This window comes from Pristis pectinata, chromosome 7 (genome assembly GCF_009764475.1).
Source record: "Pristis pectinata isolate sPriPec2 chromosome 7, sPriPec2.1.pri, whole genome shotgun sequence".
Taxonomy (NCBI): Eukaryota; Metazoa; Chordata; class Chondrichthyes; order Rhinopristiformes; family Pristidae; genus Pristis; species Pristis pectinata.
This window is the reverse complement of record NC_067411.1, coordinates 92,662,593-92,721,545: the sequence shown is the minus strand read 5'-3', so window position 1 is coordinate 92,721,545 and position 58,953 is coordinate 92,662,593. Positions and strand designations below refer to the sequence as shown.

The 58,953-nt window shown below is 39.3% G+C and overlaps 2 protein-coding genes across 2 annotated transcripts; one reads left to right on the top strand and one right to left on the bottom strand.

Annotated features, from left to right (window-relative positions):
- Nucleotides 1–434: 434 nt before the first annotated feature.
- LOC127572930 (2'-5'-oligoadenylate synthase 1-like) lies at nt 435–17,090 on the top strand. Its single transcript, XM_052020657.1, has 7 exons — nt 435–627; nt 3,569–3,759; nt 5,783–5,943; nt 8,692–8,816; nt 10,390–10,579; nt 13,036–13,245; nt 16,934–17,090. The coding sequence occupies exons 1-7, from the start codon at nt 435–437 to the stop codon at nt 17,088–17,090; spliced, it is 1,227 nt and encodes a 408-aa protein (XP_051876617.1).
- A 2,368-nt stretch (nt 17,091–19,458) lies between these two features.
- Nucleotides 19,459–54,170, bottom strand: LOC127572708 (protein limb expression 1 homolog). The gene is made up of 6 exons (XM_052020235.1): nt 54,089–54,170; nt 48,641–48,804; nt 27,413–27,553; nt 23,927–24,022; nt 20,756–20,833; nt 19,459–19,892 (listed from the first exon to the last, which is right to left on the bottom strand). The coding sequence occupies exons 1-6, from the start codon at nt 54,168–54,170 to the stop codon at nt 19,572–19,574; spliced, it is 882 nt and encodes a 293-aa protein (XP_051876195.1). The 3' UTR covers nt 19,459–19,571.
- Between the last annotated feature and the right edge of the window lie 4,783 nt (nt 54,171–58,953).

Genomic DNA, 58,953 nt, shown 5'->3' with positions numbered 1-58,953 from the left:
GAATATGGGGCAAAAGCGAGAACGCAGAGTTAGATGACATCAATCACAATGTTAATGATTAATCACTATGTTAATAACCAACTCCTGTTTCTAATTCAGGGTAAGTTTATGTTTTCTTAAAACTAGCTTTAAAATTTAGGACAGGCTTAGGCTTTAATAACAACCTTAAAATGACTTGGGAATAAAGTACAATCCTCTATTTCCATGAGCACTCCTTGTATGCCCTCATTGATTTAAGGTATCAGCAATATCTTTATGAAAATGTAATGCTCTAAATTAAATTAAGCAAAATATTTGCCTTTTTTTTAGAGAACAGCAGAAATGTTCATTACATCATGACAAGTAAGTAAGCTTAGTGCTGGCCTTCGTACATTTGTCGCTGAAAGTATTATTTTAATTATGCATGCAGTCAGTGTATTATGTTTCATATGTAGATGGTACATTGCAAAGATGCATGTAATTTGTCAAGTGAGCATCTATACTGGGATGAGCCCCAAAAACGAGAGGACAAGTTTGTGGCGTCAGGAAAGAGTGTGTCTTGCCGGATGTGTGGCAGGAGTTTTGGAACCATCCACAGCAGGGAGCAGCATGAGAGGCAAGAGCATCATTTTACAGCCAGCCAAAGAGGTAAACCATCCTTAAAATGCTCTTGCTCAAAGATATTTATTGTGTTCTAGGTTAACAAGAAGGGAACCTTTTTGGGTAGGTGAACTAATACCAAACATTATCACCTTTGAGAGTATTAATTCTTGCTCTGTGATTATCAACTGTTTTGGGATGGGTTTATGGCTTCTAAGTAGCTGTAGCCTCAAACTCTCAGTCATAGAAAGCCCTGTGACAGTTTTCCTCTGAATGTGATGTTGGTTACCATCCAGCTCCATTTTGTATCAAACAAAAAGGCTGGGTTTCCCTTGTGAGAAAATAAACAATTGGGAGTCAACCTCTGCTGGAGATGCTACACTGTCACTATTAGTTGGCTCCTTCACACAACTTTTAAACCATAGTCCAAGAACATTTAGAGAAAGATGGGGACTGTTGAAATTGGTATTGACTGAGCTGTCTGACAGAAACTTGACCAATAAAAGCAAAGAAAAAGCTCACTCAAGCTTCCTTTAAAGCACTGTTCTTGCCCAAACTCTTGATGGGGAATTGCCCCTGCAGTCGTCTTTAACACACCAAAAGGACCAGATTTGGAAGCAGGGCCTTCTTTGGTAGGGTGTAGGGTGCTTTCTCTGGTTGTCTACAAATAGAACATAGAACATTACAGCACGGTACAAGCCCTTCGTCCCACGATATTGTGCTGACATTTTATCCTGCTCTAAGATCTAGCTAACCCTTCCCTCCCACATAGCCCTCCATTTTTCTATCACTCATGTGGCTATCTAAGAGTCCCTTAAATGTCCCTAATGTATCTGCCTCCACCACTTCTGCTGGCAGTGCATTCCACGCACCCACCATTTTCTGTGTGTAAAAAAAATACTTGCATCTTACATCCCTCCCATACCTTCCTCCAGTCACCTTAAGTTATGTCCCCTCATTTGAGCCATTTTCACCCTGGGGAAAAAGTCTCAATGTTATCACAATGTCCAGTTGAGGGCAAGCACAGTACTGTAGCGGTTAGCATAACGCTATTACAGCACCAGTGACCCGGGTTCAATTCCGGCCACTGTCTGTAAGGAGTTTGTACGTTCTCCCCGTGACTGCATGGGTTTCCTCTGGATGCTCCGGTTTCCCCCCACATTCCAAAGACGTACGGGTTAGGAAGTTGTGGGCATGCATTGTTGGCACCGGAAGTGTGGCAACACTTGTGGGCTGCCCCAGAACACTCTACACAAAGATGCATTTCACTGTGTGTTTCAATGTATGTGTGACTAATAGAGGTACCTTAAAGGAAGACGTGGTTTATGTACTCGGTCTCTGTCACAGCACTCTTACCATTCAGTTACTGGAATACACCTCACTACTTCCTGTTGCAGTTGACAATTGCTACTTGCAAGAGCTCCAGCTGCAGTAGGACATCATGTAATTACATTTGTGCTTTATGTGAGATTCCTAAACTTATAATGATTTTGTGCATGATGCCTTATGTAACCCAAGTGAAAGTGATCTTGTTCCCTCATACACCATCTTGCTAGAACACTTCCTGCATGATGCAATTTCTCTTTGTCCATTTTTATGGGATCCATTCCTTAGCAAGCATCAATCCGGGCACAAAGATTATAAATAAACCCTTTTAACTTGCCACATTGATTTATAAGTGAAGTTGATGGTTTCAGACTTCCCAACTTGAAACTATCAACTAAACTGTTCCCCCTAATTTTCTGATGTTTTCAAGGTAATGAAACTCTAAGTTAATCTCATCATAAATTATCTGAACAGGCTGTTCCAATGAGGAAAACAACTAACTATTCATTTCTGTTTTATTATTAATCCAAACATGAAGCTTAAAACAGATGAGTAAAATATTTTTGAATTTCCTCTAAATCGAGCCTGTCCAATGACAAATGTCAGTCCATTTACAGCTGCCGATTTTAAGTATCTGTGTTATGTACCAGCAACAAAAGAAACACACCAAATCATGTATAAGTGTTAGAAACTATTTTAATAATAACAAATAATAAGAAGAAAAGTTAAAAATGTTAGATATCAGATATAATTCCCAAAACTAAACTTGAAGTGTGTGTGTGGCAAATTCCCAAACTCCAAGTCCAGGAATAATTCTCAAAGTTCAGCAGCAAGTCATAAGGTGAAACATGAGCAAAGGCTTTTGCAAAACCACCGTTGACTGAAGAGAAAATGTAGAGAGAATATAGAGAGAAATTATGAAATCCAAATGTTCCACAATGGAACCCATACCACACCCCAATCACTGATGATCTCCATTGCCTTGTTCCGAAGTATCTGCCACTCCAAAAGGCATTTGAGACGTGGCCGTCCACAGAAATACCTGTTTCCCTCTACAGGTTAACGACAAAGTGGAATCCACTGGATTGCTCCAAAAATCCATACGTGGATTGTAGTGACAGACACAGTTATTGTTTTTCATCCATCGACACAGAGACCAGCAGTCAGTATCTCTCTCTCCCTCTCTCTCTTTTCTCACTGACTCACTGAACAAATGTCAGTACGTTATCTTCTTGCTGTCGTGATGACACCACACACACACTACTGTACTATATTTTAAAGGGACAGTCACCAAATAGCAACCTAATCTGTAACACCTGAATAAGTTAGTTTCTGTAAGATGTTTTAGTTTAGTATTTTCATGTAATTTTGAGATTGAATAATATTAAATGGAGCACAGTGCATTCTATATCAGGCATAACATATATTAGCAGCATGTTTGAATATTTATAGGGATTAGAGTTTGCTTATTAAGGTAAAGATTCAGACATAGAACTTGCTTCTTGATCCAAACTGACCACTTTCTATTTTATTAAAGTTAGTAATCCAGCAATACAACATTTTGTTTTCTATTTTAAGTAGCTGTGTATGTCATTGTTATATAGATTTTTTTAAATGATCCAAGTTCTTCAAAAAAAAAGGATTTTTGATTATATTTTTGCAGCAAGAATGTCAACAGCATTCTCCCCAGACACTATACTGGATCAAAGAAGTCCACAGCTCTTACAGAAATTCATGGAAACAAACCTTCGACCACAAATGGGACTTTTGAGAGTGGCTTGTGCAGAGGAAGTAGAAAACCTCATTGACTTAATTCAAAAATGCTGTCCCATATCAGTGACTCGACTCATCAAGGTAGTAGGATGATCTTCAAATGTGTTATTGAAGAGTTACTGCTCAATCCTGGGAAAGCTACTTTGCTAAACCATTGAGCATTTCTCATACTCCTGCATCACAGGTTAGGGCTACAGTGGTTGCTTTGCCTTCTGTAACCTGTCAAGCAGCTTGTAGAAATGGCCTTTCCAAAAAATCAAAGCCAGTTTTTGACTACAGTTGAGGACAAAGTGTTTTTGGATAGAAAAAGCTAAAAATATGACCACAGTTTCTGCTCACCATCCAGAATTTCTGATATGTTCCTGTTCAGAACAAATGACAAATTGAAATTAATTTGATCCATGACTTAAACCTTCTTAGCTGGCATTACAATATCACCATGGAAAAAGGGTTTGTCAGGTGAAATTTGTAACGTGGAAAGCATCATCGTTTGGCCCCCTAGTCAGGCAGTCAGAAAACAGAAACCAGTTCACTCAACTCGGTAAGTTTAGGGAGCAGGAAGCAGAAGCCAGCGATTTGCTGGGGTCTTCCTTACACCAGTCTAGTGAAGTCTGGTAAAAGATTTAAGCCAAACGCATTGTGGAGTACTTGGAGTATTGTGTTCAGTTTTGGTCACCCTGCTACAGGAAAAATGTTATTGAACTGGAAAGAGTGCAGAAAAGGTTTACAAGGAGTTGCTAGGAATCAAGGGACTGAGTTATAGAGAAAGAGTGGACAGGCCAGGACTTTCTTCCTTGGAGTGTAAGAGACTGAGGGAGGTGTATAAAGAGAGAGATCTTACAGAGGTGTATAAAATATAAAATATAGATAGGGGGAATGCACTCAGTATTTTTCCCAGGGTTGGGAAATCAAGAACTAGAGGGCATAGGTTTAATGTGAGAGGAGAAAGATTTAGTAGGAACTTGAGGGGTAACTTTTCTTTTTACACAGGTGGCGCATGAATGGAATAAACTGCCAGAGGAACTGGTTGAGGCAGGTACAATAACAACTTTTAAAAGGCAGATGGACAAGTGCATGGATAGGAAAGGTTTGGAAGGATATGGGCCAAATGCAGGCAAATGGGACTAGTTTGGATGAGCATCTTGGTCAGCATGGACCAGTTGGGCCAAAGGGCCTGTTAATGTGCTGTATGACTCTCATACATAAGGGACTTAAGAGTTAAAGTTGTAAGCTTAATGTTCCTTATTCAGTTGACACAAGTAAAAATTAGGACATCTACCACAGTTTTATCTAATTCGGGCCCATCTGCATGATGTGCAACTTGGTCATATTACTGCAGTACTGCAGCATTCTTGCCAGATAGCTATGCTTGGAAGTGAAACTGTACCAAAAACTTGCTACAGTCAGAAAAGGTCCATAAGTCTCCAGTTAACTAATGGGCCATATAATCAGTCTATAGAAGTATGTAACTTCAGACTAAATTGCTTTGAGCTACATCTAATCCATAGTGAGATGTCAATGCCAGAAACAATTTAAGTGCTCCCTTTATTTACAACTGCTGTCTAAATTCATGAAAATTTTATAAAGCTCTATAATATATGGGATTTATGAAAGAAGCCAGGAAAGCTAATTGTGCAATATTTAAAGGAAACTTTTAAATGGGAATGGATAATATGAGTCAGAAGATTTTTGGTTTAAACCCTACTCCAGAGTTGAACATATACTCTAGGCTTCAAAATCGATGTATTGATGATGGAGTCTTGTTCTTCAGAGATGTGCCTTTCAAATGAGACATTAAATAGAGTTCCTGTTGGGTAGATGTATAAAGATGCTCTCCATCATTTGAAGGAGAGTAAGAGGGTTCTTGTTTGTTATGGCAGTCATTAACCCCTAACCATCACTTAAAATAGATGAACAAGTTATTTAGTTTGTTGTTGATTGTGCAAGTTTGCATGTGCAAATTGGTCACCATGTTTCCTATACTTTGACAGTGATTACATTTTCATTGCTTATTAAGTGCTTTGTGAGTTCAGGTTATGAAATTCAACACACAAATGTAAATCTTACTGTTCTGTATTGTAATTGGTGACATAATTCTTCACAGGGTGGCTCTTACTTCAAAGGGACTGACACCAGGAGTTGGTCTGATATTGACGTTGTGATATTTAGTTCTTCATTTTTGAGCATCGATGACTGCAAAGAGAAAATATCTTCCATGCTATGTGGGCTGGAGAATAATTTGAAGATATCTGTGATGACGAATAGGTGAGATAAAGGAACTATTTTTAGGAAGCAAAAGACTTGCTGCTGCAAGTTTGAAGTAAATAATGAGAAATGCCAACCATTTCTGTCCCCTTTGTAGATTTGTATTATGCTATACGGCCTAAATGTAGATTTGTATTATGCTATACGTTTGTGCTGGGTAGGATGTTTTCCTTAGCCCTTGTCATTATTCAGCCAGTATTCAATTGAGATTGGATCCAAGAAGCACTAGTGAAACGGGTTAATCAAAGGTCAGATCTCATGAGTCTCTAAAGTTAAACCTGATGAAAAAAATGGTTGTGATTATTGGAAACCAGTCCTCACAGCCCTTTCATATCACAGCAGGGAGAGTGCTTAGCACAATTATTAATAGCTGAAGCATCGATGATTTTAGTGTCAACTTCCAGAATGAATTGCTCTTTAATGACTGTCGTGCTCATATCATTTCACAGTTTCTTCGAAAGGGAAGCAGCCCATGCAGGTCTGCAGTAGAATCTGGAAAATGACAGACAGATGTTGTTCATGCTCTATGGCTAGTTACAAATGAAAGGAACCCCAGCAACCTCACTTTAACCTTCAATACCACCATTATCATTGAATCCTAAATAATCGACATCCCAAAAGTCACTTTGATCTGAAGGTTAACACCAACAACAAGGTTACAAGAAAGTCAAAGTCGAGTTTATTGTCATATGCACAAGCACACATATGCACAGATGCAATGAAAAGCTTGCGGCAGTCACAAGAAAAACATAAATTGTACACAAATTTTACAAGAAAGACCACATTTAGAACAAAAAAAGTCCATTTTAGTGCAAGGTGGTCATAGCGTTGCTAAGCTCTGGTGATTAGCATTGTGCAGGTTGGTTCATGAACTGAATGACTGAAGGGATGTAACTGTTCTTGAACCTAGTGGTGTGGGACTTCAGGCTTCTGTACCTCCTGCCTGATGGTAACTGCGAGAAGCTGACATGACCCGGATGATGGGGAGCTTTTGATGATAAATGTTGCCTTCTTGAGGCAGCGCCTTGTGTAGATACTACGAATGGTTGTGAGGGATGTGCCCATGATGTATTGGGCAGAATCCATCGCTTTCTGCAGCTTCTTGTGTTCCTGGGCATTTGACTTGCCGTGCCAGACCGTGATGCAACCAGTCAGGATACTTTCAACAATACATCTGTAGAAGTTTTTATAGAGTGTTCGGTGACAAGCCAAACCTCCTTAACCTCCTAAGAAAGTAAAGTCGCTGGTGTGCCTCCCTTGTGACTGCATCTATGTGCAGGACCTAGGGCAGGCCATCCAATTTGTTAACACCCAGGAATTCAAAGTTGCTGACCCTCTCCACTGCCGATCCATCAATGTAGACTGGTGCATATTCATCCTCCTCCCCCTTCCTGAAGTCAACAATCAGCTCTTTAGTTTTACTGACGTTGACTGAGAGGTTGTTGTTGTAGCACCACTCAACCAAGTGTCCTATCTCGCTCTGGTAAGCTGGCTCATCACCACCTGTGATTTGTCCAACAACAGTGGTGTCATCAGCAAATTTGTACATGGCATAGGAGCTGTGCTTAGCCACAGCTATAGAGTAGAGCAGGGGACTAAGCACACAGCCTTCAGGAGCGCCTGTGTTGAACCCAAGGCTGTGTACTCTGCAATAAATAACTCCCTTGGTGATCTCATAAAACCTCTCCAGTATCCATAAGAATTAAGTCAGGAGTCTAGCAGAACATGCAGCACTCATCTGGATGGTTGCATTTGAACCAAGACTTAAGAAGCTTGACCCTAGGTGTGTGAAAGCCACTTGATTGATTGGTACTTCTGTGATTTCTAAACTTCCAGTGGTGCCAAACAGATTGCTGAAATGAAAACAGAAACTGCTAGCAATACTCATCAGATCAGGTAGCATCAGCAGAAAGGGAAATAGTTAATATTTCCAGGTTGAAGACTCTTCATCCAAACTCTGTTGAAAGGTCTTTGACCTGAAAATGAAACTGTTCCTCCTTCCATAGATGTTGCATGACCTGCTGAATTGGTTTTAATTCAGATTTCCAGCATCTGCAATTTTTTTTTTGACTTTTCATTTGCTGTTGAAATGGTTGTCTGCATTTGAACTCCAAATAGTCAGAAGGTTCAGATGACATAAGGTTTCATCCCACCAGGCGTAGGTTCAATGCCAAAAGGTGAAAGAACCATTAGGTTCCTCGGAAACCCGCTCCCACAAATTGCTAGAGATTTGCCAACATTCACATTTAACTCCCCTGTGGGGCAACCAGCCATTATAGCAACGTGGTCAGTATTATATCTCCAAAGAAGCCACCATCTGCATTGCTTTCTGAGACTTGATCCCTAATGGTTTTGTTTACCGTTGATGTTCTCCACGTTAGATGCTGAGATTCTTAGTCAAAGGAATGTCCACTGAATAATAAATACTTCCTCATTTTCCAGCCTACTTCCATCAGGCAATTGAAAAGACAAAAAAAATTGCTGCTGGTGCTGGAAATCTGAAATATAAACAGAAAATGTTGTGACAGTCATCAGGTCAGGTAGCATCTGTGGAGAGAGGAACAAGTTAATCTTTCAAGTTGATGACCCTTCATCAGAACTGGAAAACCCTGGAACCTTTGGCCAAAAGAAATGGTGTTAATGCTGACTGCATTCCTTAAATACATTGCGGAAAAGAGTAAGGCACAACAACATCTTAAGTGGTGAGATGCATACAGTATATGTGATTCAAAGTCTTTTTACTTTCAGGATATTGATAGAAAGGAAGGCTTCACTTTCCCTTCGATTTCAATTCAAGTGTTTCAAAGATCTACACATTCACCACTTTGATGTCATGCTTTGCTATGATTTATTAGGACCTATTGCATCCCAAGGTTGGCATTTTTTTTTGCTGTTTAATTTTGATATGAGTATATAATGCATTTTATTGCAGGAATCATTATTAGAAACATGGAAGCAGACCATTAGGCCCATCATGTCCATGGTGACAAGTGGGCACCCATCTGTACAAATCCCATATTAAAGGAAGTGCATCTTAAAAAATGTATTTAACAAACTAAGAATAATCATTTTAAGAAATACTGTACCACATCCTTCAAACGAAGCCCTTAGAATCAACTACCATTGGAAAATATTTTACTCATTGAAATAAATTAATAAAAATACACTTAAAAGAACCCATCCTGAACTTCCATGTATTTGCCTTATCTTACAGTCATTAAATGGAGGAATTCAATATCAATTCAGGAAGACAGAACTGCATTACTTGTCAGGATAGGAAGTTTCATTTTCTTCCCAGAATTGCCAGTGTGTGATAGGATTCTGTGTAAGTTTTAGATGTCAGGAATTCAAAACAGCCAAAGAGTCATAGATGTTCCAACCTTTGCTAATAGAGAAAAAATAATCCCTTTGTTCATAGTTTTTGATCAGCCTCATTTTTGATTGTGATGCAAGAATGGACTAGTATTCATGTTGTATTATGGAAAACTGGTTAGTGATAGCATGTTTTGACCTTCTTACTTAATGAATGCCTTAAAATGAAGACATAATGGTCATTCTTAGAGAAACCACCATTCACTTGCACTCATTCTGCTCAATGAGAGTAACAGAAGTAAAAAATAGTACAAATGGCAAGTGAATTATTTGGGACAGAGACGCAAGAGATTCTGCAGATGCTGGAATCTGGAGCAACACACAAAAAGTGCTGGAGGAACACAGCAGGTCAGGCAGCATGTATGGAGGGAATTTTTTCCCCACACCACTTTCCCTTGGTGTCAGAATGTGTCTTAAAACCTAACATTGGATTGTCATTGTCAATGGTGTGTATGGTAACTAGGTTGCAGTGGGTGCCTCCTGTGACCTGAGTGGTCCTTGTTTTAAAATATCTAAACCCTGAGATTAAACTACTCTTGGGTTCACCCCTTACATGCTTCAATTCTCCCAAAGGCTCTAATCCTTCACGCTTTTAAAAAATAAATGGTGTGTTACAGTGCACCACTGCTTTTCATAATTATTTTGCCTATTAAATTTTGTTTAAGCTCTTAGATGCAGGATGAAACTCTGGTATTCCCATCAGAAATTCAAATTCCTTTCCAGATTTGAGCAGATAATGTAGACAAGCACTTTGATACATTAATAATTGACATTTTACATTGTTAGAAGGATATATTTGAGGGCATAATCAAATTGCAGACATCCACCTTTTATTGAGGTGGATGTGAAAGATCCTTTGATACTCTTAGCCAGGATCCCCAAAATAGATTAACAGTTTATTTGTCTCCTGTCTCTGTAATAGCTGTTCTGTTGTCTCTGCATTTAAAACAATTTATTGTGCAGCTTTTCAAGATGCAAATCGTAAATGTTACATTGTAGCTGCAGTTGTCACCTTTCTGTTTGTTCACTTTTCATAAATTGCTCAATTTTATTTTTACTACTTTTATTGTATAGATGCTAAAAGGAACTTATATCGACAACTATACAATTGTGGGGATGATGTAAAAATTCAGCTTTATTCAATCTCTCTGCTGAAATACCAAGTGGATTTTGTAAAGGCATCTACTTTAGGTGTGAAGGATCTGATTCGTCTGGTTAAACATTGGTTTAAGACTTCAGTCGCTAAACCCACAGAGGCTAATAGGTTTGCACATATTTTGCACTTTTTTAAATTTCTTTTGTTAACTTAATTTTTAAACCTAGTAAGCTGTGGTTTATAAGTTATAATAATTAGTAATTATGATGTGAATGGAGGTCAAGCTGCTTTCACCTGCTTGGTTTAGGGTGAGAGGGGAAAGATATAAAAGGGGCCTGAGGGGCAACTTTTTCACGCAGAGTGATGAGTACATGGAACAAACTGCCAGAGGAAGTGGTTGAGGCAGGTACAATAGTATCATTTAAGAAGCATTTGGATAGATACATGGAGGGCTGGGGCTTGGAGGGATATGGAGCGAACGTAGAAAGTTGGGACTAGCAGGGTGAACAACGTGGTCAGCATGGACTAGTTGGGCCGAAGGGCCTGTATCCGTGCTGTGTGGCTCTATGACTCTATAACAGCAGGGAAGAAACTGGATGTAGGGCAGATGGCGTTAGGATGAAGCAAAACTGCAGAAAGGTTTCTAAATGAGAACAAGGACTGAATTCAAAAACTGAGAGGCAAGGAAGATGGTTGATGGGTCAACATGACCTAGAACAGGCCAAGATACAGGCAGCATAATCTTATTCCAATTGGAACTTTTAAAGAGAGAAGGTCACGAAGCTATTTACAGCCAAGTTTTGAGCTTAATGATGATAAGAGTTTAAGTCATGGAGGGATGCAACAGGACTGATGGGCAGTGTTGCGGTTTGCATCACAATTTGGAGTTGAGCCAAACAAGGCCGTGTGGTTTGTAGGTGAAAATAAAAGTCATGAGCAAAAGTGCCAATAGATTATTTTTGACATGAGTTGGATAAGGTCTGTTTGGGGATCTGAGGCGGACTTTTCATCCAGCGAATGAGTATGTGGAATGCACAGCCTGAGAGAGTAGTGGAAGTAGAGGCACTGACAGCATTTAAGAAGTCTCCAGATCAGCAATTGCATCGCCACGGCATAGAAGACTGCACACCAAGTGCTGGAAGGTGGGATTAATGCAGTGTGGATGTGGTGGACTGGCATGTCTCCATGCGGTGTGAATCCAACTTGATTTTTATTTTCTTAATATATAGCTAGAGAAAGTTATGGTTAATTCAGGTTTCTCACTCCCTTGTGGTGGAGGATTACTTGCTTCCACTCCAGTCCCAATGGTCCTTGGGTGAGGCTAAGGCTGGACTGCCAGAGTTTGCCACTGGTGGCACAGGAGCTGTTGACAAGATGGAGGGTGAGGTGTGGAAGGGAAGATTCAGAGGTGGTGCACTCGTGCCACTTGCGCAGGGCTTCTGAACGCCATCCCATAAACTTCTCCATGTTAAGCAGTCATGGGCCAGGATTCCCAGAAGCCAATTTTCAAGGAAGTTTTGAGGACGTCCTTAAATCATTTCTCCTGTCTATCAATTTGTCATTGAGTCTGGTATCAGGCATGTAGAGGACATGGCCTGCTCATCAGAGCCAACAATATAATTAGGACCTCAGTGCTGGGGATATTGGGGTGGGGTGGGGGGAGAACACTGAATCACTTATCCTGGATTTGGAGGATTTTGCAGAGAGAGTGGTGATAGTATCTCTCCAGTGCTTTGAGGAGCCTGCTGAGGTTGGTCCATAATTCAGAAGCATCCTGGAGGTCAGGGATCACTGCACCATTGCACGCTAGCTATCACGTGCACTTCACAGAGTAAGGTCCTGATCTACTGGCAAGTTGGTCCAAGATGCTCTTCTGCATGGATATTAATATATGTGCCTAAGTGCCCATATGCATTGATGCCTGTCAGCTCAAAGAGAGAGAGAGAGAGAGACACACACACACACACACACACACACACACACACACACACACACACACACACACACACACACAGCTCCTGGGGAAATGCATGTATGCTGTTGCTGAGTGGTGATGCTCTCAATATGATGTCAGACCACACAGGGCAAAGGGAGTGAGATCAGAGGTGATGCTGGAGAACCAGGGTTGGATATTAGCAGCATACAAATTGAAACCGGCGGCACCGTAAATGTTGATTGTGTATTCATTAGATGGCATGTAAATGAGATAAAGGGCAGAAACTTGTGACACTCTGAAAGTTATTGTACAGAGACTGAGTTCAGACTGTTGATGGAGATATGCTGGCTCCATCCTGGGTATGCTGGCTCCATCCTATTCCAGTTGACACCAATATCCTAAAAGTTCATCACAAAGGAGAAACAAATAGAGACTTTGACGACATTGTCCTTTGTAGCCACACTTAACACAGGTTAGGAAAACTTGCAATGTTAAAGTTGTTAAAAGTGACTTATCAAGGTTATTGTGCAAATTCTACCAGTTAAACCATGGTTAATTGGATTATGCTCATGATAACTATATAGATTTAATAGACTAATGTATTAAATGGAGTTATGCCCATTTAGGGCATTAACAAATATGTTTTCCTGTTCTGAATTTACCAAGTAAGTTTAATATCTTTTCATAGATTTCGGAGGCTGCCTTCTTCTTATGCCATGGAGCTTATTACCATCTATGTTTGGCAGTTGGCAGGAAAGCCCATATTTTTTAGTTTAGTTCAAGGTCTCCGAGCAGTACTCAAATTCCTAGTGAATTGCAGAGATATTTTCATCATCTGGTGTGATCACTATGACAAAAACTTGTCTATTGTGAAGGAAGTTCTTCAGAAACAAACCAGGTAAGTAACTAAGAATAAATTAATGAAATCAAAGTATAAATTTACGCTGATATAAACTGGGTACTGATCTCATTTAGGGCAAAGAATCCAAATCAGGGATTCCTTTAAAATATATATTAGCAAATATGTACAGATACAATTAGTGTAAGTGGTACACCCTGCTGTAGTGTTATACTTCTCTCAGCCTTTAAATTAAGAAGTCGAACCAGACGCTGAAGACACTGTCTAATATGGACTCGCAGACCAGAAAGTTGGAAATTTGAAACCTGCTCAGTGTCAGAGCATTAACTTTAACTTTGCTCCCCAGATTAGAGAACAGTGTATCAGTAAGTATTCTCATTGAGACTACCTAGTGACTGTTGCTGGAAAGTCTATGTACAGTATATGAGTATTGAGTGAAAATAGATTGTGTTTGCCTGTAAAATTCTTCAAATCAAATATCCACCAAAATTGATAGTGTGTCATGAAGAATAGCCACTTGAGCAAACTACTAAAGAGCTACAGGCTCTTCAGCCCACAATGTTTTGCCGACCTTTAAACCTTGCCTAAGACTATCTAACCCCTTCCTCCCACATATCTCTCTATTTTAAATTCTTCCATATGTCTATCTAGTAACCTCTTGAATTTGACCAATGTACCTGCCTCCACCACCGCCCCAGGCAGCGCATTCCATGCCCCAACCGCTCTCTGGGTAAAAAACCTTCCTCTGATAATTTCCCACCATTACTTTAAAGCCATGTCCTCTTGTATTGAGCATTGGTGCCCTGAGAAAGAGGCGCTGGCTGTCCACTCTATCTATTCCTCTTAATATTTTGTACACCTCTATCATGTCTCCTCTCATCCTCCTTATCTCCAAAGAGTAAAGCCTTAGCTCCCTTAGTGCATCCCTCATAATGCATACTCTCTAAACCAGGCAGCATCCTGGTAAATCTCCTCTGCACCCTTTCCAACACCCTTTCCAATTTTCTATTGGATAAAATAAAAACACAAAATAATGGAAATACTGAGCAGGTCAGACCACATCTGTGGGAAGAGAAACAGAGTGGAGGCCAAAGGCCCTTCGTTAGAACAAGGAAGGAGAGAAAAGAAACTTGTTAAGCTACAGGAAGGGTGGGGAGAGGGGGTGTCTCTGATAGCATAACACCAGATCTATGTCAGTTTTACATATATATCGACTTACAGAAGTTTTTGATAATGTTCTCCATAAGTGATTGTTAGCTAACATTAAAGATTATTAAAGTGAAGGCAGTTGTTTTCCTGGTTTGGAAAGTGACAGGGTGAAAGCAGACAGGGTCAGTGGATGATGGACTGGTGTTCAAGCTGACATGAACTCCCAAAAGGATCTGTGTTGGAATCATTTTTATAAATGCCTAAGTCATGAGACCAAAAGCCACGGATCCAGGAATACTGATAGCACAGATAGCTGGCATTATATGTGGTGTACATGAAACCTTGCATTACAAAGAGATGCTAATAGTTTGAGTGAATGGTCAGAACTGTGCCAAATGACTTTCAACGGTCAAATGTTAAATTATCTGCTTTGAACTGAAATAGCATACCTCAGTGTTTTGTCAAAATGGTGAAGAGTGAAATGCAGTGAGGATCCAAAGAGAAGCCGTCCAAGTACATAAACAACTAAAATGCCATAGATGGGGACAGAACGTCATTAAAATGACAAAGAGCATTTATACCTGGATGCCAAAAAAAATTAAAGATATACCTTATTAGAATATTTATTTGAACATATCCCTGCAATCCTGTGAAAGAAAATCAAAGAACTATAGATGCTGGAAGTCCAAAATAAAAAATGGAAAATGTTGGAACTGTTCAGCAGGTCAGGCAGCTGTGGAAAGGGTTAATATTTCAGATCTAGGACCTTACATCAGAGGGGGGTCAATAACTTCATTAATTGGTGACCAAGCACCAAGAAGTTAAACGTGAAAGCTGTCCTCATTTTGAGAGGACTAGAATATAAAAGCAATGATGCAATGCTGAGGTTTTATAAGCCATTTGGTCAGACCACATTTGGAGTATTGAGAGCAGTTTTGGGGCCCCATTATCTCAGGAAGGATGTGCTGACATTGGAAAGGGTCCAGAGGAGGTTTACAGCAATGATCCTGGGAATGAAGGGGTTAACATACAAGGAGCGTTTAATGGCTCTAGGCCTGTACTCGCTGGAGTTTAGAAGAATGAGGGGGGATCTCATTGAAACTTACCAAATATTGAAAGTCTTGGATAGGCTGGATGTGGAGAGGATGTTTCCAGTAGTGGGAGAGTCTAGGACCAGAGGGCACAGCCTCAGAATAGAAGGATGTCCCTTTAGAACAGAGATGAGGAGGAATTTCTTTAGCCAGAGGGTGGCGAATCTGTGGAATTCATTGCCACAGACGGCTGTGGAGGCCAAGTCATTGGGTATATTTAAAGTGAAGGTTGATAGGTTCTTGATTAGTAAGGACATCAAAGGTTACGGGAAGAACACAGGAGAAAGGGGTTAAAGGGAAAAATAAATCAACCATGATCGAATGGCAGAGCAGACTTGATGGGCCAGATGGCCTAATTCTGCTCCAGTATCTTATAGTCAAATTGTGTAAACACCACAAAGGTCCACCAGTGCCTCTTTGTGAAAGAATCTGTCATCTTAATTTGACTGCAACGTGCTCAGATGTGACTAGTCCACACTATGTTTATTCTTGAAAAGTTCATGTCTATAAATAAAAACTTTGTATTGAAAGGACAATAAGGACATTTCCAGATTTCCAACATGGAGTATTTTGCTTTTGGAAAAGAAGAATATTACCCATAAGCTAGACATTACGTTAGGATAAAAATTCAGCTCAGTCAGCTCTGCAAAGTTACCCTGGGTGAGAATTAAGGACTAATGCCATCGTGTTAAGAGTGCTGTCTGATGGAGTATTCAAACAACAAGCCAATACTGCATAATCCTACATTACTTTTTGTGGACCTGCTCTGCCTTGTCAGAGATGGAAGTCAGTAGAAAGCAATTGGATGGGATCTGATAATCCGTGGTATTTACCAGAAACTTCATGCAAACAGATCAAACAAAGAAACCTGTGCCTGATCACAATATGTCATGGTCCTCCCACCTAAATTATTGAACACCACCTGGAGAAAGTATGGAGAGAAAAGTGCCGAATAAGTTCTGCATGGAAAGTCATGCCCATATGAGGCCATTATTGCCTGAGCTATGAAAGGTCTTAGACTAGTCCTGCATCGGGTAATGGAAGAACCAACGTGGAACTGTAATCTGCCGGACTTCATCCACAGCAACCTAATTATTGCAGACATGTCTAACCAAGAGAGTATGAGTAGAAGTGACCACTGCATTGCAAAGCAAAATGAACTGAATATCTTCTGGTGGATGTGTAGCATAGTGGGTGCATGTGACTACTAGTTCTAACCATATCCATCAAATGGGATCAAGTAGTTCAATGTTGCCTGCAGGGGAGGGTAATGATCAATAGCTTACCAGTCCAAACAACAGTTTCCAGTGTTCCTTGCTCTTAAAGGCTTTGTGCCCCTGTTGGCTTAGATGCTTACACTAGTTTGCAAATTAAGAATCCTTCCCTGACCTAAGAAGGTTCTGCCATATTTGTCAAGAATGTTTAATTAAGAACATTGGAAATTCTCAAATAAGATAAAATTATGATATTGTTTGTTTCAATTCCAGACCTTTTATTTTGGATCCAGTTAACCCTACATTCAACGTGTGTGAAAATAGCAATGCGTGGGATGAAGTGACTCATGTGGCTCGTCAAAGTCTACTGAAGCCACTTCTCAGTGGAGTGCAAGCTAAGGCTCCATGGCTCTTCACTAATAATTGGTGATTTTATTTTTGTCATCTAGCAATATATGTAACTGCAGAGAGAGCACATAAGGAAGGAAAGAAATAATTTAAAACTTGCACTTGTATAGAAGCCTTCATAGCCCCAGATTCTACAACCAATGAAGTATTTTCGCAGTTAAACCACTATTGCAAGGAAGACAGCAGTTAATTTACCCAGGACAAGATCTCACAAACAGCAATATAATATTGATGAGATAATCCATTTTTATGATGTTCACTGAAGAATAAATATTGGCCAGGACACTGGGGATAGCGTCTTGCAACTCTTTAAAAATAATGCCATTGGATCTTTTATATTCAGCTGGGAGAGCAGATGAGGCAACATTCATCCACAAGTAAGATGAAGGGACTTGAGCTCCTGCCTTCTAAGATAGAAGTTTGGATCAATGTCTTGTAGGTTGACCTAGTAGGTAAGCCAAATACTATGTCAAAACAGCTGAAGACCAAAGAATGTCCCTGATTATAAATCTGTGAGTGTATAAAGCAAAAAGTAATTTTTGAACTTCGTACCTTAAGCATTACATTCCTGTATTTGCATTGGACAAGATGCAATTAAATGAAGCTTGAAGGATGTAATGCAAGTATTTAAGGCACAGAATTATTGCCATGGAAAAATTGAGATTTTGTATTAAAACTAAGCCTTCAGGCTTAACGTTAAGCACCATACAGATTTCTAATATTAAACAAGTTGGCATTTTGAATGTTAAATAACCAATTTGGACATTACTTCCCTGGTGGTATAAAAACACTTTCACGCTAATCTAATTCCCCTTCTCCACCCCTCAAGCCATTTCACTCCCTGTTAAACTCCACCTTTTCACAAAAATCTACTCTTTCTTCAAATTGTACAATCCCCTCCTCCAGATGCAGGGGTCTAAAGCAGGGTCTCAACCTGAAGCATCGACATTTCCGTCCCCTCCATAGGTGTTGCTTGACCTGCTGAGTTCCTCCAGCGGTTTGTTGTTTTGCTCCAGCTTCCAGCAACTGTGGTCTTTTTTATCCTTTACACTTGCTTTTCCTCAGTTCTATTTGGCACTGCTCTTCCACTCCATCCCCAATTCAGTCTACACTCTTCTATCCCCTCACCCTTTACAAACTTTAGTATTCTTCCTTTCCCCCACTTTAATTCATTTGTTTCTCCATCAACATGACCTGCTCAAGCTTCTGCAACACTAATGTTGCACAGAGCCTTTACCATAGAAAAATTGTTCTGCGATGCTTTCCATAAGTGTAATCTAGAGTAGTTGTTGTCAAAAAAGGGGATGACAAAAGATAACAAAGAAATGTGTCATAAAGCAGGAGAAAAATGGAAGAATTTAGGCAGAGAATTACAAAGCATGGCCATTGGTGTCCCAAATCACAGAAACAGTGGAACAGAATGAACAGGGGTTAGTCAAGGTTAGGGAATATTACTTGCTGAGAACAGAGACATCAAAATGGAGAGGAGGGCAGTTGAGCAAACCAGCAGATACAGAAATATCTGAACCAGGGATTTCTGCAATTCTCCTGTGCTCTGTTAATGAGTGACCAGCAATTATGTCTCACTATGGAAACCTAGAAAAATAAACCTTTCAGAGTAGGTCTAGATTCTTTCCACTTGATAATCTTGTGGGTATGATGGTCCAAGCTACATGTAGAGCAGTGCTTATTAATTTCTTTTGTGTGATCTTAGTTGGTTAAACTCTAGAGGTACTCCTGTCCTGGTGACTTTGCTAACCCATGCCCAAGTTCTCTGACCTAAACAACAGTGGGTCAGGTATGAAGTGATAGGAAATAATTGTTACAATCAGACCATTTTCAGTGATTCTGGGGATTGGAAAATATAACCTAGGGTTTGTGATGAAGGAAGAGAGTAGTGGTTGGGGAAGTGAAGTTCCTTTGGGGCTTCAGCTGTTCTACTACCTCGGCAGAAACTCTGTCCCTGCTGAAGTTTAGCCAAAGTTATAGTGAGGAGTGGAAGATGACCCCAAGACTATTCCTGGTTCATGTAACTATTTAGCAATATATTGTGGTTGAGGAAAAGAAAATAGAGACATGGGGAACTAGTGGGTACATGGACTGTGTCTAATGCTCACACTGTGGCTAAGCTAAAATGGTCTGTTTCCACATTGTAATTTCTTTGTAATTCTGAATGCAAAGTACATTTTTGCTAATCTATGAAACTTGCATTTTGTTCTGAAAATGGTTGATTTGGGTTTATACAAGATTCACTTACAACACAATTAACATAGCATTAATAATATTAACATTTTAGCATGAACAATTAGTAGGATAAGTATGTAATGTTGAATATCAAACCTCAGTCAATTTCTATGTGCAGACTACTCCTGCATTAATGATTACGCTGTCCTGTACGTATTACTGCCATGACTCATCAGAGTGGCAACAGCTAACTTTTGTCATGATAATCATGTTAAGATGTGTTTCAATGAACAAAAAACACATAATATCTTAATCGTGGTTATAAATTCCTGTAATGCATAAATTGCGTTTGGTTGCACAAACCTAACAAAGTAGGGTCACATACAGACTGTTCACACATTTGACCACTGTTGGATTCTGACCCAATCTGACTGAGAGACAGCACCAGGATTTCTTTCCTTTCTTTATGGAACCTCAACTCACGGCCGGTTTCCCTGGCTCTCTCGAGGTCTTTGAGTGCAGAATGGAGCTCCTGAGAAATAATTCCTGGTGTCTTCTTTTCCTTCAAGATCCAATCTAGTGCCATCTGACTTCTCAAACAATCATCCAAAGGTTGTTTGGAGTAATAGGAAATTACATCCTGCAGAAAAGAAAAGAATACCCTTTAAAATGGCTAGTTCATTCACAATATAATGTGGATTATGTCACCTATAGTTTAAAAGATACTAGGAATGTTTTGATATGTTACCTTTTTAATTGATTATAATATAAATGAAGATTATAACGACCATGTTACACACCACACGTTTATAAAGTAGTGATTCTATGCTGCTCATATTTTTCACGTTTTTACATTTCCTTTCAATGTATTGAGTGTGTTTGTAGTAAAGAACACATAAATCATGCTTTACTAGTGACCCTGCTGTTGTTGAAATTCATTTGCCTGGATATTCTCGCCAATAAATGTCCAAAGTAGTTGCATCAATGCTTTGTACTTCGGTTCTGGAATTTATTCCATTGGAATTAATATTGGAGGCAGAGTACAATGTGCCGGCATAAATTTATAGTGAGCTGTACAACTGGGGATGAATTTCAATGCAACATATGTCTTTTGTACTGCATAGTGTATAGATAGACACTGAATATGGCAATGGGCATGCTTAAAGGCAGTATCTAGATGAAGGTTGGACCCATGACAAGTCAATGCTAGTCTTTGTTGGATGTAAAAGTGAGATATGGATACACCCTGTCCATTGATGAAACAAGGAAAAGATGCGGGGCTGGATCAAAGATCAACACAATGGAGCAATGGTTTCAGCAAGTAAGCAAAGAACGGGCACCAGACTAGTGATAAATCAGAGGCAAAGAAATGTTGATTTAAAGTAAGGAGCATCTCCAGCCCTTGCAGGTTAGTTTTTGTGATTCAAATTTTTGTTTTAATTCTTCAGTAAAAATCATCTGCTATTCATTTCTTTGTGCCTGCCTTGATATCCAAAACATTACCTGACGGGAACACTTCCTTTCTCTCAGAATTTTCAAGCTTCCATTCCAGTGTAACAGTTGAAAGACTGTCATCAATTCCTGCAAGAGAGTGAGCATCCTTTACACATGATCATAAGCAAAAGGAGCATGAGTGAGCCATGCAGACCCTTGAGCCTGCTCCAATATTCAGTCATATTAAGGCTAATTTTTTGCATCACTTTCCCTGTCTATCCCTTGATTACTTCAGTGTCCAAAAACCTATCTACCTCAGCACTAAAACTGAGCACATTCTGACCTCTGAAGCAGGGAATTCCAAAGATTCACTATCTTATGATTGAAGAAATCAAGTGTTTCATTCAGTTTTTTTTATAAGCTTGTCTCTTGAAAGTATGTCCCTGGTCTCTTACCCTGAGACAATGACCCTTTAATCTAAACTCTCCTTCCAGGGAAAATAACCTGCCATCTATTCTGAGACATCAGCAGAATAGATGTAATCAAGTATAGACTTCTGTAACACAGGTTATTTATTTTGATACTACAGGAAGTTGTGGGTTTATAAAAAGGAGAAGCAAGTGTTTTCAAATAGAGGAATATAGGGCAGTTAGAGAAATAAAGGACTGCAGATGCTGGAATCTAGATGAAAAACACGATGATGCTGGAGGAACTCAGCAGGCCAGGCAGCATCCGTGGAGAAAAGCAGGCGATCATCGTGTTTTTCAATATAGGACAATTGTTTTGGTTAGAATGCACTGATTTATTCAGCATATTTTACTTGAAATTACCCAAACCGGTGCAAAATAATGGGAAAAATCAAGTTCAGGTTAAATCAAGTTATTAGAATTTTTTGCACCGGTTTGAAAAACTTTGCACTGAAAGATTACCCCACTCATAAAATTTTCCATATTGAAATAGCCATTGCTGCAACCTTCTGCAAATAGTTCCTCACAATGGCTCCAAAAATTAAACCTTTTTTTCGCCACAAGGACATTGATAAGCCTGTCTTGAAAGCTTTTTTTAATTTGCAAAGAAACTGACTGTTGCACACCAATGCGTACCATCCACAAAATGCACAGCAGTTACTTGCCCAGGCTATGTTGACAATATCTCCCAAATATATGAACTATGCCACCAAGAAGGGCAATGGCAGAGCAGCATAGGCATCACCCTAGGGCACACCATCCTGACTTGGACAATATGGTCACAGGTTCTTCCTGGTTGCTGACTCTAAATCCTGGGACTCCCTGCCCAACATTGTGGGAGTATCTTCACCAGAGGCCTGTGGTAGTTCAAAAAGGCAACTCATCACCACCTTCTCAAGGGCAATTAGGGTTGGGGATGAGCTGCCAATAAATGCTAGCCTTGTCAGCAATGGCCAGATCCCAAACATGAATATAAGACAAAAATGGTACTGTGTATCTGCTAAAATCTATGAATGCATCATCTTTCCTCCCTGATCTATCTAATGCTGTGTTCAGTGGCAACCTGAGGTGTATGGCGAAGATCATTGGCCACCATCCAGAATGATCCAGAGACCAGACTGCTAAGAAGTAACGTCACTTTGACTTACAAAGTGACCACAGACTAGGCATGAGAGTGTGGCTGAAGGTCATCCCAAAGAATATCACCGACCTCAGTTGTTAAAGCCTTTGAAAATTCAAGACTGCCAACACTTTGCTTATTGAAGAGGTCCAGATGTGAACTTGTGTCTCTGAAGACTTGTAGGAATTGGGATTTTTCACATGGGTATTTCTGCACTTCCTGCCCTATGATCCCAATCCTCTCACTGCCTAATCTGAAGCTTCCAGTAATAAAGTGCTGCAAGAAATATGACCATGATGTTACCCATTGAAAGAGTTGCACAGAAGTAAAGTCTGACAAAAAAAACATTGCCTGCTGATTTGAGCAGAATCTAAGGACACCAAGAGGTCTTCCAGTAATTTGCAGTCAGCTCTGGAGCTGCCTTAACAGATATCCCGATATTGTTAGAGTGGTCGTTTTCATTATGACAAAAAGAACTCAGCATGCTGCCTCCCTTGATTTCCCGTGACCCTTCAACAACATTTGTTTTATGTTGAAAGGAACATCATTACGTATATGTCTGACACTGGAAGTCATCAGATGCACTAATGCAAATGACATTCGGAAATGCCTGGTCAATTTTGCATTAGGGGCAATTCCTCTCTGAAACTTGATTTATTCCAGCTAAAATTGATTTTGGGTTGCACAATCATTAAAAAATTAATACTAAAATGTAATGAATTGATAAAATTTCCCTGTAAGTATCATAGGGTGGTTTTCCTCCATTTTGGTGCACTGAAACTGGTGCACTGAAAATCCGCGCAGTTTCCGGTGTCAGATGCCTGCAGAGGTTACAAGCTGCTGTGTCATTGTGTAGCAACAGTAACAGATGTTGCTGCAGAGACAAGGGAAAACATCTCTCGCATTTAACTTTAAGTTCCCATACTTACTTTCAGCCTGAATAGTATATCCAAAACCATTATCACCTTAATCACATCCTTCTTATGTTGCCATAATCTCCTGCATTTTAAAATATGCCACTGAGTTCTTTCTCATTGATTTGACAAATCAGCAGTTCGTCAGAATTTGAATGCAGAAGAGCTACATTTCAAAATAGGTGATTTAGTGAAATCTATTGCCTGATACAATCACTTTGGAGTCATTGTACCGTCTCTGTACAGCATAATTCTTGCTGACATAATAGGTGGGTGTATTGACAGGTTATGCTCGAAAGAAGTGTGATTCTATTTTATAGTACAATCCTTCAAATGGTGAGTGTGTGATGCCACCTGAGTAAATTAGTATGGACCAATAAAACATTAAATGGCGACAGAAAGAAAAATGACCAGGTTAACAACTTTACAGATAAGCACAGGACCTACTGGTCTAAGAAAGTTGCTTACTTAACAATAGCAATCCCTTTGTCACATTTGCAGGAAACAGACATGGGAAGCTAGGAATCCATCTTTTCACCTTATTTGTATCCTTATAATGAGGGTGCACTTAGATTGCATACGGACCATCCTTCCAGGCAGGGATGCTGCCTCAGAGTAATGAAAAGGAGCAAAATGAGTCTCTGCTCCTACTTTCTAGACTTTATGCTCTGCAAGAAGTATTCCTGGTGGCAAAAGTTTAGAAAAAGTTAATGGCATGGAATGATAATGATCAAGTTACCTGAAATTCCAACATTGTTTTCCCTTTATTTGCCTCCAGCATGTGGTAGTAAGCCCCAATGCTTGTGCTTGGATCCATAACATCATTGGTACTGCCCTTGTAAAAATGAGATTAAAAAAGTCTTGTAAGATTGTTTTTGATTTTCACCCCATCAATCTATTAAAAAGGTATTCAAGCAACCTGGATTTCCAAGGGGAGAAATATTTCTCAAGTAAAGAACAATGAATACCTCTGAATGAAAGAAGTAAAAGAATTTTAGTGTGCAGCTTGAGACAGAAATTGTCTGAAAAATGTGGTAGGATAATTGGGTTGAATTTACAATTCATTTTAGTTATAAGTGAGGCTTAATGCACTGTGTCTATTTTCCATTAGCGATGAGGATGGATTATGGTATGTGTTCATTTTCTGGGTCACATTATGGTTAACGTTGAACATCATGAAAATATCATTTTGGTGTTTAATCTTTAATATCATCAGCTTATTTTTTTCATTCCTACAGAAAAAATTAAACAGCTGCTGATTCATAAGATAAGATAACTTTTCTTTATTAGTCACATGTTCATCGAAACACACAGTGAAATGCATCTTTTGCGTAGAGTGTTCTGGGAGCAGCCTGCAAGTGTTGCTTTGCTTCCAGCGCCAACATAGCATGCCCGCAACTTCCTAACCCGCACGTCTTTGGAATGTGGGAGGAAACCGGAGCACACAGAGGAAACCCACGCAGACACAGGGAGAACGTACAAACTCCTTACAGGCAGTGGCTGGAATTGAACCTGGGTCGCTGGCGCTGTAATAGCATTATGCTAACCGCTACACTACCGATTTTGCGGCATCACTATGGCCCAAACACCCAGGGGTTCATCCCACTGAAAGAAAGAGAGAGACATGTCATAAGTCAGACATATCCAGTTCAATGCTTAGTGTTTCCCTGAAATAGCCCCTTTGTGGGAATTTCCTCTGACTTGCTCCTGCTCTGGCACCATAAATTTGTTGGATGTAGATGGAGTCATTGGCTGAGATTTTGTGAAGAGATCGTACTCAGTGCTGACCTTGAAGAATGTTGCCCACAAAGATCTAGCAATATCTATAGAATGGACTTTCCCTTTTCCAACATTGTTTGGTGTCAAACTTCAATTCAAAAGCAATCCCTGGCATTCAGCAGCTGTGATTCTGAGCAGCCAACCATACTGAAGAATTCTCATAGCAAACAAACCAAAAGGGAGAGGTGGGTGGGTTGTGAAATCAAGATTTAGGTAACATTTAAGTACTTTACAGAGTGCCAAATAGGCATTCACACAAAGGGTTTGAAGTAGAAGTTGAATTATTACAAGCAAGCCTAAAAAATACTTCTGCAACATTTGAAATGTTTACCTGATGAAAATACATAGGTAATACATAGCAGGCATGTAGTGTAGCAGATAGTGTAACGCTATTACAGCTCTAGTGACCCGGGTTCAATTCCAGCCACTGTCTGTAAGGAGTTTGTACGTTCTCCCCGTGTCTGCATAGGTTTCATTGAACCATAGAACCATAGAACAATACAGCACAATACAGGCCCTTTGGCCCATCATGTTGTGTTGACCTTCAAACCACTCCTAAGACTATCTAAATAGAACCATAGAACAATACAACACATTCCTCCGGGTGCTCTGGTTTCCTCTCACATTCCAAAGATGTACGGGTTAAGAAGTTGTGGGCATGATATGTTGGCACCGGAAGCGTGGCGACACTTGCGGGCTGCCCCCAGGACACTACAAAGATGCATTTCACTGTGTGTTTCAATGTATATGTGACTAATAAAGATATGTTATAATATTAGCTTTTTAGGGCCAGGGAATTGGATTAAGCAGTAACTATAACTTGATGCACCATTAAAAACTCACTTACTCCTTATGCAGCAAGGTGCAATATTTTCAGAATATTGTGTAGCAAGAACTGTCGTAATGTATCCTAAAGTGGGCATGGATTGAGGAACCAAAGACCCCGTAATGAACTTTTAAAAGCAAGCCATGAATTGAAGGGAATGTTGGAGGTGTAGATAGGTACTTGCTGAAGTCCATTTACCTCTATCTTCTCTGAACTCATGTTATCCAGGCGTCCACAAGACCTATAAACTTCAACAAGTCTGAATTCATTCTCAACAGCCTGTACACAGATCATTGCTGGAGTGAAACCCATTCAAAAAGTGGATAAACCCAAATTTTTTTTCCCCACCAAAATCTTTGCCGGTTAAACAGAAAAAAACATTTTTTAATGATAGTAGACTGGTTAATTAATGGAGTTACAACAAACAAGCAGGATGAAGATGGTACAATCAAAGGTGGTGAGGGGAAGAAGAGTGAGGAGATGCATTACATGCAGAAACATATGCAAAGTCACAGAGTGCATTTTATAACATGCAGTGCAACTTTATTGTAAGTCTGTGATCTATTGAATCATACTAAAGCAAATGTGAGGCTGACACAGATAACACAGCTCTACGTGAGCTGGTCCAGAGACTTGATAAGCACGATTTGCAGCCTGTGGCTAAGACAGATACTGTGAACTTTACCTGAAACGTGATGTTAATGAGAGTGGAGAACAATGAGAAAGCTGTGAGGACAGCTGATTATGGACAGCAGAGTTTGGCCTTAAAAGAAAGGGATCTCCAGATACTAAGTTACTGATGTCAAGCACGGGTGACCTAATAAGTCACCAGAAGACGTCGGTGGATTGTCAATGTGATAGAGACTGCAGTAGGGAGGGGATGGTGTGGTTAATCACAAGAACTTGTACATCACTGGATCATTGGCAGACTGACCACTGAGACACATGTGATTTACATAGGACTAAGCTTATAACATAAAGAATGGTGCTTTCAGAGATTAAAACATCAGACATAATCATAAGTTATTATAATTTCTCAACTGAAATAAAGATTGATTGTCATGGAATATGAAATTCTAGCCTGCCATCATTTATTAAATCCTGGAGGTGGACTCTTGTACAGCCTGCAGGAGCTTAATCCATATCCATCGTAAATATAGGTTGGCTGAGTGGAGATATTGTAAATATGATGATATTAATGTGTCCTCTAACCATGTGACTTATTTACATAACTGCACACAAATGCACTGCACTACTTTGTAAATAAACATCTGATATTTTTGTCAATTTACTGATTTTTCTTGATTATGTTGCAAAGCAGCACACTCGGTGAAGGAGCAGGAGATCACTGAAGGAAACTTCGGGATTTCCATATTAAAGCACAGATGAAGGAAAATCTCAAAATTGTTGCCAATTACACAGTTTAATGATACCAATCTCGTTGTCATTATAACTGCAAAATCTGGGCCATGTCTCTAGCAATGTTTTGGCCACAGAGTGAGAGGAACAGTGAAGAATTTTAGGCACCCTGATGCGTAGCTGCCTCATGAGGCGTCTGTTTTGTAAATCAACATTGCTAATTAAAGACAAATCAAACCAATGTATCTTATAGGTACTTACACAGACTGAGGCAACTGCTTCCTCCATGCTATTTCTGATAAATTCCACTGTGATTATACGAGATGGCTGTTCATTGAAGACAGAGTTCACCAGGGCTACTCTGGCTGCATCCCGTCTGGCATCAGCTTTGGTTAAACAGTACTAAACAGAGCAAGAGTAATAAAGTTAACAGAACTCACAGAATGGTGTATATGCTGGGGAACAGAAAGTAGCCAAGTAGCTAATACATACTTAGGTGTAGTATCATATGTATCATATCCCTCCTTCCTCTGCCACTGAGGATCCAGAAATGATTTTTGAATAATATGTAAGAGTAGGACGGAATAAATCACTCACCGATTTTCCCTTTCTCTTAGTGAGGACATGTTTGGCTTTCATTTGACACCAATTCTTGGTGGCATAGATGTGATATTGAACTTATTTGAGATGTTACATCTGGTTATAAGTAACTTCCTGTTGGGTGCATGCATTTCAATAGGAGTGGCAAATCATTAATCCAGCATTGTAGAAAAGCAAGCTTGAGCTTTTGCACAAAATATCTAGTCTATAGGCAATATTAAAATTTCTGATATCATGAAGCCTCTGAAAGGCTGTGATTTATTAGAAGGCTAAAGGAGGTGTTTTTCCAAATGTGCACATAATTAACAAGCTCAATAAATTTTAAGCAATACTATCTAGAGATTCTTTTGCAACCTAAGATGGATGTACTTACTGGCATTGGTTATGCTGTGGAATTCAGAGCATTTACTTCTGTTGGAGAGGGGCAATGGGGAATATCAAACCAGCACGTGCAGTGGGGAGAGAGAGGCATTGACGATGGTGGCGGTGAGATCAAGAAAGCCCGTGTCAGGGGATCAGGAGCTGGGCTGAGCTACAGATGGGATGGTCATGGAGTAGCACCCATTACAGGTGGGAAGCATGACGAAGCTGAAGGGGTGCAGCTCAGTGATGCATGGGATGGGCTGATGACCTGGGGAGTAGATATTAAGGGGTTGTTTTAGTGCTAGGGTGAGGATATTTGTCTTCCCTGCACTGAGGCAATACCCTCAATAACCCAAAGATAACATGGTTCGAGTTCCCCAGCAATACTCCAAAAGTAGCACTGCACAAGGAATGTTGCCACCATGGAATCACTTCAGAGAGACAAAGGTGACTCCTGGCAGAAAATGCTCGATTGAATTATTCGATTTGACCCAGAAATGGTCACAAAATCAATTTTATCCAGGATTTTTTTTAATATGCAAAGTACTGAGGAAATCATAGAGGTAAGCAATTATCAGGTTTAATAAGAGATCTCAAGTCTATACAACAAGGATTAGAACTAAATGCCAATATCTAATCTTGGCACTTTTGTGTGGTGTACTTCATATAAATTGTGGGGTTGACAGTTTGGTAAATTCATTCCTTGGACTCTTGGATTCAGAGGTTGTGGGCTCAGTCTCACTCCAGAGTTGTGAGAACATCATCAATCCTGGCATACCAGAGCAGTACTGAGGGTGTCCCACGCTGTCTGAGTTTTTTCCTGAGAGATTAATCTGAAGCCTCGTCTACCTCAAGTAGAGCTAAAAGATCCTAGGGGACTTTTTAAAGAACAGGGGAATCATCCCAATGTCCAGGCCAATATTTATCTCTTTAGCAACAACAATGAAAAAGATTATCTAACCTGGTTATTATCATTTTGCTGTTTGTGAGCCTTTGCTGTGCACAAACTGGCTGCCTCACTTTCTACTTAGAACAGTGACTATATTTCTAAGGTATGTCATTGATTTTATATTGATTTTATAGACAAATGCTGTGGTCATGTAAGGCACAATATAATGAAAGTTTTCTTGTTCTCACCACGTATCTATCCAAATCCTGTGGTTGATGTGTGTGTGTGTGTGTGTGTGTGTGTGTGTGTGTGTGTGTGTGTGTGTGTGTGTGTGTGTGTGTGTGTGTGTGTGTGTGTGTGTGTACAAATGTAAGGTGAGGACATGTTAAACTTGGCTGCAATCTTCCCACTGTCAAATAATCTGCCAAAGTGATTTTGTGGTCTCAAAATTGGCAAGATATCAGCAGACTGATGACAATATGAAATCTTACAGCAGAAATGAGTAGATCAGGCAAAGAATAGAGAAAATTGTACAGAATTTATTTTCAATTGAGGAGACATAAGACAGTTTTCTCAAATTGGCTATTTTGATATGTTCCTTCCTGTGTTCAAATTGGATATTTTCTCTGGAATTCAGTAAAACTTCCAGGAGCACTGTGTACATAAGTCGAGCTAAGTTCTTCTTCAGCGAAAGACGCACTTAAATGGCTAGAAACAGGAATAAGCTTTCTTTCATTTTCAAGGTATAATGTGAAAGAAATCGAATTCCACACGGCTGTTGGCTGTACCATTCACTAAGCAAAGTTCTGTGGATTACTAATTCACATTTTCCAATTAAAAGCTCTCTTCTGGCTTCCCGCAGTTCTTTTCAGAGAAGGCGGCATCTAATTAGGGAAACAGAGAACCCAAGAAACGAGTAAGACATTATGCCCTGAATGTTGCTTTTGAAACCTAGAAGGGGAATGGTTTTTTTTCATTTGTGTGGGTGGTCCCTCCCAGCTACTCAAAAGCTACAAAGCCTGAAGCATTTTTTATGGCTGGGCCTCATTGGAATGACATTGGTGTGTTGCCTGTGCCAAACAAGAAGAGCGAGCCTCTTAGGCTATCTTTTCGGGGGTCAGCTGCATTGTTTTCCTTAAGATCTGATGATTTGACTATTTCACCTCAAACCTGCAAATGCCAAAGATCATGATTCAAACATTGTAATAGGCTTTCTATCCTTAGAAGCTGAGTCTGGCGAGGCTCAGCTAATCAGTGAGTATTAAGTCTCTATCCCATGTTTCTCCATGAATGACTCCATAGGCAGAAAAAATAATGCTAGTATATCTAATGGTATAAAGTTGAAGACCTCTAGCCTGAACTCCTTGGGACTAAACAGTATTCAAAGTGCAGGTTATAGATATCGATCTTTGTGGCATTTTTTGTAACATTTTGTGGCATTTTTGCATACCTGATAACATGTTTAATTATTACTTACTTACAATATTATACTTAATATGTAAAATATTTAAAATATAATCATACACTGCCTGCAGTTGCTTACTAAGGCAAACAACAGCATTAGAGCTACAAAAGAAACATCCGTTATTGAAGGTAATAAATTATCAACTAAATGCTTGTTTGGTACAACAACATATCAAATGTCATGCCACATGGTTCTTATAGATAAACATATATACACGACAATATATTTTTACATTTTCAATAATGGATCCAACAGACTGAGCAATGGTGCCCAGAAATACACAATCCATTTCAGGAAGAGAAACTACTTCATTGATTCCAATGATCAATTAATTAGAAAGATTTTCCATCAACTTATTAAAATTAGACATCAGAATCATCATCCACATTAATATCTCAAGACTGTGAATACGTTCTCTGCCAGCTATCCACCTGATAAATACCACTGCAGACATGGACATATAAAAAATGTCATAATCTGCAAACTGATTTTTTTAAAAAGAATTTTAGGAGAAACAGTAACAATCTTTTCCTCACTTTTGTAAAGTCTGCTAAAAGCAAAATATGGCAGAACTCTATAAGTTTTGGAATATTTGAACTTTGAAAAATACGAAGTGCTAAATAAAGCTTCTGAAGTTGAATTGTATGTGACTGAAAGCAAGAACAGTTAGTCATGTGAGTAGGCCAGAAGTAAATTAAAATGGAAAAGGGTTTGTGACAAAGACAGATTTGAGAATCAAATGCAGTAAACATTCATTGTCCACCTCTTTTATCATAAGAGCCCAATCAGCAGTCTTTTGTAGAATAAAATCAAGAAAAGCTCAAGCTGTGAAACCAATGTTTCATGAACTGTTGAGGCCTTCATGTTATTAAAAAAGGGTATCTTTATAGCCAGGGATAGGGAATAGTTAGAGGGGGCACAATGTAATCTCTGACACTGTAAAATGGGATTTGACACAGTAAAGGTGTATTTAAAGATGATTTATGTCAAAGCACTGCATGCTTGATAATGATAAAAAAGCATGAAAGATAAATACAAATGAAAGAGACCATTTGGACAATTTTAGTTGAACATCTGGTATGTTTTTAAAAGCTTACATTCCCCTATCACATCATTACTCTATCCAAAAAATCATTCCAAATGCTGACAGTGCAGAAGTTCCATATCTGCCCTGAATTGTTCTTTCACCACTTTTAGTCTACCCCTCATTAGTCTAGAACTTTAATACACTACTTGGAAATCTATCCCAGTGAACAGAGGGACTACTATCTTGAAACTAGTTAGAATGTGTAATTCAAAGTTAAATAACATGGAAAGCAAAATAAAGCCAGGGGAAGAAAAAGATGGGATTAGGGAGAGTGAGTAAATGTAAAGACATAGAAAGAAAAAAAGTAAAAGTATTACATTTTAATTCTTATATTTTTAGATGTTCTACTTTAATGTCTGAGAAGATGAGACTCCATTTTTCACAGGTAAGTTTCAATGGCTCTATATCATTTGATCACAGTTAAGACATCTGATTGTTATGAAATCATTTATAATTCTGATATGTTTAGTGAATGACAAGTTAGTAACTGCTATATTTTCACACTCAACATGTACTTCAGTGCCAAGTGTATCAGCAAGGCACTGTTCAAGCAAAACTTGTGAAGAAGCAGACCAATCTGAACACCAGCCTCATGTTACTGCACAATTGCAGTCAATAGAAATCGCACCATTAGACTCACTTATTATTACCGCATAACCCAAGTTGATATCAATAACTTCTGATGATATCCATAGGATTTAGTAGTTTCCATACATCTGTAAGATACCTTCTTTCAGTCATTTCACATCAAAGTGAGAACATTTTCTACAGTCTTTCCACATTTGTGAATACCTTGTTTAACCCTGTGCACATCCCATCGTAATTCACTATTTCTGCGTTAACTGGTGTTGGAGTAAAATAAAATGAGGGTAAGGCTTGGTTGGTATAGGTGCAGGAGGGAGGAAAGTTTAATTGTAGTCTTTATCAATCGGCGCTTACTTCAAGGAGTTAGCAACAGATTGGGATAGCAATTATATATCTGATGCAAGGCAAAGGCGTAAACCTTGTCTGGGACCCATTTTGTTAACATTCTTGTGCCATGTACATATTTTTCACAATTGATTAATGGGATGTTGCCATCAGTTTCTACCTACAAAAAAACAAGTAGTTCAGATGAATGCATTTCTTGGTGGACATCTTAGGATTCTGCTGTTTATATATTAACTCAAATTTCAACAATTTTATATATTGGAGAATCTTCTGACAAAATGTTCTGTGATTTTATTCAAATGATTGAACATCGTGGTCCCCACTTGCATTGTGGCACTAATTCCACACTCATGCAGTGAATAATTGGTGTTTTTATTTCTGTGTTTGCACTTTCCCCAGTGAACTAACCTCTGGGTGGGTTAAACCACTCAATTCAAAAAGGATAGATAACCATCAGTGCCTCCAGAAGAAACTTGTACATTGTTCATTCACAACACTGCATGTGGGAGCATCAATGAAATTCATGGGAGGAAATTTTTGCTGGGGTTGGGGAAAGTTCTTAGTCTACTTAACTTTATTGGAAGAGCCAAAGAAACCTCAGAATAACATTATAATTTCTCTGGGGAATACTCAACTTTCCTATCAAAATAATATCAAATTAGTAGAAAAATTCCTGTTGAAATTCATCTCTCATCTCCTCAGGTGGGTCTGGATTCACTGTAGGCAGCAGGGTTGCTTTGTTTACCATGATCCTCCATGACTAGGCTGACATAGAGATTGCAGTGCATTAAACAAGACATCAATTGTAGTGATTGTTCACATACATCAAATACCGCCGTGAATCACAGCTTGTAAACAGTGAATAAATGAGTCATTTTAAGCATTGTACTGATCTTACATTTCTGCTGTGATTTTTGATACCCTCAGCCAACAACCTGCTTAAAGTTAATGTGACTCTGAGTGTTTCTGGCAATAACATTATCCCAGAGGTTACTTTGGAATGAAAATCTGCCTACATTAACATTGCAAACTCCATTGTTGCACCTGAGTTATAATATTGCAATTCACTTATCAAATAGTCAAAACAAAGCAACTGAGTGCTCATAAAACATGGATTAAATTAGTCCAGCTTTAAGAGGTTTTTTACACTGCCAACCATTGAGCATAGAGGTAATTACAAGTGAGAAATCCAGAATATATGGGAAAGTTATCACACCAGTGTTTGTCTTGGCTAAAACAAAATTAAACAGGAAAGCAGGCAATAGAGCAGGAGGGAAGGGATTAAATCCTGACTGGGGTTATTATTGTAGTGTGGGCAAGCGCAAGTGTATGCACTTTTAAAAGAATTATTGCTATCATCTCAAAACTTTTGAGGCAAGTCAGATCTTGAAAGGAGTCGGAGGTTAAAACTTCAATTCCATGGCAATGATGCTGATTACTGAGTTAGTAATTTCCAATAACAGCAAATGCAATATATATTGCAGCACCAATATTTCAATAGCTTTCTCCATTAGTTCAGAATTGACATTATTGCTTTGGAAAATAATGTTAAAATATTAAAATCATTGCTGGGATTATTTGTGACTTCATATGAGAGTGTTGGTGTTTACATAAGAAATTCAGAATTAAAATTATGAACTTGCATCTACAAGCTAATGGTTTATTGTTCGCTATGTTGAATTTCCTACATGCAGTTGAAATGTGGCATGCTACCAAACATAAGGATATGCTACCCATTTCAAACATAGGTTATGTTCGCTACGTTCCACTTATGAACTGTTGTAAGTCCTATTCCAGTGTAATAACATATAGAAATAGGAGCAGGAGTAGGGCATTTAGCTCTTTGAGCCAGCCCTGCCATTCAATAATTAACATTTACTTACATAACATTTTCCTGCTCTCTCTTCATACCCCCTGTTGCTTTTTGCACCTGGAATCTAACCAATGCCTTTTTTTAATATATTCAGTAACCTGGTCTCTACAACCCAATGTGGTGGAGAATTCTACAATTTCACTACCATCTGAGTGAAGACATTTCTCCTCATCTCAGTCCTAAATGCCTTACCCCAAATTCTGAGACCCTTGTTCTCAGCCCTGTTCGATGAGAAACATCCTCTTTGCATGCAATCCATCTAGTCCTGTCAGAATTTTGCAAGTTTCAATTAGATCCCCACCCATTTCTCTAAACTCTATTGATTACGCACCTGCTTGACTCTGTCTTTGCTCATATGGCGGCTCAGTCAGCCCAGGAATCAGTCTGGTCAACCCTCACTGCACTGCCTCTATGGAAACTATATCCTTTCTCAGATAAGGAGACTAAAACTGCACCCAATTCTCCATATGAGGTCTCACCCAAACCCTGTATAAATGAAGCAGGACACTCTTGGTCCTGCACCTATCCTCCTGCTATGGAGGGCAACATACCACCTGCCTTCTTAACTGCTCACCTACCCTGCATGTTTGCTTTCAGTAATTGATGTACAAGAACACCCAAGTTTCTTTGTACATCGAGACTTCCCAATATAACACCACTTCAGTATTTCATCACCTTTTGGTTTCTCCTACCTAAGTGGACAACTTCACATTTATCCACACTACACTGCATCTGCCAACTTCTTGCTCACTCACTCGCTCTGTGTTACTCGCATAAAGCCTCTTTGCACGCGTTTCACAATTTATAATCCCGCTCAGTTTAGTATCATCTTCAAACTTTGAGATATTGCATTCCTTTCCCTTGTCCAAATCATTGATATATGTTAAGATTAGCTGAGGTCCAAGCACTGATCCTTGAGCTACTTACCCCCAGCTATCCCAAAAATTACCCATTAATTCGTCCCTGTTTCCTTTCCGTCAACCAATTTTCAATCCATGCCAATACAATATCGCAGAAAGCATTCACTGTAGTTTCACATACTACTCTTTATGTGGGACTTCATTAAAGTCAGAATCAGAATCAGATTCAGATTTATTATCACTGACATACGACATGAAATTTGTTGATAATAATTCTGACTCTGATCCTGACTTTAATGAAGTCCCACATACAGGGTAGTATGTAACATTACAGTGAATGGTTTTTGGGGTATCGTCTTTCCAAAAATCCAAGTACAGCATATCCACTGGTTTCCCCTTTATAATCTACCAGTTACATCCTTGGAAATCCATGTTAGCTTTGTCTAATCTCATAATTTACAAGAGTCCTGTTATCTCATCCTTTAGAACTTTCCCCACGACTAATGTTAGAGTAACTGGTTTGTAATTTCCTGTTTTCTCTCTCCCTCCATTTTTTGAAAAAAAGGGTAAGATTTGCCAGCCTCCAACCTGGGGGAATTATTTCATAATCCATGGAATTCTTTCAAATGATAACCAGTATATCCACTTTTTCCTTGTCTACCTTCTTTAGAATTCAGGGAGGCAAATTATCAGACCCTGGGAATTTATCAGGGTCTGATAATTTGCCATTAATTTCTCCAGCACTATTTTCCTACTAATGCTAACTTCCTTCAGTTCCTCACTTTCATTGTTGGTCTTGGCTCCTAACACTTGTGGAAAGTTACTTGTATCCTCTTAGAACACTGAACCTAGAACACTACAGCACAGTACAGGCCCTTCAGCCCACAATGTTGTGCCAACATTTTATCCTGCTCTAATAACTATCTAACCCTTCCCTCCCAAACGTTAACCCTTTCCTCCCATTTCTCTATCATTCATGTGAAGACAGAACAAAAGAATTTGTTTAACTGCACTGCCACTTCCCCATTGCCCATTATGAATTCTCCCATTTCCAACTGCAGGGAACATACACGTGACTTCATTTTACTTTTACTTTTTGCACTTTTGCAGAAGCTTTTAGAGTTCACATTAATGTTCCTTGAATGTTTATTCTCATACTCTATTTTTTCATTCCTAATCATTTTCTTTTCCCTTCTTTGCTGAATCTGAAATGTTCCCAATTTGCTATTTTGAGTCACAGAGTTATAGAGCACTACAGGACAGAAACAGGCCCTTTGGCCCATCTAGTCCATGCTGGCCTGATCTTCTGCCTTGTCCCATCTACCTGCTCCCAGACCATATTCCTCCAAACCCCTCCCATCCATGTACCTATCCAAACCTCTCTTAAATATTACAATTGAACCCGCATCCACCACTTCCACTGGCAGCACATTCCACACGCACCACCCTCTGAGTGAAGAAGTTTCCCCTCAGATTCCCCTTAAATATTTTGCCTTTCACCCTAAACCTGTGTCCTCTAGTTCTAGTCTCAGCCAACCTGAGGGGAAAAAGCCTATCTTTGCACCTCATAATTTTGTATACCTCTATAAGATCTCCCCTCATTCTCCAGCACTCCAGGTAATGAAGTCCTAACTTATTCAATTTTTCCCTATAACTCAGGTCCTCAAGTTCAGGCAACATCTGTGTAAATTTTCTCTGCACTCTTTCAAGCTTATTGATATCTTTCCTGTAGTTAGGTGACCACAACTGCACACAATATTCCAAATTCAGCCTCACCAACATCTTGTACAACTTCAACATAACATCCCAACTCCTGTACTCAGTGCCCTGATTTCTGAAGGCCAAAGTGCCAAAAGCTCTCTTTATGACCCTATCTACCTCTGACGCCACTTTCAAGGAATGATGGATCTGTATTTCTAGGTCCCTTTGTTCTACTACACACCTCAGAGCCCTACCATTCACTGTGTAAGTCTTACCCTGGTTCGTCCTCCCAAAGTGCATCACCTCACACTTGTCTGCATTAAATCCCCATTCTCCCAGCTGGTCAAGATCAACCTGCAAGCTTTGATAGCCTTCCTCGCTGTCCACTATGCCCCCAATCTTGGTGTCATCTGCAAATTTTGCTGATCCAGTTTACCACATTATCATCTAAATCATTCATATAGATGATAAGCAACAATGGACCCAGCACTGATCCCTGCGGCACACCAGTAGTCACAGGCCTTCAGTCAGAGAGACAACCATCCGCTACCGCTCTCTGGCTTCTCCCGCTATTGTTGAATCCAATTGGCTACTTCATCCTGAATGCCAAAGCGACTTAACTTTATAGGCAAGCTTCCCATGCAGGACTTTGTCAAAGGCCTTGCTAAAGTCCATGTACACAATGTCCACTACCTTTCCCTCATCAACCTTCTTGGCAACCTCCTCGAAAAATTCTGTAAGATTGGTTAGACATTACCTACCACACACACAAAGCCATGTTGACTATCCCTAATCAGGCCCTGTCTATCCAAATACCTATATATCCTTTTCCACAGAATACCTTCCAATAATTTACCCACGACTGATGTCAGCCTCACCAGCCTATAATTTCCTGGCTTATTCTTAGAGCCTTTCTTGAACAACAGAACAACATTAGCTATCCTCCAGTCCTCTGGCACCTCACCCGTGGCTAAGGACATTCTAAATGTCTCTGTCAGGGCCCCTGCAATTTCTGCAGTTGCCTCCCACAAGGTCCGAGGGGACACATTGTCTGGCTCTGGGGACTTATCCACTTTAATTCACCTCAAGACAGCCAGCACCTCCTCTTTCTTAATATGGATATGTTCCATGAGCTCACTACTCTTTTGCCTCAGTTCTTTAGTCTGTGTGTCTGTCTCCAGAGTAAATACAGATGCAAAAAATTCATTTAAGATCTCCCCATCTCTTTTGGCTCCATGCACAGATGACCATGCTGATCTTAAGGAGGACCAATTTTGTCCCTTGCTACCCTTTTGCTCTTAATATAGCTATAGAAACCCTTGAGATTCTCTCTCACCCTGTCTGCCAAAGCCACCTTATGTCCTCTTTTTGCCCTCCTGATTTCTCTCTTAAGTGTTCCCTTGCATTTCTTATACTCTTCAAGTACCTCATTTGATCCTAATGGCCTATCCCTGATATGGGCCACCTTCTTTTTCTTTACCAGGGCCTCAATATCCCTCGATAACCAAGGTTCCCTAAACCTGCCAGCCTCGCAGAAAAATACAGATTCTGTACTCTCAATATTTCATTTTTGAAAGCCTCCCATCTCTGCCGGAAAACAGCTTATCCCAATCCACACCTGCCAGATCCCTTCTGATGCCATCAAAATTGGTCTTACTCCAATTTAGGATCTCAATCCGAGGACTAGTCCTCCATAATTATCTTGAAACTAATGGAATGATGATCACCAGATCCAAAGTGTTCCCCTACACATACTTCTGTCAACTGCCCTGTCTTATTCCCTAAGCGGAGATCCAGTATCATGCTCTCTCTGGTTGGGACCTCTACATATTGATTAAGGAAACTTTCCTGAATGCATTTGACAAAATCTATCCCATCCAATCCCTTTACAGTATGGGAGTCTCAGGCAATGTGGAAAGTTAACTGGCAATCGTATATGATTCCGCTATGGTTCTAACACTGTTCTTAACTCCATTTGTTAGCCAGGGTTGTATTAGTCTTCCTTTTATATTTTTACACTAGGCAAGGATGTAGAACTAATGCACTTGCTGCATTCATTCCTTAAAAGTTAGTCTTAATTTCTTTTGTTTCATCTTAAGACCTTAATTTAAGTTTGAACTATTACTTTACTTCCTACCTTAATGAAAAGTTCTATCATTGTTGCGCAGGGACCATTCTTTCTTACTGGTCGCTGCATAACAAGATTCTTAACTAAGCCTTTGGCATTACACAATACCCAGTCTCTTTTCTACTATCACTCTTATATGGAGGCCAATGGATATCTCCCACTAATGACTTCCACCACTTTGTGCTTTATAGCTTCATCCATACTGATTGCTCATCTTCATTTTCTGAACCACTCTCAGTATTGCACTGACTTCATCCTCTGCTAACAAGGCCACCCCATCTTCACTCCCATTCTGCCTGTCCTTCCCAAATATTGAATATCCTTGGATATTCAGCTCCCTGCTTTGGTCATCCTGCAACCAGACTTCTGTTATGGTAATCACGTCATATTCATTTACAATCATTTGTGCATTTAATTCATCCACCTCATTATGAATGTTTTGAGCATTTAGATATAGCAGCTTGAGATTTACCTTTCTAACTTATTTAGGCATCATTGTAGCTGTTAGCATAACACTATTACAGTGCCAGTGACCCGGGTTCAATTCTGGCCACTGTCTGTAAGGAGCTTGTATGTTCTCCCCGTGTCTGAGTGGGTTTCCTCCAGGTGCTCTGGTTTCTTCCCACATTCCAAAGACGTACGGGTTAGGAAATTGTGGGCATGCTATGTCGGCGCCATAAGTGTGGCGACACTTGCGGGCTGGCCCCAGAACACTCTATGCAAAAGATATATTTCACTGTGTGTTTCAATGTACATGTGACTAATAAAGATATCTTACCTTATCTTATCTTATGTATACTTGACACTATAAATGCCATATTTGCTTGTCAGAACCCTATTTGTTAATACACTCTTTGTTTGTACTCCTCATGCCTTCCTCCATGATCTGATTATCCTAACCTCAATTATCTTCATGTTGTGCTTCCTTGCAGTTCCTCTCTAACATTCTAGATTTCCCACCCTGGGACCCTGCCCCTTATTTAAATACCTATTGCCCTTAGTTAAATTCCTATTTACCTTTCTAGTTATTTGATACACTGTAGCTGTGGTCCCAGGATGGTGCAGATACAGTCTGTCCCAACAGAACAGCTCTCTTTCCTCGGTACTGATGCTAGTGCTCCACTTCTCCCAACCAGTTTATGAAGCATACATTCATCTCCCTTATTCTGCTCTTGGTTTGGGTAATAATCCGGAAATTATTACCTCTGTGGTTCTGCTTTTCAATTTGATGCCAAGTTATTCGAACTCTCTTAACAGAACTTCTTTATTAATGCCACCGATGTCATCGGTACACATGGACTATGGCATCTTCACCTGTCCCATTCCAGCTTCCTCTCTAGCCCAGAGGAGATATTCCTCAGCCTAATGCCAGGTAGACAGCAGAGGCGTCGGGTCTCTTTCTCCTGAATGCAGAGGACGTTGTCTATCCCGCTAACTATATTGCCCCACTATGACCACATTCCTTTTAACTCCCCCCATCTGAATGCCTTGCCACAGTCACTTAGCTCATTCCCCTCACCGTCCCTGCACTTGTCCATGGGGGTGGAAGAAACTCAAATCTATTGGACAAGTGCAGGGACCCAGGTTCCTGTAACATCATTTCCTTCATCCTTGTCCGTGCCTCATTCACAGTCACACTCTTCCGTCCCACCCTATAGTAAATTCCAAATTCTTTAGTCAAAAAGGTACGACTGCCTCATGAAGCAAATGGTCCAGGTAACCTTCTCACAGTGTTTGCAATTCAGACAAAGTCCTCAGCAAGGAGCCAGAGTTCTTCAAGGCACAGACATTTATTGAAACATGGCTGTCCAGTGTAGGATAGGTGGCAAGTAGCACAGCAGGTGGAACCGCTGCCTCACAGCTCCACTGACCTGGATTCAGTCTTCACCTCTGGTGTTTTCTGTGAGCTGTGATCACGTGTGTTTGCTCCAAGATCCCAAAGTTGTGTGGGTTGGTAGGGCAATTGGTCACTGTAAACTGTCCCCAGTGTGTAGGCAGGGAGGAGTCGATGGGGATATAGGGAGAATAGATTTCAGGGAAATTAGTGGAGAATGCGATTGCTCTGTGAGCTGCCATAGACTCAATGGGCCAAAATAGCCCCTTCCATGTCATAAAGGAATATGGAAATTTGGGTAAAAGTGTCTACAAACTCCCACATATTGCACCAACAACATATTCCCTTCCCTCCCATCATTTTATATATTTAATTAAATAGTTTAGTACTAATCAAATTTATCTTGTTTCATTTATTAAGTTAATTAAATTTGGTTGTCAAAATGTACTTAAATGCTATATATTAGTTTAATCTTAGCCCACAGACACCACCAATCACTTACTGGTGATATTAAGCTATGGATTTCTCTTGCTGTAGCTTTCATTATAATCTGTCAAACAGCCTGCCAGTGTAGAGTTGCTCCTACTGAACATCCCTCGCCATTACTCCGAGCTCATTTGAAGCCCCCTTCCTTACAAGAACCTGCACACTGTGGGCTGTGCATTGAGGACCGCTGCTTCCATATTATCAATTTTAACTGTCTTGTAAGTTTATCCACATTGATGTTACATAAATGTTTACATTTCTTCTTCAATTTTCTCCTCACTTCGGCCAAGGGCATTTATCCATTAATAACCTCCCATATCTCCGTTACCCTGGCTCTGTTCATAAACCCCGTCTGTGAAACTGTGGTCAGTTTTGGACACAGAACTTCAGAACAGATATACTGGTCTTGGAGGGCAAACACAGTAGGACATCCTGAATGACTGCAGGGCTTAAAGGATTTATTCAGCATGCATATACACAGCTTGTATTCCCATGAGTTATGTTCTTGAAATGTGCTCTAATCAAAACTTTACAATGGCAGAGAAATTTGATGGAACGGATATTTCTTCCAGTGTAGGATTGAAAACGAAAGGGAATAACCTTAAAATTAGACCCAGTTCACATCAGAGTAACGTTAGGAAACAATTTTTCAATGCAAAAGGTGGAAGATACTTGAAGGTCACAATGGCCCTGTTTTGATTCAATAAGGTACACACACAAGACTGGCAGGACCAGGTTCAGCCCAGAGGCCATGAGTGTCATAACATTCAGGAGGTCCACTTAGGGTCAACGGTAACAGCAGAATCATAAATATTGCCTGATATGTTGGGTATTTCCAGCAGTCTCTTTTATTTCCCATTTCCAGCAGCTGCTGAGTTCTGTATCTCATAGTTCACGTGTTGGTTTTTCTCTTCTGTTTACACCTCCTCCAGATAGATCAGATTTCTCACAAGTACTGATGAAAGGCCATTGACTTGAAATGTGAACTCTGTTTCTCCCTCTACAAATGCTGTCTGGCCTATTAATCATTTCCAACATTTTCTGTTCTTATTTCATTTGCGTGTGTATCTGTTGCAGATAGCCCTGGACATTTTTAGTGGAAATCATGATTTAAGATGGCCAAGGCTTCATGCTACACTCCAAGAGGGAGCTTCCTGATCTTGATCCTTCCCCGTCATCTCCACAGTATATCACTTATTCACAGTCATGTCTAAGACCAAACACTCCACCTCTTCACCCCTCTCACTTCCTTTATGATGATCCTTAAAATCTACTCCTTTGATTGAGCCTTTGGCCTAATGTGGTTTTGTTTCACATTCCACTTTTGATAGTACTTCCGTGCAATGGGCTTGGAAGCTTTACCATATTAAAGGTGCTATATAAATGGAGGTTGTTGTCGTTGAAACTGGACTAAAGTTCCTTTAAGTCGACATAAGAATTTAATGGTGGTGTGTCAAGGTGGGGCACATTACTTACCTGTGGTGGGGGAAGACATGTTGTAGGGGCAGGGAGCAGATCTCTTATGAGCTTCAAGGTAGGGCCGTATTCAGTTTAAAATATTTAAAATCGCACAGATCACTGTTGGAGATTCCTAAAGAAATTTGGCATGTCCCCTTTGACACTCACCAACTTTTATCAATGCACCATAGAAAGCATTCTGGATGCATCGTGGCTTGGTACGGCAACTGTTCTGCCCGGGACCGCAAGAAACTGCAGAGAGTTGTGGGTAAAGCCCAGCACATCATAGCCTCCCCTCTGTCTATACCTCTTGCTGCCTTGGTGAAGCAGCTAGTATAATCAAAGACCCCACCCACCCGGGTTAATCTCTCTTCTCCCCTCTCCCATCAGGCAGAAGATACAGGATCCTGAGGGCACATACCACCAGGCTCAAGGACAGCTTCTATCCCACTCTGATAAGACTATTGAACGGTTCCCTTATACAATGAGATGGACTCTTGACCTCACAATCTACCTTGTTATGACCTTGCACCTTATTGTCTACCTGCACTGCACTTCCTCTGTAGCTGTGACACTTTACTCTGTATTCTGTCATTGTTTTTACCTTGTACTACCTCAATGCACTGTGTAATGAATTAATCCGTACGAACGGCATGCAAGACAAGTTTTTTTACTGTATCTTGGTACAAGTGACAATAATAAACCAATACCAATACCAATACCAATACCTTTTCTATGCTTCTCGGCATCAAAGCAATTAATACTCTACGTCAATCCTTCCTCCAGCCACTCTGTTCCCGTCTACCTGCTCCACGTATTGATGGCTTTGTGCTCAGTTACAACTGCCAATCTGCCCCAGAGAAAACAATCAATGTCAGTGGAGCCTTGCATAATGATGCCATTATTTTCAGCCCTGCATTCTCTCTCCCAGTCATCTATCATCCAGGAAAAATTTTCTTTAACCCCCAAGAGAATTCCAAAAATTTACGCACATACCCAAACCGATCTTTCTACCTTGGTCACAGCCAGCTGCCTCCTCCAAGCTCCCACGGGCTGAGGTTCCTCTCCCACTCCTCTCTGGAATGCCTGGATATGCATTCAGCACAGAAAGATGTACATCTACAGAGCATTTGCAGTTCTCTGGAGTTGTAGCATCTAAACTACATGAACAAAGGCATGTAGAAGACAAATGATCGCTGGTACAAAGAAAAAGAGATTTGTGGAAAGATTAAAGAAACTCCAGCTGTCAAGTCTACAAAGGAATCTGCTAAGGGGGAGGCTCACTAAGGTATTTATAATTAAATGGCATTGATAAAATAAACCCAGTTCCTTCAAATTAAACCAGGAAAGCGGGACTAAAGGATATGAATTTAAATCAGTGACAAGTTAATTTAAAACAGCTATTGAGAAGAACTTCTTCAATCAAAGAGTGATAAATGTTTAGAATAATTTGCCAACATGGTGGCACAGGCAAGATCACGGGAGGTTTCAGTCTGATGAAAAGGCAGCATTAGGAAAGGGGGACTTCACTGTATTGACAACATTCCTTCTTTAACTTGAATACAACAGGACCAGCTACAATACAATTACTGATCACGTAAGCAATAAAATTGAAACTTAGTGAGAATTTGCACACGCCATGACAAAATATTACTCATGTACATTAAGTGTAATGACTGATCATGTGGACTTAAGGTAAAGAAAGTAAATTCTGTAACTCAGGCTAGCAGTTTGGTATTCTGGGCTCCTGTTTCCCTCAGGCAGCTCAGATGTTGTAACCTCACTGGTTTCCAAAGGCTCTGTGGAGCGATCCTCATCAGCAACGCCACAGATCTCCCAGAACAGGAGGGGACCCAACTCAGAAATCTTCAACCAGATCAGAAAGTCTAAGAGCTTCCAACTAAAAATGCGTAAGTGCAATTGCTTTCTCAATAAAGCAGAATTTATTTGACATTCTTTTAAGTTCCACATTTTATTTTCTGTAAAATATTAGGGTATATATGTGGATAGGTACCCTTTATGTACAGCATGGTGATACTACCAATAGTGCAGCTTCTTCACAGCTCCAGTGACTCAGGTTTGATCCTGATCTCCGGTGCTGTCTGTGCATAGTTTACATATTCTCCTGTGTAGGTTTCCCCAGGTAATCTGGTTTCCTCCCACATCCTGGGATATGCTGGTTAGCAGGTTAATTGGCTGCTGTAAATTACTCCTAGTGTAGATGGGTGGGGTGTTGCTGGGAATAGGTGACTGGGAAATAAGTGGGGCAGGAAGTAAAAGCAAGTAAAGAAATCACAATTTCACTACTTCCACTGTGTTTCACTAAATCATTCAGAAGACACGGAGTGAAAATTGATCAATACACCTGCCTGGACACTGGACACTGGAGGAAGACATAAATAAGCACCTTTTACTTCCCTTCACAATAGTTAATTGGGGCAGAAATTGCTTGGACCAGTTCCCTTATCTCCTGCCTGTTGAGGCCATATTGATGGTTGGGGTGTAAGGGGGGTTAGAGTGAAGAAGCTATGAGAGTTGGAGGAAAGGAACCATAGATTTAAGAGGAAAAACAGAAGGAAGACGAGGAGAATTTTTTCAATGCAGTCATTATAGTTCTCCGGAATACATTGTCTGAAATGAAGAAATAGTTCAGCCATTACTGCGACGAGTGAGTTATAAGCTGCATGCAAAATAGAACATTTGTACAGCATGGAATGCAATAGATTCTATTAGTAACTCTGTCGAGCACTGCTACCCTGTATGTGGGAACTCCTGTATTCTGTAGGAAAAAAAATACAGCTGTAATCCACTGGGATACAGGAGGGGTGACAGGTGAGTCCTCATAGCCGACTAACTATAAATTAGCAGTCTGAACCGGAGGCCCAATGTCTCCTGTGTTGGGAGTGCACTTCTAAAAGCTGGGACAACTTATGCGGTACTAAACAGGTAGGATATTCAAATACTTGTAGACGGATTTATATCATCCTTGAAGATATAACCTAGCATTAAATTTGATTTTTCTTTAAGATGAACAATCTATTACACCTTAAATGACAAATGTTACCAGATATAATTAATATAACTACTAATTAGCAAGTAAAGAAATCACAATTTCACTACTTCCACTGTGTTTCACTAAATCATTCAGAAGACACAGAGTGAAAGTTGATCAATACACCTGCCTGGACACCGGACATTGGAGGAAGACATAAATAAGCACCTTTTACTTCCCTTCACAGTAGTTAATTGGGGCAGAAATTGCTTGGACCAGTTCCCTTATCTCCTGCCTGTTGAGGGCATACTGATGGTTGGGGTGTGAGGGGGGTTAGGATGAAGAAGCTATAAGAGTTGGAGGAAAGGAACCATAGATTTAAGAGGAAAAACAGAGGGAAGACGAGGAGAATTTTTCCAATGCAGTCGTTATAGTTCTCCGGAATACATTGCCTGAAATGGTGATTGAAGCTGATTCAATAGTAACTTTCAAATTGAAATTGAATGTAGAGTTGAAAAGAAAATTATTGTGGCAATATGGGGAAAAGAGGAACAACTGGGCTAGAAACAAGTATTTTCTAAGAGACTACACAGCTATGATAGATTGATTGGGTTTCTTCAGTGTTCTGAGATTTAATGCTTCTGCCCAGAATGTTACCTGATGGTCTTCATCTCATATGATCCCCCTTTTAATCCGTTTTCAGGGTCTGAGTTTCACTGGTAAGGCCCATACCTAACTGCCCTTGAGAAGGTGGTGGTGATCTACCTTCTTGAACTGCTGCACTGAAGAAGATCAGTTCCAGGATTTAGATCTAGTGATGATATCCCCATGCGCCTGCAAGCCCTTGTCCTTCTTGGTGATGGAGATCATGGGCTTGGGAGGTACTTACTATCAGAGTAACTGAGTAATTGTAATGCATTTGGTAGAGGCAGCCACTATGTTTTGGTATTGGAGGGATTAAATGTTTAGGGTGGTTGGTGGGCTGCCAATCAAAGTGGGCGACTTTCCCTGAATGATGTTGAGCTTCTTGAAAGCTGTCAGAGCTACGCTCATCCAGCAGATTGGAGAATATCCTATCACCTTCCTGATTTGTTCCTTGTAGATGATGGAAAAGCTTTGAGATTTCAGTAGGTGAATCACTTGCCGTAAGACATCCAGCCTCTGATATGCTGCAGTATTTATGCAATGGTCTGTTTGAAATTTTAATGAATGCTAATGCCCTGGATTTTGAACCTGACTGGTGGATAACCCTATTTCATTCTGACAATCTGGGACATGAATGGACAGAAATTCTATCCAGGTGGAAGGGAAACTGCAGTAATTTCAGGTCTTGTATATACTCAATGGAAGTATCTAGACGTGCTCTTCATTGTTCTATTTACCTTATCTCTATATCCATCTCAATCTCTTGCAAAATTTCACCTGTTTCTTATTTCCTTTTCATTTAATGAAGGTGCTGCTTCTTTAACCGCACTCTGTGAGTGAGGACATGCATAGAACATACAACATAGAACACTACAGCACGGTACAGGGCCTTCGGTCCACAATGTTGCACCGACATTTTATCCTGCTATGAGATCTATCTAAACCTTCCCTCCCACATAGCCCTCCATTTCTTTATCATTCATGTGGCTATCGAAGAGCCTCTTAAATGTCCCTAATGTACCTGCCCCCGCAACCTCTGCCGGCAGTGTGTTCCACGCACCCAACACTCTCTGTGTAAAGAACTTACCCCTGACATCCCCCTTATATCTTCCTCCAATCACCTTAAAATTATGTCCCCTCTGTTATCCATTGTCACCCTGGGAAAAAGTCTCTGACTGTCCACTCGATCTATGCCTCTTATCATCTTGTACACCTCTATCAAGTCGCTTCTCATCCTCCTTCTCTCCAGAGAGAAAAGCCCTAGCTCACTCAACCTATCCTCATAAGACAATGCTCTCCAATCCAGGCAACATCTGTAAGTTTTCCCTCTCTTAGATGAATTGCTTCACATTCACTTGTCAATTCCATCAGCAGTCCAAACCTAATTTATAAATGTGAGATGTGGGGAATTATGGATATCAACTGATGCAGTAACAGTTCATAATACATTTAGGAACAGAGATTGTACCATCAAAAGCTGCTCTCCATTAGTTATTTAATATTTCTACTTCTGGAGAAATAGACGCAGAGATTGTTGAATCCCCAAATCCTTGTGGTAAATTAGTTCATAAACAGATGTGAGTGGGAAGATAAATAGTCAATCCATATGTGGCAGAAGGTTAAATAAGTCAATGTGTTGTTGTATCTGTCTATTAACATTGAGCAGTGTGCATCCTCATGAGTCTGAAAACAAAACCTACTTTAATTTGTGCTTTCTCGTTATGGATTCAGTGAAGAGCATCAGTGCATTTCAGCATTTAATTCCTCTTTGATTTTTTTCAAAAGAACATACATATCGGGCTGAGAGAATTGGGTTTTGCAGAAGGAACACCAAACATCTCTCTCCATTGTCTGACCCTGATAAATAGAATTAAATTTTCATTAAAAAATTCAGTACTTTTGTCAAAAATCTAAGGTAATTTAATAGTTTGTCATTATCAAAGATGTTAATAAAATATTAGGATGACAACAGTCATTTTTGATCTGTTTGCCTGAATGGTGTGTGATTATAGCATCATATAGATAAATCCAGTCAGCAGTTAAGACATATGCAAAAAATCAAAGAGATATTGAATAGAGAACCTGGAAAAGAAGTGCCATTGTTATTGTAAAGACTCTAACATAAAAGACATGTTAATGTATTTAATAAATGTATGTTAAATACAATTTAAGTGTTACCTGAAAGCTACCAAAGCAACTGCCTCCTGGCAGAGTGACATAACATACATATGGAGCAACAGGGGACGGCACTGACTCATACACCACGAGACTTCCATTCTTAAAGACAGCTCCTTGATTTCTTTTCTTCTCCCAAAACTCCTGCAACGTTTCTACCACGTTCACTACATGAAGGCAAAGAAAAGGCTACTTTGAGTTTAGAAGTTAAAATTCAGCAAACCTCACCCTTATCCTAATTTTCTACTGGGTAAGCCAGTTAATAGGAGCAAATGTAATTCATTCTTTGTCTTTGAATATGAATTATTTACAACAACAGCTGTTACTTCCTTTGTACAGCACTTTTAAAATGGCAAAAAAAAATGCCAAGGCATTCACAAAAGTGTTAGAAAATCAAAAATGTATATCAAACTAAATAAGGAAATGTTAGGGCAGGTGACCAAAAGCCTTATCAAAGAGGAAGGGTGAGTGTCTTAAAGAAAAGGAGGTAAAAGGTTGGTTGAGAGAGCTTACTGCTTTGGCAGTTGAGGATCCAACTTCCAATGGTGAAGAAAATAAGTTGGAGGACGAGGAAGAGATGGGTGTTAGAGGAGTGAGGATGTCTTGGAGGGTTGTGGGTTGGAAGAAATTTCGGGCATAGAGGGGTAAGACAAAACAACAGTGAGCATTTTACAATCTGAACATTGCTTAACTAGTGTCAGTCACCAACACAGGGTGACAGGTGAAAGGGACATGGTACAGTCAGGACACAAGTAGCCGGGTGTTGGATAACTTTAAGTTTGAAGGGAGTCCAATGAGGGAAGCTGGCCCGGGGTATGAAAATCAAAAAACTACAGATGCTGGAAATTTGAAATAAAAAGCGAAAATACTTGAAGAACACTCAGCAGGTACGGTAAGAGAAACAGAGTTTCAGATCTGTTCACATGTAGGGACTTTGACTTGAAACACTAACTCTGTATCTTTCTCTACAGGTGCTGCCTGACTCGCTGAGTGTTTCCAGCATTTTCTATTTTTATTTCTGGAGTGTGTTAGAATATGTTCGTCTAGGGATAGTAAAGGCATGGATATGGATTTCATCAGCAAACAAGCCAAGGCAATTGCAGAGTCAAGGAATGCCAAGGAGGGGTTTAATAGATGGTCCAAGCTAGTTCATAGATAGGTGGTGTAATTCCAAATCACATGTCAAGGTTGTATATGACACCAAGGTTACAAACAGCCTCTCTCTGTCTCAGTTTCAGTTTCCAGGCTATAATGCTTCCACTCAGAGCAGCACAGAGGAAGTTTGCATCATACATGTTCGCCAAATCTGAACAACAGGTTGTTTGAAATGAACGTCAAATACAGTTGACAAGTATTTACCATTGCAAAATACTTCAGATGCGGGAGATCTGAAATGAACATAAGAAATGTTAGAAATATTCATCAGGTCAGGCAGCGTCTGTGGAGACAGAAACAGAGTCAAGGTTTTAGCTCGATGAACTTTCATGATGAAAGGTCACTCAACCTGAAACATTAACTCTTTTCTCTCTCCACATTTGCTGTCTGACCTGCAGATTATTTCCAGCATTTTCTTGTTTTACATTCCGGTGCTTGAAGTCAGTTTTAAACAATGGCTGTGATTATACACAATGTGACCCTTCAGTTCTTGTACTACTTCATAGTGGACTACCTGCATAAAGGTACAACCACATGCACAGTGGGGTAAAAGATGGGTTTTTTTGGCATATGATTAACGGCACATTGTAACCTGAGTCAAGAGTTCAAATCCACCTGTTATCTTCAATTATATTATTTGACTAAGTTTCCTGGTCACACCACAAATGGCAGTTTACCAGCTTTAAGTGGACGAACTACTGGTTCCACAGCGATATTTTTAGATTTTTTTAAAAACATTTTTTTACACAGTATCTGTCATTGAAGAAATCTGAATCGAGCAAGTTTGGCTCTGACTCTAATCCATTTACTACAACCATGCCTAAAATCTGGGGTAGTTGACAGAACTGTGGAGAGAATAGGTTGCAGGAAAAATTAATGAGGGATAGGATAGAATTAATGAGCTGGGATAGACTTGATGGGCCAAAATGACATCGTTCTATGTTGTAAGGAAATATGAAATATGCTTAAAATAGGGGTTATGTGTCTCTTTCACATTTGTCTTTATGTTGAAGGCACTATATGTTGTCGTGGTGGTCTCTTGGGTTATTGATCTTAAGCCCGGACCTTGTATTCTCAGTAACAATTTCCATCAACACATTATCTTATGAATATAACAATTTGCTTAACTCTTAAATTATTTTAACAAATAAAAACAGCATGCAAAATAGTTTACATTTAAATGACAAGAAGTACTCAGTGACTTCCTCCCTCAAATTTCCCTGCTCTGTGAACAGAATAAGATTTCTAATATCTGCTGAATTAGGCTTAAGAACATTTGGCAAGAAGTATTTTCACCTTTTATAGAAGTCCCATTTCATTTTCTGTTTAATTACAAAAGAGGAAAACTATGTGTGTTATATTTACTAATTCCCATTGGTTGCCATGGCAGCTTTTGGATTTCAAACTTACTGACCTAATCTCTAGATGTAACATCAAATAAATAAATCACTATAGTTCCCATTAACTCTTTTCTTTTTTCAACAGATGCTTCCCAATCTACTCAATATCTTTAGCATCTTATGCTTTTACGCTGGATTTTGGTAGTACCTGCAGTTTTTCTTTCCAAATGTTTATTTCAGGTCCTGTTTCCCGAGCACTAAAGCAAAATACTATGCATGTTCGAAATCAGAAATAAAAACAGGAAATTTGGTATACTCAGTGTTTTATTAATCGTTTTGCCATTTTCTGAGAATAAAGTGGCGCTCGAAAATTCAAAAGAAAGCCTCAAGAGTTCATGTCACTGAATGAATCAAATGTAGAATCAGTCATTTCTAAGAGGTTTCTAACAGTTGAAAAAGCAATATTTATATATAATGGGCTCTAAGCTTGATGTATGGAAAGTTCTAAGTACCTATGCAGCATATGTTTCTCATTGCTGGCTCTGTATTTTAAACATTAAGTGTTTGGTGATTGATAAAAGTGGTGTCCCAGTAGTCTATGGACTTCATTGTCATTGAATATTAGTTACTCAGGGAAAAAGGATGCTGGCTGCTTTTAAAGTACAATTAGCTTTTGTTAGAAAAATATGGGATTCATTTAAATGGGCTTTGTCTGCTAGATTTAAGAATTTTAAGAGATCAAATCTAAATAATATTTTGCAATCACTATCTGTATCTTGCCATTCAATCAGTAAACAACTACTGTAGATGGAAGTAGGATTGTAATTCTTAGCCAACACTACTCTGGTGTTCTTAAAAGTTTCTGTGTGGTGTCACAGAATATATGAAATTGGAAATTCAGCTTTGAAATTTAGCGATATAAAGTATAAACAATACACAAAACAAAATATATGATTTTCTTAGATTTAAAGCTTTCCTTTCATTTTGGAATCTACCTGAAGCTAAAAATCTTGATTCTAAGTTTATAACTGCAAAATGTTATGCCTTACCATCTGAAGCTAATCACAGAAGTCATTTGTATTTTAGTATTTCCCAGGATGAATGTATTTTTGCTCCAGATTGTTCTTCTGATACTGACAATTCCTTTCTGATAATATTGGGATTAAGTGGAAAATAGGGAAACTGTTTTAAAGATATATTAAATTCCTCTGTAACCAATTGAATCTTAAACAATGCACAAAATAAAATATAACTATGATTTCCTTAGACTTTAAGCTTTCCTTTCATTTTGGAATCTACCTGAAGCTAAAAATCTTGATTCTAAGTTTATAGCTGCAAAATGTTATGCCTTACCATATGAAGCTAATCATAGAAGTCATTTGTATTTTAGCATTGAATCTTAAACTTTGGTACTGGTTGGAACTGGAGCTTGGAGATTATGAAAAAGCGAACAGAGTTTAGCAATGGAGTGCATCAACATGACAGGCCTTTCAACACTAGAACTGAGTTATCTGTTATCTTATCAAGTACCACACAAATAGTATAATCACAAACTGGCCTCCCTTCTGAACAAATATTTTAACAAATAATTCTATCAAATATTAATGTAGCAGTGATTTCAAAAGCTAAGTGAAGCATAAACATTTTTAATCTGTAAAAGTAGGAAAGGAATTGTAAATGCTGGAAATTCAGACAGACACAAAAAACTGGAAACACAACACAGGTTTGAGCAAGAATTTTAAATACACGATCCTGCCTTTTTTCTCTATAATTTCTGACTGGTGTACTGTATATCTCTCACAATTTTCTTTCTGTTCATGATTTTGAATCTGCAGCTTCACTTATTTGTCTGCACTGTTTGAATTATTGCCACATTGTGTCTGTGAATTTCAGTCTTGAAGAAGTTCTGTGCTTTGGGATCTTTATTTTTTTTCACCTTATTTACTATCATCAAGACTGTGATTGCTTGAATTCTGATGGTTTTGTTTAACATTTTTAACTTACTTATTAGAAATAAGGCAAGAGTAGTTAATTATATATTTTGAATCCACATTCATATTTGCAACTAATTAATTTGCCATGTAAATTATATGCATGGTAATATAAAAATATTTTATTTGTATTTTTTCATTTTGGCTACTAAAAGTGCACTACGTTGTTTGGGAGGCATGATCCCTCTTCCAACTAATTCACAGGTAGAAAAATTCTGTTAGTAAATTGCAACTGACATACTTATGAAATTCACCGCATGAAGTATAATGACTAGTCACAATCAAATGCCTCAACCTTAATTTATGTTGTATTCCTCCCTAACAGCCAAAATGTAGTCCTTTTTAATTATATAATAGTTATTACTGTGAATTTTATAGAGCTGCAAAGTTCTAGAGTTGGTGAGGCTGCCATTATAAAACTAATTTATCATCATTTTCTTTTGATTAAATGTTATATTTTTTTCATGTGAAATAAATTGCTTGAAATTCTAACCACTTCAAAGAACAAAGCAGAACCAACTGCCTTGAAACAAACATAATAGTATTCAGATTTCTTGAAAGAAAGAGCCTTTGCTTTTAAAGGGGCTATTTGTTGTCTAAAATTAACCATTTAAATAAAATTTTTATCAACCTCTAGGACACAAAGAAAATCAACTTGAAATATTGTTCTTGAATGTGTACTTTTCAATTTCACAATAATTAATTTGTTTTTATAAAGCAAACAAATCAAAATGTAACAAGAAGCACAATTATATCTCATAAAGATATGTTGGAATTCAAAGGCACATGTGTAAATTTGACTTATTGACCTTCTAGCATGAACATTATTATTGCAGAAATGTGTATGATTTGGAAATAGAATAGCTTAAAACACAAGCTAGTAGACCTGCTAAAGCAACTTGGCGATTGTTACTACGATATAAAGATACATATTTTAAAAAATATAGTTCACAAAGTTTACTCACAGTCTTTGAAGATAAATGCAGGATTTTTGTCAGGCAGCATTGAGGAGACTATATCTTGCAGAGATTTCAGACTATTATCCATCTTGTGCCTGTCTTCTTCAGATAACATATAAGCACTTCCCGCATGCTTGAATTACTCTGGCTCTGTACTGAGCTTCTGTGGAAGTCCAATGAGGCAGTATGGACTGGTAAGACTTGTTGTATACATCTGCCAATCAGACATTGAGTAGTCTGAAAAGCCAACCAGGGGTCCTTATCCCCAGCTTGCTCACTTTTGTAGTATGGGGAGCTAATTAGCTGGAAGGCTATCTGACAAGCTTCGTTTTTACTGTTTCATTCTTTTTGATGTAACACTCACTGACAGCCACCTAATCATTGAAAGAAATTCCTTGTCTGACCTACCAGTCAAAGACTTTAGTTGTTTCAGTTCTTTGAATCACATAAATGTGTCTGCTTAGTGGGAGTTGAGCATCACAAGTTGAAATATGTTGAATTTCATCTGTAACTTTAAGTCAAAAAAATCCAGTCAATTTTCAGTTGACATAAAAATCAAAGTAGACAGAGTCCTTGCCTCTGCCAAAGTAAAAAGCTTTTGTTGCAATAACTGTCCTTTTGTTGAGAGGCTGTTACTGATCTGGAAGAAAGCATAGACAGCATGGATCACCACCATTTCATTCAGCACTTCAGACCTCCTGCACGATAATGAATGGTGTTTTTAAAGCTTTTCCATCCACATTTCAAAGGTACAAAATGACACTGGTTTAGAAATTTCACAGCATGCCCAGGGGATTGGAATTTTCACAATCATTGCCCACCTTACCCTCTCATTGCCAAAGTTACTCTATTTTTAAGAGAGCTTTCCTGCATTATTCTTGCACACTTATTAGGAAGCACATTTAGAGAAATGGAAACAATACACAATACTTTACTCAGAGTAAAATACGTTAAGGATGGACCGTAATAATTTCTTTAAAAATTATAAGCAGAAATGCTACTGCAGTCAATCTGCAGGTAATTAAATGCATGATACCTTGTGTTAAAAATGAATGAATATTGCTAATGTTGTTGATTAACAATGAACAAAAAAAAATGAAAGATCACCAACATTAAATACTAGACTATTTTTCTCCCACAGAGGTTGCCAAGCCTGTTGAGAATTTTAGCATTTCTGGTTTGATTTTTTCTGAAATAATACTAACTACCTTATATCATGGTTATTTAAAAATATCTGCTTGAAATAACTGTCAGTCTCAATAACAGGCATCACTGACAATGCAAACTAATACAGTCATCTTTGTCAGAAGAACCAGTCTATTAACAAGACCGTCATCCTATCTTTGAGTGGAGCTGTCACTAACAAAGAAGGCGTGAGTCAAGGTAGTCTTTCTCAGTAGTAATAATGGTTTCATTTTTTTTAATATGATGCAACTTTAGTTTTCATTTTCAAGATTTTAATATTTAGGTTCTCATGCATCCAAAGATCTCATAACTGCTAACAGTTTTCCTTCCCTTTAAAACAACAGGCATAAAATCTTCAGGCACAATCGAGCTGACTTAACTGGAATCACATCCGCTAGAGATGTAGAAAACAATTTAAAAAGGTTTGGTGGTGAATATTACTGTAGACACATTTCCAGTGCCTAATTACATTCAGTCAGAATACAGGCATCTGCCCACTAATGGGAAGGAACTAGCCACAACCGTTCAGTGCCCATCATGTATCCCTATACGTAAGGGTACCCACTTGAATTTGATTATTCAAACAGAAGTTTGCTGCTGCAGTATCCTTCTGGTGAGCCAACCTCGATTTTGTTTTGCCTCAACACTTTTGTTGTATCAGTCTCAGGATAATGTGATCTCTTTATGCAGGTCTGTCTGCAGATCTCCTCCCATCATGTGCACACTCACTCACCCCCACCACTCCACACCCAACCCCACTTCGTTCTCCACTCCAGCCTCCCAATGGTCAAGGTAAGGGTGCATTAGACTTTCAGAGGAAACTTAGGGCCAATATTTCTGCATCACCAGCCACAGTCTTTCTCAGACTAGAAGACCAGAGAAAACAGATGAATAATGATCCATTATAACAACAGCAGCTTTCAGTTATATGGTACCTTTAATACTGCATTTCACAAGAGCACAGAAAGATCCTTCACAGGAGCAAAAATCAAACAAAGATCTCTGTGGGGTGTTGCATCGTAATTAGCAACAATCAGTCTTCTGGGCCATTAAGCCAACAGATACAGACCGGACCCTAGCTGGTGTCTTGCAGATGGTACAATTGTGTCTCATCTTTTCCCACTTGGGAGAGGGAGGTGTGTTAGTGAGGTTGCTGCCTGCCGGTGTAATGTTTGAAAGGCATCTGTAAACTGTGAGACGTGAGTGCAAGGCTTGGACTAGTATCTGAAGGTGTGGTGTGGATTGTTTTTAAGTGAGCAATGAAAATGCTTTTAAGCAGCAATTGTTGACATTTAGAATTAAATAATGTCATTATTGATCTTAACCACCTGTATGGGGTTATTAAACATTTTGCAACAATGTCACCATATCACTTGGATTTGACGCCAAGCATTAATATTCTTTTTTGATGCGGTGGATTTTTAGGGCCCAATGTATGGATAATCTTTATCCTTCTCACTCCATTTGCTCACTGACTAATCGGTCTTATTCACCCTGCTCTCTCACCCACTAATTGGTCTGCTCTCCCTGCTTTCTCACCGACTAAACATTGAACATGACTAAACATGACTCTTCAACATTGCCATCATATCTGCTTCTACCACCTCCCTTGATGGCACATTCCAGGAACCTACCACTCTCTATATAAAAAACTTGCCTCGTAAATCTCCTTTAAACTTTCCCCTTCTCATTGTAAACCTATGCCCTCTAGTATTTGACATTTCCACCCTAGAAAAAAGACTCTGACTATCTAAACTATCTATACCTCTCATAATTTTATGTACTTCTATCAGGTCACCCCTCAGCCTCAGACAGTCCAGGGAAAATACTCCAAGGTTGTCCAAACTCTCTTATAGCTAATATTCCCTAATCCAGGCAGTAGTCTAGTGAAGCTCTTCTGCACCATCTCCAAAGCCTCCACATCCTTCCTATAATGTGGCGGCCAGAACTGCACATAGTATCTTCCAGCGGCAACATGACTTCCTAACTTTTGTACTCAATGCCCTGACCGATGAAAGCAAACATGCCATATACCCTCTTTATCACCCTATCCACTTGTGTTGCCACTTTCAGGGAGCTATGGTCTTGCAACCTGAGATTCCTCTGTACATTGATGTTCCTGTATACTTTCCTCTGCCATAGGGAAAGTCATTACCAGAATCCTTCTCAACTATCTCCTCCTGGAGGCTGAAGAGCTGTTTCCTGAATCCTAGCGCGGATTCTGTTCATCTGGAGGCACCATGACAACTCCAAGAAAAATGCAGGAAGCAGCATTAGCTACACTACATGGACTTTGTTGACCTCAGCTCCATCACCTGAGGGAAAATGTGCATCATCCTTCTCAAGTCTGGATACCAAAGAAATTCATCTCCAGCTTATGTTGGCCACACGACACAAAGCAAGCCATGGTCTTAACCAACTCATAACGACGACAAACAATGCTGCATAATCAGCCCAACGTTTCTCGAAATCTTTTTCGCTGCTTTGCTTCACCTCACCTCCAACAAACCTCCCGCTGGAATTAATCCACAGAACTAAAAGTAAACTGTTCAGCCGATATTCCCTCCACTCCAGAGCGAAGTTCACTGCAACTTCTGGCACTGAGCTGCAGTATTCATTCATTTGGAGTTCAAAGTCACCATTGACTTTTACCAGGGAATAGGCCTTACACTTAACATGCACAAAACAACCTTGCTCCATCTACCTCCCACCATCATACAGCACTACCCTCCAAAAGTAAAAACAAAGGCCCATGACAAAACACTTGAAAACGTGGACTACTTCCCGTATCTCGGGAGCACTTCTCAACAAAGGCAGAGAATGATTCTTGGCAGAGAAATTCTTGAGATAAGGTATGTTGACACAAATTTTGGTATCAAATACTTCCTTATAATCACAGTGAAAAGCTAAATCCATTGGTGCACTGATGTTCTTTTAAAGCATGAAATTCTTGAGTGAATTGGCAAAACGTTTTTTAGTTTTTTTTGCACTTTTTGATTAGTATATTACAAAGACTTATTAAGTCAGTCATTTCAATTGATGATATCAAGGGCCTTCTTAACATAAACTTTCAAATACCCGAAAGAAACATTCTGTGAAAGCATGAAATGTTGAAATGTTTAAAGGACTATACTTGAAACATAAATCTGGAGCTGGCAGTTCAGTTGTTACATAAACCTGTTGCTGACCTAGGATGACAGCAGATATGGTTGGAATCCTGTCAATGTTGTATTTAGAGAATAAATTGACCATTGTCATTGCCGGTATAATAAAAGTTAAAAGATACCTTCCTGAGAATGAACCTGTTTATGCTTAGAGAATTTAAAAACGGCAGAAAATATCACCTTTTAACCTTTAGTTAGGAAGCTTTTTATTTAGATTAAAGGTACTGGTATTTCTAATTGTCATTGTTTTGTGGAAAGCTTTATCCTGGTCAGGTAAGAAAGAAATACAAATATGAATGTTGTTTCTATTAGCATAATAGCTATCCCTTCGTGTTAATTTGGGGGTTTTAAAGATCGGCACCCAGCAGAACTATATAAGCAATTCTGAGATGAAGCATATTGTAGTTAGAGTACACACTTTTACTCTGAAATATATCATTTGCTTCACATTAACATTATAGACTTTTCTGAAGTCTTGAGCCATCAAGACTTCACATTTCCTATGTAAGAAAGATGCTTAAT

Excerpts from the sequence above, each read along its gene's own strand:
- LOC127572930 (XM_052020657.1), top strand. The coding sequence starts at position 435 with ATGGTACATTGCAAAGATGCATGTAATTTGTCAAGTGAGCATCTATAC. Across the intron at positions 3,760-5,782 it reads CAGTGACTCGACTCATCAAG|GGTGGCTCTTACTTCAAAGG; the intron begins GTAGTAGGATGA and ends AATTCTTCACAG. Across the intron at positions 13,246-16,933 it reads GTTCTTCAGAAACAAACCAG|ACCTTTTATTTTGGATCCAG; the intron begins GTAAGTAACTAA and ends TTTCAATTCCAG.
- LOC127572708 (XM_052020235.1), bottom strand. The coding sequence starts at position 54,170 with ATGGATAATAGTCTGAAATCTCTGCAAGATATAGTCTCCTCAATGCTG. Across the intron at positions 48,805-54,088 it reads TGCATTTATCTTCAAAGACT|TGAACGTGGTAGAAACGTTG; the intron begins GTGAGTAAACTT and ends GCCTTCATGTAG. Across the intron at positions 27,554-48,640 it reads GTTGCTTTGGTAGCTTTCAG|TACTGTTTAACCAAAGCTGA; the intron begins GTAACACTTAAA and ends TGCTCTGTTTAG.